The sequence below is a fragment of the Empidonax traillii genome, unplaced genomic scaffold (assembly GCF_003031625.1).
Source record: "Empidonax traillii isolate 1590-97213 ecotype Southwest subspecies unplaced genomic scaffold, ASM303162v1 scaffold138:size3245559, whole genome shotgun sequence".
Lineage (NCBI taxonomy): Eukaryota > Metazoa > Chordata > Aves > Passeriformes > Tyrannidae > Empidonax > Empidonax traillii.
Genome location: NW_020955331.1, coordinates 1,535,076 through 1,607,164, shown reverse-complemented (window position 1 = coordinate 1,607,164; position 72,089 = coordinate 1,535,076). Strand labels below are relative to the sequence as shown.

Genomic DNA, 72,089 nt, shown 5'->3' with positions numbered 1-72,089 from the left:
CTCTTAAATCCCAAAGCTCTACATTTGAGTTTCAAGGTCTGTAAGGAATTTCCACATGCAGATCTCATGTCTGAAAGGACGGTTGGCTGATTAATTCTTTCTTTATCAATTGTCTTTCCATAAAATCTATGTCCACAAGGGTCTGGTAAAACGGTGGGCAAGAAGAGGACAAGGCTTCCACCAGCACTGTCTGGGAAAGGATAGATTCCCCAAACTCAGACAACTACTGAAGAGCAATTGGAGTTACATGCATCAAGCTCTGCAGATTACAGCAGAGAAGGTATAGCATGAGTGTCTTGGGTGCTGATAACACAGCATTTCAGTGTATTTGGCCTCATAGAGGTAAAAATGAAATAGAAAAAAGTAGATTCAGTAGTTTATTATTTTGTGAGAGTTGTTAAAAATTTCACATTCTAATTGTCTGTAATTTCCCTAAAAGTCCTGCAAAAAGATTGTTTAAAACTTTAGGGTATTGAAAAAGTAACACATCTGAATTGAAAGCAAACTTTCTGCTAAAGGAGAGTTTGGCAAAAGATCAGGACTATTGGTGTTTTACAGGATTTTTTTTTTTCAAATTACAAAATATTTATTAAAAAATGTGTATTAGACATCAAATTCGGTCCTGATTTACAGCACCATCATGAACCTCCTTCTAAGTATTCATGGTAATTGGATTGTTTATGAGCAAAAAAAAATTACAGATAAAGTGATTATCTCTTATTACTCAGGTGGAGGTGTTGGCACCTGTGTGCACTTGTCTGAGAGAGAGAAAGGGAAAGAAGTTCGCATTCAAAGGTTTTATGGAAAGTCCCATGGAACAAAGAAATAAACATTTCACAATCTGCCATTGTAAGCTCAGAGATCTTGCCAACACTTTAACAAAATTATTCACTAGCTCACTTCTGAAGGAAGTTTAATACTTGGAGTAGTGAGGTGGCAGAAGTAGCATCTGCTTTTTTACCTCCACATCCTCTGAGTCAGCTTGGAGCAGGACACACTGTTTGTCAATCACCACCTGTCCACCCACCTGCGCAGCAGCTTTGTGAGGATCAGATGTGTGTCAGCCCATCTCACTCGCTTTCTCTTCTCTCACTCTCAAAAGAATCATTCTTAGTTGATTTAATTTCATTTCTTTGTCACCAGAAAAAAGCAAAGTGTGTGCACTCAGGTCAGAGTGTGGAGTGCACAGATATCCAAGTGCAGTGGCAAGGAACACTTAATCCCACTCCCAACAACGCAGCCTCCCCCACACTGCACCTCTCTGCCCCCGTAACACCACAGTTACTGCACCTTAGGCAGCTCTGATGAATGATTAAATAATTAAAATCATCAAAAGGGGCAGGAGAGACAAAGATTGTGGGAGGAGATGGGATGTGGAGATTTGCACTTGTGTGATGCTTAGTGGATCCTTGCGCCCAAGGCTGAAGGACAAGCCACCAGCAGTGATGGGATGCTGCAGGTGACAGGATCACACCCTAAAGGACAGTCACCTTCATGATAAATGGATTTCTAGACACGTGGAAAGTGTTTAAGTGTGGAACTTAGTACAATGCAAAGTTGCTTTTGAAGTCCCATGGCACATACAGGTCCATCAGAGGAAACAGAGGTTTGCTACAGCGAGATTTTTCCAGTCCCAACAATTCAATATATTGCAGAAATAAGAATTTTATTCACATGGAAATAAAAAAAGACAACTTATTTTTTTTAATAATTCTTATCTGTTACAACAGGAAAAGTTGTGTTTCACATATCTTGCAGGGAGAGAAGTAACACACAACATACCTGGACTCGTTTAATTTTTTACAGTTACTTTGTGATTATGCTGGAAATGCTTAGCCATGAAGCTTTCAAATCCACTGAGGATTATCTGTGGATTTTCTAAGACTATGTTTATATTAGCAAGTAGGATGGACTAAGAGGCACAGAGCCAGGGACCAGGAAGATTTTTGCTGAGGACTTGACATACAGAGTAAATACATTTCATGGTTCTATTGTTTGGGGCTTAGTTGTTTGGGTTTTTTCCTGTTTTTTGATTCATGTCATATACAGTGTGGCTCTAGGGACTGATTTCCCAATAGTGCCTGGAATGGATAAGGGAAACACATATTCCAAATAAGTTTCCTTCAAAGAGACAGTAATCCAAGCATCCTTAAGATGGCACCACAACGCAAACCAAACTACTTCTACAGGGAGTTGATCTGAGCTGAAACACTAATGCAGACACACACTCGGAGTTTCACAATTATTTTAATTAATGAATCTGTAATCTCAATCGATATTTAAGAAGAAAAGCACAGTTAGTAGTACTAAAAGAAAAAAAAAAAACCACTCAGCATTCCTCAAGTATTTGTATTCTCTAGGATCACATCAGATGAGGCACTATGGTTACTAAGGTTGTTAATTTACTAGTTTTATCAACCCTCTAGCTGCATATAAAGCTAATGTAAGAAACTTCCCATCTAGGAGGGAATGGGGAAAAAGCAGGGGAAGAGGATTGATAAAATAAAAAAAAAATACATAAACAAGAAATTAAGTATGAGATAAGATCAACACTACTATTCATTTGTCCTAAGTATGTGAGATAAATTAAAGAATAGAGATCTTTATCTGGGCAAAATGTGCATCCAGAACCCTTCTTCCCCTCCACTGAAGTAGGAAATATGTAGTTTATGACCAGCTGGGACAATCTCTACTGAATGGCTTTAAGGCAATAAATCACAGAAGCTGGTTTGTCCACATTTCTTTCTTTTCTTTGGACTGTTTGGCTAAATCTCCCACAGAGAAAGTTACGCCATGCAGGGGATTCAGCAAAATGCATGAAAAATATACTCCTGTCACCCACAAATTCCTCAGCTCTGGCCAAAGTCCAGTTGTGGCTTTAATACAAGACAATGCCTTACTGCTCACCTTCCACGAATCCTACAAGGGCAGCTGTTTAAACATTTATCATTAAATGTTTCAAAAAGGAGAGCTCACTGTAGCACAATGATGTTATTTGAGCCTTCAGGTTTGTTTCCGGGACCTATAGAACACAGCGGGTTTGGGTGGGGTCATCCCATAGTCACACAGTTGGTTTATTTTGCTCACATTCATGCTAAATACCTCACTAATATTTTTTTTCTGTGTGTTCCTGATTCTTCACAAACTGGTTCAGCAAATCCAAAGCTGTGGCTCAGCATGTTGGGAAAAGGCCTCTTTACGGCTGCATCAAGGAGGAATTGAGCCAGAAAAAAGCTGGCTTGCTTTCTCATGCTGCTTCCAACTGTTCTTCATATCCATTCTCTGTAATTCACTCCTCAGATTCTTTTCTTCCTGTCTAAGGATGCTGTGGATGCCACAAGTCTATGTGAGAACAAGGAAGACAGTGAAACTCCATTAAGTAGAAATGTATAGAGTTACTAAAGATAGAGAAACTCCTTCTGAATCTGACCCTCCCTAAACAAGGGGAGATACATGTCCTTGCCAAGTTCTTACATGTTTTCCCATGGATTGTTTTTGTCACTGCCAAATACAGCACATCGGGATAGCTGGACCATTGGACTGAGGTAGCCATTCCTGTGTCCACAGGAGACCACTTCCATGAGGTACCAGCGTCTTTCTCCTATGGACAAGTAGGTTCCTAAAGAGACGGAAGTCAGCTCATTCCACAGCAGGATATCAAGAGCCACTGTTTGAATGACCTTCCAACCTCAACTAGGCATGAGTCAATCATCTAAAAGTTAAAAGCTCTGATTGCCACTTCCAGAGGTCCTATGGGGCTGTGGATCTTGCTGTGTTCTGGGAACATGGTTTGGTTTGGTTTCTCTTGAGAAAGTGGGTTATTAAATGCCAGTGTGGACCTAATGGCATGTGTTTGAAGGCTACCAGGTTGCCTGTGCTGTTGCAGTGCAGCAGGAAACAACAACGTGGCCAGCCAGCCTGAAACCAGCACTCATCTTAGCCTCTGTTTGCCTTGCAACAGTCAGATTTCTTCAGCTTGGGTGGCTGAAGTGAGGCAGCTGATGCTATACTTAATGACCTATTTAATGGCCCATTTTCCAGAACTGATGAGAACTTAAAATTATTCCTGTGCTCAGTGTGAGTTGTGGCTGCTTTGCAAACAAAAAGTCCAGATTAGGCATTCAGCTACCTCATTTTAAGTGGATACAAGTAAAAAATTAAGTCTTAGATCCTTGTCCTTCCTGCAGTAATGCCAAACATAGATACATCAAAATAAAATACATCCTCCCATTCACTTTCTTGGGACTCTCAGTGTGAGCTGGGAGAGCTGGTCTTTCCCAGAAGCACGGAAGCTCCAGTCAATGGCTCGGCAGCTGCTGCGTGCTCTGGCCCCACTCTGCACCATGTGTGCTGCTGACAGCCTGTTCATCAGTCTGCTGAGAGTGCCAATTGGAGCTGGCACACACTGGTGCAAATTTGTGATCCCGTGGACTGGAAAGTCCTGGCCTTTCCAACCTTCTTTGGGTTGTCACAGACCTCCCTGAGCATTACACCCTCTCTGCTCATTTCAGGGATTTCAGAGGAACAAAAGACCTCAGCTAAATGGCTCCACATGGAACATGACTACAATTCAAAAAGCAATTATTATTTCTCAGCAGTCAGGCCTGAGCATAGGCTTTGTTGATTCTGGCTCAGGGCTGAGAATACTGACTCACCTGAGGTGCTGTTTGTGAGCTGACTTGCCATCTTATCTATGGACTGAAAAGCCTTTCCTGCACAGGAAAAAATTCCCATGCTGGCACTCTGGAAAGGGAAACCCTGTTGCTCATATGGAATCCCTTGTCAACTCAGTGCAGGCTCTTTCCACCTGGAGTTCAATCCACCTCTGTGGCACCAGGGACACCTGCCAACAGCCCAACTGTTTCTGCCCTGTAAGCTGGCCCATAGCGACCTCCACTCTCCACATGAGCAGGACTTAGTAAGTGGCATGAAGGAGACCGATTTCAATCTTGGCACTGAAAAACTTCCAGCCAAACTGGTTGAAAAATGGGCTTTCAGGTCAGTGAAAACAATGGAAGGCATTTTTAAGGATTTCACCCAAATTTGGAGCACTTTGGACTGAAGTATCCTTCAGTCAGCAGATTTTGAAGCCCAACATTTATTTTAGAAACACCAAAACATATTTGCTCTTTATTTCAGAAGCCTTCATATTCACCAGGATGCTGAAAATCAGGAAGTTCAGGAGCACAAGTCTCACCTTAAAAGAGTCAGGACTTCTTGCTACATAAGCACTCTGCAAAGGCCTTTTAGTGCACACCAACATGAAAACAGCTTACTTTTGGAACAACGTCAAGAGATTTTACACTTAAGGCTTCATTGGTATCTTTTGTTATCCTGACTTTAGTGGGTTTTCACAAGGTTTTGAGGCCACAGACAGGCCAAAAAAAATTGTTCTGTTGTCCTGGAGTTGTCATCTCTAGGTTTTGCTTTCCCAGTGTCCTCCTGTGCCTTCTCAACCATCTTTTCCCTGGTTAGCTTCACATTGACTTCAAGGGGTGGTTCCTGATCTGCCATGCAGGATGAATGACTTCATGAATGTCCAAACCACTGCATACATTGGGAATTTTTACCCCAGAAGAGAAAAAAAATACATGAGAACATGGCAGAGCTACTTTAACTCACAATGGGCTTGCTGAGGATGAAAAGGAGGCTGCAGCTTGCTATTTCTCCAATATTAACACAGGGGGACATGGAGTGAAACAATCAGGAGCACATCCAAGAGAGACCAGTGGAAGGGGTTTTTTCACACAGTGCCAAGTGGCTTTTTGTGAAAGAGCACTGCAAGTACCTCAGGGCTACTGGGATGCAAAAAGTATTCCAAAATTCAAGAAGAAAATTATATGCTATCTACAAAGGTCTGAGCTTTGCATCTGGAATTATCTCAGTCACAGCTGAGAGGACACTCTAGGAAAACAGCTCAATGTATTTTACTCCTGGCATCTTTTAGTAGTGAGATGCTGGATGGATGATGGACCACAAGGACCCTGACCTTACAAGATGCTTTTATACAAGCAAAACAATATCATAGATGCAAACACTGTCCAAAACCAGAAACACACAAGAATTGCAGTCTCTGGGCAAACTTGAGTATGTCCCAAACCAGCTAAGTCAGCAGTCAGGCCTAGACAGGGACTGTCCAGCTCTGCCCCAGGAGCCACACCAGAGCCTCATGAGACAAAGACAAGAGCCAGGGAACCTCCGTTGTGGGTTGCAAGTTTGCCTTATGGAGACCTGCTTTGCCCTCTAGTGACTATTAAGCATAAACCAGGAAATTTTCTATTCCAATTAATAAAAATCAGGTCCAGCTACATCTGCTGGCTGGTAGACAATTAGTGAAGTTGTTCTGACTTTCTCTGGCCCAATTAAGAATATTCCTCTCCCAAGGCAGCCTGTCACCACTGTCCATGCAGGAGGAGATGCTATTCTGAAAAATTGAGAACAGACACCCTAAATCAGGAATGAATGTCCAAGGGATTGGTAAAGGAAAATCCCCCAGGGCTGATGCTATTTCTAGTCTGCACATGCCTTGGAACTGAAAAGAGACTATTTGGGGGAAAAAGGAATGGATGAATAATGGAAGCAAAAATAGTTGTTCCACATTCCTTTCCAAAGCTGTGTTGCCTACAAACTCTGCAAACAATTGACAATTCATCAGATCATGAGCTCATATTTTGTGATCTATGGGGCTATAGACTTTGTGAGCTATGGTCTGAGTAAGTGACTATTAAAAGAGCTCTTAGTTGGAAAATTAACAACACTGATCTTTGTTTAAACAGTAGCAGGGGAAGAGAGGGATTAGAATAGACATCTAGAATTTTGCAATTGCTGTCCTGTATGGAAAACAAACTCTTGGAAAATACTGTATTAAAAAGCGCTTTTGCTTTAAATTTAAGAATAAAGAGTAATATTTTTTATTTCGAAAATGCCAGTCTGTCTTTGCCTTATTAGAGACACTCTTGCTACAACCCAAGATAATCCAAAAATGCAAATGGAGTTAAATTCCTTAGTAAAACAGAAATTAAAAAAAAAATCAAAATACTATTTAGAAACTCTCATAGAGTCAGTTTTTGTGATCAGAGAATAGGATTATTATCATGTGACTGAAAAATACTTTTCAGTAGTTTTTACATATAAACTATTTTACAGAAACTCAAACAAAAATAACCTGGGGACCACAAATAAATTTAACAGAAAAGTTAAGCTCAGAAATAGCCTTGAGCTTTTATGCGAAGGTTGATTAACAGGAATATTTCAGGTAGGCTGGAAGCCATTCTCTCATAACACTGACTAGAGTGAGTTAAAAAACCCAGCACACAAAACACAACAAAATAGGACAAAGTACATCCCAACTAATTTATGAATGAAGGAGGAGAGGCTGCATTAGATGATTTGCTCAGTCACTGATTTCTAGACATATTTCATTAGGATATTATCATACCTACAGTTGCACCTAAGAATTCAGTCCTAATTAGGATTTTTTGCAAAGTATCATCAGCTGGAATATTATTACACCACTTAGATGCGTTGCAGGATTTGGAAGAAACTGGGAAAGACCCACATGAAATCTGCAACCATGTTTGAAACCACTGCCTGTCTGTCAGCTCCATGTCCATGCAGCATACCCAGAGCTTCACATCAGCATCTGTGTTTTTTAAGGATGCTCTTTTTCTGTGTTTTTCTACACGAAATTCACTTTCACAAATGGTTTTCTGTTTGGTTTTTCTAGGCTACAACTGCCCAAGCTCTGCTGACCCATGTCTATACTGGGCTCTACAGTGGATTCAGTGGCTTAATTCATGCCAGTAGATGATTAAGATCTGATTTTTAACTGATTTTTAACCTTATTATGCCAAGAATAACCATTAATTATTCCTCCTCATCTCAAGAATGGTTTGTATAAAGTCTGTGTTCCTGTTCTAAGAGCTCCTGGCCCCAGCAGCCACCAGGTGGCATCGAGGGAGGTGAGATACCGGTTCAAGCATCGTCCTGCTCTTGATAAGTTTTAAAATCAGGTTAAGTATACTAAAAGGCATCTGTAAGACATGGGCTGCTCTCCTACGGGCAAACTGTTAACCTGTATTCACGGTCACCTATAGGACATGCAGATGTCTATCCATGCTTGGCTTTACCATCCCAGAGGACTAAACACTGATGCAGACAGTCCTTCAAAATCAGATCAGCTGGAAAATGCTGATAGGCTAAAATAATGATTGAAGCTTTTAAAAACTGCTTTCTGTTTTTTGACCCTTTAGAGACATAGGTGTGACTATTCCATAACCAAGCGTTCAAGATCTTGTTTCCGATAATAACCAAGTACTTCAGAGGAAGGAAAACCACAGCAGCAGATGTTTGATAGTCTCTTGCACGTGAGTTTGTTATTGCCTGTTAGTTTGCTACTGATCTTAATAGCTCATAACTGATTGAGATGGGGGAAACTAGAATGGAATCACTTGATTTTCATGGGCCCTTAGCTCTTCTTGACAACTCAAGAGGCAGAAAAAGCATTAGGAAAAGAAATTTGTAGTTCTTTTATGAACAGTGACAGCTGACAGCCATCCTGCAGGCCAACTTAGGAACGCCAGGAAACAATAGAAAGGGGTAATCAGAAGCAGTTCTCCTCTGAGTTCCCGTATTTGTACACAAGTGAGGCAGTTTCGTGCCCATTTCATGTAGAGATGTGCCCTCAGTGGTAAAAACATAGGTACTGCTGGGCAGTTCCAGCTCTGCAGAGCTGCAGGGTAGACCTGGACAGAGCTGAGGCAGCATGAGGCTCCTCGGTGCGAGCTCCAGGGATGCCATTCTCCTCATCCTGGGGAACCCAGATAACACACACAGTCAAACTCTGCTGAAATGTACTCAAGGCAGATCTAACAATACTAAAATTAGTAAATACATAAGAGGCTGCAAACGCCCTTCAGAGTTGTTCGCCTGCACCCAAGTGCTGATAATAAAATCCCACAGTCCCACAAAGGTTTTCCATAGAGTAGACAGGTATTATCAGCATGTACATACCACCTGATTCTCCAGCTCTAATGGTTTCTTTGTGTCCCTGTTTTTCTGAGAGTCCCGAGAAAGCAAAACTTTGGCCTGGTCATCCAAAAGGAGAGAGTTGGATGTGCAAGGGAATGGGGAAAACAAGCTGTGACAAAAGATGCTACTGGCCTATTACTTTGTGGGGGGAAAGAGCAAACGGGTAAAAAAAGCATGTAAAACTGAGGGACTCAAAATTAATTCTGGTCTATTTTTCACAAACAAGTAAATTCTAACATAGTTAATTGTATCAAAGGAATAGGTTACTCTGAAGGAGCATAGTGGAAGAATGACCTCAAGAAATATCCAGACTTTAAAAAACTCCATATATTCGAGCTGTCAAGGGCTGCTGAAAGTCCCCCTAGAGTGCTTATAGAAAGAATTAGCTTAATTAAACCTCTGAACTATTAACAATTGCATTCGAGGCAAAGATGACAGCAAAAGTCTCAAAGGAATGGAAAAGGGCAAGCATAATAATTACCTTAAAAAGAGGGAAGAGAGGAGGTCTTGAGATTAGCTTTTCCAAGATCTAGGACATGCAAGTGGTTACAGAGCATCCCATCATTAGTACTGAACTGATAGTGAAACCATAAGGACCTGCTGCCAAAGATTTGATGAAAACAAGTGTGTTAAACCAACCTGAATTCCTTTAGAAGGTGAGTGACATGATGGAGAAGGAGAAACCATCATGTGTGATCCTAACTTGAGATTCATATCTTTCCATGCTTTTTCCCCTCTGCCATCTCCTAAGTTAACTGAGGAATTATGCTGTAATCACTTCTGACTTGTGGGCACTGGTACTGAGCAGCTGGGTAGGGAAGTGCTGATACTCCTGTCATTCCTCTAGTACATTTGCATCCCACCAGTTTCATTATATTGAGAGTATCTTCTGCTTTCTTACCCGCATAAGCTCGTGTCTCACATCCCCACCATAATAGATGAGGCTGGAGGTTTTAGTACAGACCTTTAAAGATCAGCACCCGTGAGGCCATTGCAGATCATAAATAGAGTAAAAAAAACCCTATATGGAGGTGGAGATAGTCCAGAACAAAAGGCTACATCTCCCTTGCACTGAATTTTGAGTAATTTTTTGAAAATTAATGGCTTTAGAAACTCCCCATACCTTTATTAGGGTTTAAAGCAAAAGCCACCGAGGCTAGATGCACGTTCTGGCAGTGGAATGCATTTATGACCCAGATCCCATTTCTTCGCCCAGCCTTGTGGGTATGTGCCCAGCGTCAGCCAAGGGCTAAGTCTCCTTCACCTAACATAGGCAATTGAGACAACAACTAGAGAGAGAAAATAATTCTAATCTTGATCTTAGTTCCAGCTAAAGAGACCTGCTTTGCCTACCTCCAGCTTTTTGAGAGAAAGATGCCATGCCTTGGAGTGATACAGCATTTTCTGATCCTCTTTCCCCCTTCAAATTGGAAGGCATGAGAAAGCAGCTTGGCGGAGCCTCCTTGACAAGACTTGACATCTAAATTGAACATCTAGGCCTCAAGTTCCTGATTTGATTGAAGAGTCAGTAGAATTGCTTCTTGGTAACTTGGGCTGCAAAACTGGCTGTGTGCTCCTCCAGATAAGGGCTCCTTTGTGCGGTGTTGTGTAACGGCTTCCACGGGGTTGATGTGGGCCAGGCCATAAATAACTCCTGCAAAAATATTTTTAGCAAATAGTTTCTGCTCTCTTGAGATCCACTGGACAGCTTGAAGTGTGTGTATCTATGTGTGAAGTAGGTGGGGGAAGCTGGAAGAGCTCCCATCAGGAGCACAGAGCAAATATCACAGCACTCCTGATACACACAGTAACGCGGCAGAAGCTGACGCCTCCATGCGAGAGTGTCCAGAGCAAGCGAGATGTCTCAGAAGAGCTGCCTTATCAGGGTGGCAAGGCATGTTGTCCTGTGGCAGAAATATGAATGAACCCAGTGCCCACGAGAGGTGAATGCCAGAGAAGTGTTTTGAACAGGACAATCCCCAGGCAATCATCAACTGCTGTCCTATTTGAAGGGCCCCCTCCCAGGTATCTACTGACCTTTCTGGCACGTGCTTAATGCAGAGAGAACTGTTGGTTGTATGCCCTGCCTTTTAATCTGCACCTGAAGGTCACTGTCTGACTCCATCTGTAGAAAACACTGCTAATCTTTACAGATGACAGCAAACAGAAAGAACAGTGGCTAGAAGACTCCAGGTTACAAGAGTGAAAAAAAAGTGAAGCCTTCACTCTCATATATGAATCCTTAATTAGAAGCCCAAGCATCCCTGAAAATACAGAACAGGACAAAATAAGCTACTCACATTTTCCCCCCACCTGCACTCCAGAGACACTTCAGGAAGGTGTGATACACTCTCAGTGTGTCAAACAGCCTGTGCTAGCTACAGCTGATGGCACAGTGGGGAAGGTGCACACTGGGTATGGATTCCATGTATTTATCATTACTGACTGTCTGACTACTTCTGTGCAGAGCAAGTCATGAACAGTGTCAGGATTTCTCAAGATTCTGTGTGTGTCTCTTCAAAACAAAATGGGCCAGGAGAGAAGTAGTAAAAAGTTGGGAGGAGAGGATCAAGAGGGAAAAAAAAAAATGGTCTGTATTGATCCAGACTGGGATTGTCCAGGATAGCCTATGCATTTCAACTGCTAGCCCAGGGGAACTTCATAAAAAGGGTTAACTCCACAAAAAAATGGAGATGGAGAAAGAACACTAAAGACTTTTAAGCTCACTAATTAGAACATCAATTTGGCATGCAATAGGACAGGAGGATACACAGGAGAGAGCAATTTTGTCTGCAACCCCTGGGAATCTGGACCCCAAAGCTCAAAAGAGCTTGTTCTGAAGGCAGCAGGGAAGCACCAGCACATTTACCTTCAGTTTTTCCATAGAGACAACACAGAGGGTGTATTTCAGCTGAACAAACTAATCTTCACAGATACAAAAATTTCTCTCTCTGCTATGAAGTCTGTATGTAACCAGGAGCAATTACCTAGATTAAGGTATCTGGAAGCACAGAGATATCCACCTTTCAGTGTTTTTTCTTAAGGGAGATAAGTCATACTTTGCCATAGTGATCCATAAGAAAAGTGATCTCTGGTGACGTTCACTTCCAGCACCTGCTTCCAAAGCAGGCATATGGTGGTATATCTCAACCCAGCCCCACTTCTCAGTCATTTCTCTGAGGGTTTGCTTGCCTAGCTGTATCCCTTAGACACAGCTGGTGTGATTAATAAGCACTGACTGATTATTTAATGGGGTGATGTTAAGGGAGTTGCTTGAGGCAGTGAAGGAGTTGCTGCAGGTGGAACTTGTTGCAAGAATTTTCCCTGCCACCTGCTAGCAACACTACTTAATTATTTGGTGCATTCTATCTTTAAAAATTGAAGGAAAATATTAATGTAATTAGTCTAATACTAATCCTGTCTGCTCTGCTTTTGCAGCCAGGGACAAGAGGGAGTTGGAGCTTCAAACTTCCCCTAATTATAAGAGGAGGGAGATTGCAGCACAGAGTATTTAAAAAGAAAGGCCAAATGCAAACCTGAGAGGAAAATAACAAAAATCAAATAATGTAGTAAGTCAGACTGAGTGATAAAGGTGACAATGGGAAATGCTGCTAAGGTGTCAGCTAGGCATCCAGGAATTCTCAACAATAGTCCTAGAGGTTTCTTTTGGGCAATTGCTCTCCTTATTCTGTGTTTCTGTAAAAGCATTGGCTAAACAGAGAATAATAAGGGTTACCTTCAATCTGAAATGAGTGATCACAGTTTCACTTTGTAGTAGTACAATAGAGAGCTGCTATTTGCCTGTCAAGTACTGTATTTACAACCCTTTTATAAATAAAAGTACAACTGATAATGCCAGGATGAATACTTCATTATTATTATTGGAATGATGTGATCTATTTTCACTGCCACATCTTTCCTTGTTCCATCTCCTTTCATAAGATAAATATAAGCCACTCAGTAAACCGAAACAGCCAGTGACAGGAGGTGACACCCTGCAGGCTGCTCCGACCTCGATGCTCCAGCATTCCGCTGGTAACTGGCAGACAGACGTCTGTACACAGTTTTGGACCACACTTGCTGATGAAGTCACTGCTCAAAAGCATCTGTTGTGTTGACCTCTTCACTGTACACAGGGTCAGACTGAAGAAACTTAGTGTACCCTGTGGAAGTTTACTGTCAGGTTATGCATCACACAAAACAAGAGTAGAGGCCCTTTAGAGAAGAAAGTGTCTCCTGACATCTGGGTAGCAGCTGGCACACAATTCCTTACCCATGGAGGATGGGAAAAAAAGAATACACTGGAGACTTAATTGTCCAGATACTGTTAGAGCAGAGGGGTATAAGGGCAGTACTTCAGTGAGAATAAGTGAGAGAAAGCAAGCAAGCAGGTAGGATGGAGTACAACCAGATGGTGGGTCCCAGCCACCTGCTAAGTCTGTCTCCCTCTAATAGTCAGACTGGTGTGCAGAGCAGCTGGAAATATTTGGATACTGCTTGTGTGGATGGCAAATGTTGTCAGGAAGCTTCAGATTCAGACAGGCAAGACAGAGGGGAAGCTAAATTAGAAATGAAGATGAGAAGCTAAATCATCTTGATCTAGTTTACAAAGTGGTGACCTTGGGTCCCCCCTTGGCATAAAATTAATATAAAAGGAATTGCAAGCAGTTGAGCCGGACTGAGCAAAGCATTAAGCTTAGAGTGAACTCTGGGCATCTTCCCAATTATGTCTGTGTGTAGGAGCTTGGCAGGAGTGAGAGGCAGCGTGTGTGAGAGGTCTGGCTCACTGATAACAACAAAGCTTAACAGAAGTGCAAGGTGTCCCCAGGGAAAAGGATAGCCCAGTTACTTGGGTCTTTTTTCCTAAATCCCCAAAGAAGTAATAATAAACACTTAAAATTAGAATTATATGAATGGATCCTGCTAACACTGTTGGCATTATTAAACCATTTCCTTGAAGATACCAGAGGGAAATGGACCACGAAGCCAAGCAAGCAGAAAACTAGAACTCAGCATTAATAGAGCAGCCCCGTACGGGGTCTGATGGTTATCTGAGGAGCTGAGTAGTAGTGATGTATTGACATAGCCCAGATGTCCTCACTTTTCTTCATTCGGGTCCAGCTTTGTGCCAAATGTTGGGCAAAATTGGACCAACTGGGCATTTACTGTTGTTCAGGTGAAATAGGACTCTGGCAGGAGTGCGCTGCTGGAGTGGATGAAACCAGCCAAAATAGATGTGGATATCAAGGGAAAATGCCAGGTATATGCTGGTTAGTTTGGTTCGTGGTGGGGTTTTTTCACGTATGCAAATCTGAAGGGTATAGTGAGTGAGTCTGAAATGCCATCTGATGTTAAATGCAGGTAAATGAACATGTGCCAGCGAGGCTGATACTGAACGGGAGCCAGCAGCTGCTCTCTCGGGCATCCTCAAATGGAGCAGATGCTTTCAAGGCAGAGATGTGAAACAAAATTATAGATGTTACTCTTGCCTGCCTCCAGAAAGGAGCATGCAATTAAAATGTAAGCATGAATGGAGCAGAATTTTCTTCCACTGGCAACAGTGTGCACTGAAAGACTGAGAGCAGAGCAGAAGGCACGCATTGCTGTCTGCAGAGACAACTCCATTTGTGTTGGCAATGTACAGGAGGAAAGAGGTAGCAAGGCATTATTCACAGCCAAGTTCTTGGACCTGATACACAAACATGAGTGAGATTTAAAGAGCTGATACAATCTGATAGGCAAACATGTTGATTTTTTCCAGTAAGCCGTAAGAATACAGTTGGAGGCTTTTCAATTGCTAGAGGGCTTGTTGGGGAGCTCGTGGCATCACTGACCTAATTTTTTAATAAATCTTAGCAGACTGAGAAACTGTAAATACTGAAAACAGAAAATGCTGGGCCCATATGCAGAAAAGGGCAAGTTTGATAACAAATGTGTTTATAATGAAAGCTACTTTTTGAAGGGAAACGCTGTTTTCATGTAAGTTGAAATGTTTTTAAAAGCACTAGTCTTAACAAAGCATGCTGTAAGCAAAACACAACAGAAATACCAGACTGATTTTGACACTCTTGGTATAGCACATTTTGAGCTTTGTTTAAAAAACTTTTCAAAACATGTTTATGTTAAAATATAATTTTAAATGCAAATCATGTTTTCCGTTTTCATGGAAAATTTTGATGTCATCTTGTGCTGATGATAGGAGAGGAGAAAAAAAAATCAAAGTAAACAAGATTTCCTGTGAATGGAAAATTCAAGTTCTTCGTGAATCTGTATAGCTCACTGCAGGCTCATTCTCAGACAGGGCAATATGGAACTGCCCACATAGAGAATTTCAAGGTGTCACTGAAATCATTAGTAGCCAGTGAAAATGGCTCAATGGGACCAGATATTCCGAAATTACCTTTTTCTATAAATACTACTTCCAGCTTGGCTGGTAACTGTGGGTACGTAGACATGGTAGTACATGGTAGTGTTTTGTAAGCATTGTACACATTGATAGCAGGTTTTTGGTTCTTTATCCATTAACCTATAAATCTCAGAAGGTAAGAATTTGTTATTGAACATGTTTCTAATGGGAGTCAGTGTCTTCTGGCTGATCCAGAGATAAATAAAACATCATTTGCTAATAACCATGGCAGATGGAACAAAGATTGTGTGTCATCGCTATTTCCCGCTTCACCAAGCACGCAACGTGATCTGCCTTGCCTGATGAACTGGCCCCAGGCAGATAGAGTGTAGTGTAATAAAAAAGTTCATCTAAGATCATGCCAGTGGAATGCCAGGAAACACCTCAGCAATAACACCTCCTTGGGAAAGGTGTTGGAGTGGACAAGCAATGAAATCCGGTTTCCAACTGAGATGTAGTGGCACGAAGGAAATGTCAGTGGGAAGCAGTGAATAACTGTGGGTCAGGGACTACACTTTCTTGTGCAGCCCAGGCAACAGGAGAGATGTCTCTGCCACCCAGGGGCTAAAAATTATTAAATAGCAAAGAAAAGGAAGAAAACCTTTTGGAAAACTCGTGAACAACCCTTTCACGGGCAATGGATTGTCAGATGATTTGGCAATACGATGCAGAAAAAATACCTGAGAAGTCTCTTTGCTTCAGCAGAGGAGTAGAACCAGTACCTTGTCTGGAAGTAAAACTGAGGCTACACAGCAATCAGGAGTGATATTAAAGGTGAGGCTGATTATTCACTTGAACAAATACTGATGAGTTGGAAAACTCTTTGATGTTTTCAAGCCAAATGACTTTGTGGCAGATACATTTTAGTGAAGTACAAATCATTAGCCTGATTAAAGGCATATCAGTGTAAATGCTGTGTCCCCTGATGTCTGGCCATTACTGTGTCTGGGACTTTGAAGGATTCAAGCCATAATCTTCTGTAAACCGTTCTGCAGCATCCATGTGTCTCATTAATGTCTTTACAGAAAGGAGCCTTTGCGGTGCATTTATTATGTCATTTCAGAGCCACAGCCTTTCCCTAGAATGGCCAGCGGTGGTACATAGAGTGAACAACCATGTGAACAAGAGTCAAACCATGATGCCTCTTTCACATGGATTTGGGTAAGCAGCTGCAGGGTCATTCGTATTTCTCTCTACTTGGGCCACAGTGTTTTAACTCATACATTTCCAGAACATCACCACATTTTTGTAGATCCCAGGTGAGGCCAAATGCCAGGGTGGTGAGCCCCAGGATGCAGCTCTGTGCTATGGGTGCTCCCTCCCTCCATATGGTCTCCCCTCACCTGCTTGACATGGCTCTGGGTTATGCTCTCAGGCTGTGTATGTCACACAGGGAAAACACCATCCTGGAGGTGGTTCCACCCTTCACAGATATTGATGGTGAATCAACATTGGGAGAAAAAATATAAATGTGGAGCAAGGATTACAGGTTTGAAGCGTTTTTTCCTTATTTCTGGCATCTGTTGGTTCCTTCACGATCTTGTCATTGTTTGGGAAAATGTCTGCTATAAATACACTTAGATCAGGTGCTCTGAGATCAGCATCTAGTGTAACAGATGAGAATAAAAATCCGTTTGATGTTAGAAAGAGAATTTCTATTAGTTCTTGCAGGTTAGTGATTTATCTAACATTTCAGGTGTGAGGAGCAGCCCACTTATTGGCATGTCCAGTGAAACTTGCTAGGGAGAGAGACCTCCTAGATACCGGACCTCTGCAATCACTAAACTGAAGACAGGTCGATGTTGAGATGGACTAAGTGACTTGTCTGTGTCCCCTGTTCAGTTATGCTTGTTCCGTGTCTTTATGACAGCACCAGCCCTCTACAGACTAAAACCATCTATGGAGCAGTGGAATTTCTGTAGAAATGGCTCTGCACGTCGTGACCTGGTAGTCTTTTACAGTTGCATACCACAGGTAGGACATTCAACATCATATGAATATTTTTGTATTAGGATATAGTAGAAATTCTATATATTCTGACTCTGCTCCTTCTGAACTGTTCTTTGGGGAGAACTGTATGGAGTGAAGGTGGTTATAACACTGTGCTGTTAACTTTGGAGATGATTACATTTTTGAATACAAATGGCAAACACACATGTAGCAAAGAAGAGAACAGTGAGTACATCCGTCTGCACCAGTCAGGGTCAGATGGGACATGAACAGATTTTAAGAGATTTTCAGAGAGCAGAATTGAATTCTGCTAAGAGTTTGTTCTAGTCCTAAAGCAGGACATCAAGCTGGTCCTTGGGAGTATTTCCAAGCAACTTGCTTAGGATAAGAGACAAACACAATAGAAATTGGTTCTATGGGTTGGTCCCTGTGTCTCTGGTCAGACATCCTCTCTAACATGGTGAGTCTTTGGGCTCCAGGACCTCGGTCTTGGGGGATAAAGTCTCTGCACACACTGAAATCCACCTTGTCTCAGTATTTGTTACAAAAGCAACCAAGACCCTGGGTCCATTTGGTGGGTAGGAAAAGAAGTGATAAAATTACACTAATGGTAAAATTGCTATTCCTATTGAAGCAAAAGGAATAGCAATGGCCATTACCAGTTTGCTTTTGTTCTTTCATGAAGAGATGACAGTTTGCCCCAAAAGGCTGCATTTGGCCATTCTGTACATCTGTGAGGAGCTCCAGCTGTTGTTGCCTGTGTCTTCCATTGTTGTAGTCAACCAAGACAATACCACACTCAAATAAGGGCAAAGTCTGTAAATCAAAGCTGTTTAAATGTCAACAAATAACAAATATGTTGACTCTGGAGACTGATTGATTACAAATTGTTTATATTTTGTAGCTGCATTTTTCAGCACTACCAGACTCACTGACAGTACCATCCCACATCTAATTGTAAGCAACTGGAACCATTTAACCATTTAATGGTATTTTGATTACTTCTTACAAAACATCCTGCAATGTAACAGCTTGCTTTCCAAATATCTCATTCCTGCTTCTTCTCTTTGATCATTGGCAATGGCCACCTATGGACAAAACTTTCCATAGCAATTTACAATGTGTCTGCTTGAAATTAGAGAGAAATCCACACCTGGAGAGTTCTCTAGATTCTGAATCTCTAGCTCCTAGGAGCTGGTAGAGGTTTATTGCCCTTGCTTTATTTAGACTGACTCAGCACCAGATTTTTTGGTTTCTATTTCTCAGTCTGTTGCTGGCTGTTAGGAGTCCACTCACAGAGATTTGTACCAGGAGAGCTGTCAGCTGTGCTTGATCTCAGAAGGAAAGGATCAAAACAGTCAGGGCAATACTGAGGAAGAGGGCCTGCTGAGGGAAGGAAAGTGATGTGTTAATTATAACTCGACTTCAGCACTGTTAAAATGAGACATGGCTCCCTTCCTCACAGCTCCAGCAATTTCACTAGGGCTTCACCTGAGGCCATCAGATAAAGATCTGTCCCAGGGGCCACCAGACCCTGTACCCCAAGGGGTCAGTTCATATTTCCAAGGCAGAAGAAAAATAATTACTTGCCATCCTGGCACACAATTACTAGATTGACCAGAGTGGTGAAGGAGACCTTTTTTTTGTCTCAGGGAAAGAAAATAAATGCAGGGTATTACCAGGTCGGCCATGCCAGAGCATCAGCTGAAGGGAAGCAGCCGACTCCCAGGATTAACACCCTTCCTCTATGGGGAGAGAAGCTGTTATACAAAGAGGAACGAGGCAAATGAAGTTTTCATTGCAAAAGAAGAGTGAGAAACGCTGCTGACAGACAGCTCAACAGACTGATGAAACAGTAGCCCCAGGGAGCCTGTTCAAGGCTCTTTTGGTTATTTAATGAAGTGTAGTTGAATTTTGACCCCTCAGCTTCAGCACCGAAGGTTTTCTGTGAGCGTTTGAGGTCTTGCTCCTATCCCTGAGGTCAGTGACTACTCAGAGAATTCTTTTTAAAACATATTTCCCTAGATTTTTAATGGCTTTCTTTCCTGCTGCGTGAAAGGCCACTCAGCTGACAGAACAAATTCGTCATGTGGTGAAGCTGGGAGAGGGACCAAGCCCAGGAGTCCACTAAAGCTCTGGGAACAGGAGGGCACCTGAGCCAGCTTGGGCAAACCATTTTTCCAGGAAGCACCTGGTGAACAAGTTGCATTTACCAGTTCCCATGGCACTTTTAACAACAGCAGGTTAAAGAAATCAGTTTTATTTGACGAGAAAGGGCTTGTCTTAGAACTTTTGACCAAATTCTTTTAAACCACAGTATATAACTGCACTGGCAGGGGTTCCTGTTACTCTCATTAGCAAAGTTTTATTCTTTGCAAAATGCAGGCTCGCTCCCCCTTCTCCGAAGGTTACTTGCCAGAAGGATGGCTCCTCCCCGCTCCCTCCCTCCCAGGCTCCAGCTGGGGACCTGCCCTCCCACTCCCGACCCCAGCAGGAGCCCTGCTGCAAACACGACCGCGGCTGGGGAAAAGCAATGCCAGAGAAATACATTTTCAGCTCCACTTTGCAATTTAAATTCAGCAGAAGGACCCGGGCAGGAAGCCCCCAGCCACTGCTCTGTGCATGGCTGCAGGTCCGTGGCTCAGGTCACCAGCAATGATATTGCTGCAGTCCTCCACGCTGGCATGGGACTGACGCTGAAAGGCATCACGCCAGCCAGTGATATGATAAAAATTTCCTGAGGCTGCAGCGAGTTTCTTTAGCTGGCCCAGCACCAGCAGTGCTGTCAGCCTATGGGTTAGAGTACGTAGAAGTCATTGTTGTTTGACAAGTCGCTATAATGGCAGAGGGCAAGAGCAGGAGCCTGTGCTGGTGGGGGCTCGACTCGACCCCTGCCCTGCAGCCCCTGTGCCGCCGGCCTGCTCAAGCCCGGCTTGCAGAGATGAGTGTCCCACCTGGTCTCAGCCACAGCCTGATGCTTGTGCTTGAGTCTGCTGCTGTCATTGCAATAGGTCCCACAACACCGGCATGTCAGAAAGCGCTTAGCTCGGTGTTTGGCCTTTGACTCAGGGGTCAGGGCCATCGCTCCATGACTGAGAGTCACTGCTGTGGCGCCCCGTGGGTCAGGCTGCCCTTTCAACCGGCTCCTTCTCCTCTGGATGGGATCCAGGCTGATGTCTGATTGGGAGGAACAGCTCTCATTCCAGCCAGCACTGGCGCTCAGGCTGCGCAGGGGCAGGGCGAGCCGCAATGCCTTCCAGAACTGGGAGCCGGAGCGCTTGGACTTCTCCCCCTTCCAAGTGACAAAGGAGACAGACTCCTTCAGCTGGAGGATGCTGGGGTGGGTGCACTGCAGTGGCCTGTACTCCACCACGATAAGTTTGGTTGCTATGGCGTTCTGGCACATGATGCCCAGCTTGAACTCCAGGAGACTGATGCTCTTCTCCGTCAAGTAATCAGGACTCAAGACCACGATCATCCTGCGGCTCCTCTGGATGAAGTCGAACACGGCTTCGGTGGTATCTAAGAGTACAAGGACAGAGGAGTTGGGGTGCACAAGGAGAAGGGAGCAGGAAGATAAAAACTGAAGGAAGCTGTTTAGTGGCATACCTGCACAGGTCTCCCTTCCCACAGAAGGAAACCTGGCACACACCCTGTGACTTTCGACTTGCCCACACTCCTGATGGCAGCATTTTTGCTGTGCAGGGTGTTTTTGAGAAGGCTGAAGTGGTAAACGAGAAGCCAGGATATGCCACCGCTGTATTCTGACTTCTGTACAGCATCACTCCTGCCCAGGGAAGTGCAGGCATTTAATAAAGGGCAGGTCTTGTTTGGGAACCACCTGCCCACAGCTTGAGCAGCCCTGTGCATCAGGAGAACTAAGTGAAGCAATCGCATCAATCTGCCAGAGCTCACACTGCCAAGGCCAAGATCCACCTCCTTCCCTGTCAGGCTCTCTCACAGAGAAAAGGAAACTTCCAAATTTAGAAAGCAAAAATGTCAGCCTTAAACCTCTCCATCAGTTCTCCTGGCCATCATGGGGGGTGGAAATACCGTGCTTCAAAACATTCCTTGCGATTCATTGCAAGTTGTAAAGCTCAGCAAGATGCTTAGCTGGAATGGTGCCAGGCAAGGGCAGCATCTCTTTTATTATGAATGTTGAAAAGCAGCAAGCCTGAAGGATATCCTTGGACTTCTACCTGTGGCTTGGGATGCAGGAAGCATATTGAAGGTGTCACGGCTAATGGGTGAGCAGTGGAAACTATGGGAATTATGGGGCTGAGGCACTCTGCAAATTAACCCAAGCTGATTATTAGAACTGTAAAAACTTTAAAAAAACCATATACTGACTGAGTGCCTGAGATGAGGGGGACCCAAGGACAAGTTGGTGTTCAAGCAGGACAGGGATCATTTGAGTAAGAGTTCTTGCAGATTCAGAGAGAAAAACCTGCATATAGGAATGTCTTGCAAAGATCTGTTTTGGGAAGAAGAGCTACTTGTTGCTTCCCTTCCCTTTCACACTGCTAAAACCTTCATTCCTCAGTCTGGAGACTCCCCTCTCCCTGCCAGTGGAACACTGGTCTTTGATATAAATAAAAATACTGTTCCTTCCCTGCAATGGCAATGCCTCTTATTCTTCCAGCACTTGGCTCTCTCTAATCTCACAGTAGAAAGTCCACCACGTTGCCTCTGGTTGAACCTTATTTTAATATTGTAGAGAGAAATACTTTTCAAATACGTATGAGTAGCTGTAAAACTCATTGTCACTACATTAGTTGGAGACCAAGAACATGGGATAGGAAAAAGGATCACATAGTAATATCCTAATGGATCAAGTAAGACACTGTTTGGTTTTATAACATAATACTGGAATCAAAATCAACTTTTTTTTTTTTTTCTGGTATAGAAGGTTTGGGAGGATTCCTCTTTCCCCCCCCCCCCCAACACACCCAGGAGAACACTGATTCACTGAAACCAAAAGTAGATAATAAAGTCAACTCTGTCAGAATTGTCACTTAACGTTGTGACGTTCTTAACACCCTTTTTCAAAGGCACAAAGGATTGGCAGCAAAGTCCAATTTACCGAGTCCAGACCTCATTCAAACCCTTCTACAACTGATTGAGACCTATTTTGAAAACAGCCAGGCTTCAAATTTTGTGAAAGAAAAAGATCTTTTGCTAGTTTGAAAGGTCTTTCTTTTTGAAACTGGAATCACAGAACCATAGTGAAATTTAGGCATGAGCAGCCCCTGGGAGGTCCGCTATTCTACCTGCCTGCTCAAAAAGTTCAGGCTCAATTAACATGAATGACTCTGAAGATGCTGAATTGAAATGTTTTGATTGAGGTGACAGTGCTGGTTTTCTTTTATCAGTTTTGAATTTGCAACACTTTTTGAGAGTTGACACTTTTTGGCAGGGAAAATGCTCAAATTCCCAAAGACAGATTTTATTTCTGAGAATGGGATGCATTTAGACTTGTCTGACCAGGATATTCTGGGATGTTCAGTTTACGATGTTTACCCAGCTCATGAAAAATCCTGAGTGGCCACTTCACAGTGTGCAGGTCCCAGTGACACCAACAGCACGGGATAGGACAGGCAGCAATAACACCACAGAGGTTTGGGGATTCAATACACTTGGTCATCTGCTTTACATTAAAAAACTTCCACCTTTACTAAATGGTTACAGAATATTTTGTTTGTTTACTTGTGTCTTCCCTAATGCACCCTAGAGATGTAACAGAGGATTATAACTATCATGGCCCTAGATCCCATTACCCATAGACCTCAAATCCATAGATTGTCACAAGAATTCATTTTACGAGGGGGCTGGAAGTGCTAGGCTCTCTCTCAACTTACCTGCTAACAGGCAAACAAGGGAAATAGACAAGAAAGTGGCTTAGATGAGAAAATATGAAGCTGACTGAAACTTTTCTACCCAACTGCCTGGAAGGGGATGGGCAAAGTAGCCTAACAGTGAGTTTCATTTCTGTGGTTTGGCCAGATTTCCAAGATTTTCATTCAACATTCTGACTTGATCTCTAAAGCAAAGAGATGATGTTTCCTTTTCATCTTTCTGTCTTGTGATTGCCAGGGATTTTCTGTGTGTATGTGTCCACTGCTGTGAGATACCTCAATGCTGTGTGTCACTGTGTTTCTGCCTGCATGGCCCTGGTAGCTCAGGTGCCTCTGCAAGCACAACATGAAACAGCCAGGAAAAATGTCCCCCTCCAAGGAGGTGTCTCAAGTGATCTTGATTGTTGGATTACACATAATTATCTTTCTTAAACAGCATTTTGCTGACATAATGGGGAGGAAGATAGTACTTATGAGAAATGAACAAGGACTGAAATGCAAAAGTGAAAATGTTTTATTGAAAAGCAAAATAAAATAATACTGACACTTCACAGACCAAATCACACAAAGGCAAAAACATGCAGAAAAGAGAAGGGAAAACAACTCTGGAACAGCTGTACAGCATCAAACAGCACAGGGAGGGAAGATATTTTTTTCCAATTTGTACCACGCTGTTTCCCCATGAAATAACAATGAGGAACTTTGCATGAGGTGCATATTGCATAAATATTAGGTTGGAGCACAGAAACTCAAATGAATCAACTGATTCAGACACATGCTGTGACAGAATCCCACAACGGAAACCACAAGGGGCTTAGAATGAAATGGCAGGTGGATCTGAGGTGCTTGCAGATCTGCATTACAGCTGAGACTGGGCTTTAACCCTGGCCTGACAGATCCCAGCAAAGGCAGTGGTAAAGCTCCTGGGGGAGTGGAGCCTGCTCCAGCACTATTCCTTCCACCCTGTTCCCTCTAGACCTCTCAGAACCCTTCCAGACCATCACACCTTTCACCTTGTGGGTGCTCTGCTGATGTCTCTCAGTAATCTTGTTCTCAGGTTGCAATGGCACCAAAGGCCACTGCAGTGGTGCCAGAGATGTATCCAAAGGCCAGTGCAATGGTGCCAGAGAAAGTTCAGGTTTGTTAATTTGGAAAACTCTTTGAATAAAATCAGCAAAATATATGAGGTGAATTTAACTTTCTAAAATAATCGGACTTACTGAAACATCAGCAGAAGTTCTCTTGGTAACTCAGCTAAAGGGAGATGTGATGTTGTGAGGTCTGGGATGTCAATTTAATTTATGCATATTTTGGAAACAATTTTTTAAAAATCATCTAGGAATCTAACACAGCTCTGCTTTGGCCTCAGGGCCTTCCCTCTGCCTGCAGATCTGGCAGCTGGTTACAGAGATGCTTAAAACACAAACAAAAAGGTGAAGCTGGACAAAATGACACGGTTGCAATGGGTTCACAAAGCTGAGCATGGTTTTGGGTACTATCTCTTATAATTGTCCCTCCTCAGACAACTACAGTAGAAAAGCTCATAATAAAGCTTTTAAGCACCTATGAGCAGATGAGAAACTCCCCTACCTCCAGTGAAGCTGACTGCAATTTTATCTGCTTAAAGGAAAGCTTACTTGGGGTGGGGAGGATGAAGAGGAGAAGCTCTAAAGAAGCTCTATTTGTTTCACATTTGTAGCATCCTGGTTCCAGCCAGAACAGGGTTAATTTCTGCAGTAGCCAAGAAGGGGTATGCCCAGGATGTGGAGGTTATTCTATATCACCTCACACCACTGCCAGGGGAAGGGAGCCTCCTTCAGAGAGAAGGGGTCCCTTCTGGGTTGGTGGGAGGGAACAGTTGGGTATTTTCTACTGTCGGGGGGTTCTGTATGAATCATTCATTTCTTGTACCCTCTGTAACTAGTATTTTTGCTGCTACTGTTTTCTTATCTCTGTGCTGTTTCCAGTAAATTTATCTTATTTCAGCCTGTGATCTTTACCTTTTGTCCCTCCAGTTCTCTTCAGCCTGCTGAAGGGGGAGGAAGAGGGGAAGGGTAGAGAAGTAAATGCCACATGGTTTCAGTGGGAGCATTAAATTGGGAAGTACCATTTCTAAACCATGGCATACAGTACCTGACCAAGGGCAGAGCTCCCCACAGCCCTGGAATAACATTTATTAATCATAAAATGCTAAGGGCAAGGGGTTTCCCCCATGCCAGGATTCAGTCCCACACCTTTAAGGCTGGGCTTCTTATTGGGATGCCCTTAAACCTCTTCAGCTGGATGAGTAATGCATAGACTCCAAACTGTAGTGCTTTTTAATGCCATTATGAATGCATATGCTTCACCCACTGAACACCAGAGTGAACACGAGTCAAAGGTGACTCAGCATCAACCATTATCAATAAAAAATAAGCATGCACTTGGTGTGTATAATAGTGAAAGTGGGCAGGTCCTTGCACTGGAAGCTACAGGAGTACAGAGACACCCCCAGTTTGCAGTTTTATTTGAAAACACTGTGAGCCATAGCACCAGTCAATGCCAGGGTCCCACTGTGCTTTGGTTTGTCCTACAAGGGAAGGGATGCTCCCCTCTTCTGTCTTAAAAGCTTGTGTGATGGGAGTTAGCTCACCAGATCCTCTCCTGCTGCCTCACACTGAAGCAAGGACTGGTACACAGTGATTTTTTGTGTTTCCGTTTTGTGCAAAGGTTACAGAACCTGAGATACATCCCGTGATCTGCAACTCTGGGCTAGAAGCAAGATAGGGAGAGACTTGCTTTGTAAAGCCAAGGCTAGTTTAAACCTGAGCTCTGAATTAGGAATGGTGATGGTACTCACAAACAGGCAGAGAAGACAGATTCTTCACAGAATCATAGAATAGTCTTAGTCTGGGTTGGAAAGGACCTTTAAAGGCCATCTGGTCCAAACGCCCTGCAGTAAGCAGGGACATTTTCAACTCAATCAGGTTGCTCATAGCCCTGTCCAGCCTGACCATGACTGTTTCCAGGAACGGGGCATCCAGCACCTCTCTGGGCAACCTGTGCCAGCATTTTACCACCCTCATTGTAAAAAATGTCTTCCTTAAATATGGTCTGAATCTACCCTCTTTTAGTTTAAAACCATTACCCCTTGTTCTGTTGCAGCAGGCCTTACTAAAAATTCTGTCCCTATTTTTCTTATAAGCCCCCTTTAAGTATTGAAAGGCCACAATAAGGCCTCCCTGAAGCCTTCTCTTCTACAGGCTGAACAACCCCAGCTCTCTAAGTCTGTCCTCAGTCTTACCCAGCTGGACAGAGCTAGTAGCTTTTATAAGTTCAAAAAAGTTTGTAGGGTCTCCTGGTGAGTCAGACATATATCCAGTGTCATCCCAGAGGCCTTGGCAGTACCTTGCATGATGCTGTCCCCCAGCCATTGGCAGAGGCAGTAGGCAGGTTCAGTAGTACACTGGGGTTCCTTGTAGTGCTTGTGAAGTCCCTGAGTTTACTCTACAAGAAACATGTCTCAGATATGCTCTGTGGTCTGTACCAAGAGAGATTTCCCCTGTATTACAAGCATTACAGCTCCGAGGGATCTGGGGTACTCATGAGACCTCAGAGTTGCAGAGATTGATCGCTCATTACTAGAAGTGCTACAATACAAATATCACCTAGCAGTGTTGTGAGAGGGGGGGTTTAATGCTTTTGTAAAAGCCATTTCCCATTGCCAAACTATCTGAATGCACCTTCAACAGAAATGTGGGGAGCAAAGATGAGGGGCCTCAAGAGTCTATGCTCCCCTCACTGAAGCAGAAGTCTGTGATCCCACAGTGATTCAGACTATAGAGCTGGGACATGTGTGAAAGGCTCTACACTGGAGCCACCCTTCAAACTCTTCCTCAGCCTCTGCAACAGGGACCAAGGAACAGAAAGGAATGAAGGCACTTAGGAGAGGAAAGGAGCTCTGCCCTGGATGCTAATGAAGGTCCTATGGAACTGGATCTAGGAGTACTGGCCTATACAAATACCACACCATCACAAGGTGCTGGATGCATCACACCTGTATAGCCCGAATTTAGACCTTAAGCCCAGGGCTTGTGTGGTTGATAACAAGAACATACATTTGCAGAGAGGAGGCATTTACATCTTTGGTCCCTCTACTGCCAGAGCAATACAAAACTGCAGGGAAAACATGATAATCCTCCAAAAAGTTTGGGACATGGTCCTTCATGGAAAAAACCCTGAGCTCCTTCCTACTCCCTGGTATAACTTGGGGGTTTGTTTTGGTTTGTTTTCTGGCGGTGTCAAACATTTTTCAGGGATACGTGTCGACCCATCATGGCTCAAACTCTTGCTAATTTTTTTCACTGGAATTTCCACCTGCAACTGCTTCCAGAACCTGCCCTTTGGATACTTGGATTTCTCGCCTTTCCATTTAATGACAGTCAAGGCCGCCTGGGCCTGCTTCAGTTCCTTCACTTTGCTCTTCTTGATGGCTTTGTACTGCACTAGAATGACTTTGATGTTGCCCTTGGAGGCCATATTCTCTAGACCAGCCTTGAGCTCCAGCAGGGCCTGTGTCCCCTGCAAGACGTAGTTGGGACTCAGGACAACAAGCAGGCGTCGGCTTTTCTGGATGAAGCTCAGGGTTTCGTCTGTGACAACTGGGAGAAAGAAACATTGAGGTGGTTAGTGATGCCCAAGAATATACTGCTGAGATGCTAGTGTGACACCAGGTGTCTCTTGAAGGGGACAGTAAAACCCCTAGGAGGCCCTCTCTAGAGACTACACTGGTGCTTCCCAACCCTGCAAGTGACTCCAGGTAAGACCTCCTACACTGTGGCTGGTGCTCACTTCCCCAAACAGTGACATCTTCTACTCCCAGCCTCAGACTGCCTGGAGATGCATTTCCTCCTCCCTGTGCTATGTGGAGATGCCCAAGACAGCTACATCTAAGAGGTACGGTACCACATGTCAGTGACACCACCCAGTGCCATGAAGATGCCTTGTGGCCAAGAGGGCAGCTGATCTCATAGAGAGGGGGAAAAGGAGGCTTTCTGGAGCAAAGCAGGGAAATTGACAGCTGAACAACACATGACCTCAAGGGAAAAATTCAGCCTGAAAAGGTATCAGGAAGCTTGAAAGCCTGTGCTTACATCTTCCTCTGGCAGATGTCTGGAATGACTCTGGATACTCCTTTCAGTCCTCTTGCCTCAGTTTCCTCACACCAAACACACACAATATATATCTACACATCTACAACATCCTCGAGTGTCCTTGTGGGTTAATTTGCTTTGGTAGTACTACCATCCTAACTCGTGTTACTCATCCATCTGTTCCTGTTGCTATCATCTATGAAAGCAGATTAGAGCATTTTTAGAACTTAAAAGTAAACTGTTCTGAGGCCTTTTAGTGAAGTGTCCCAAAAATAACACCCTCCAAGGAAGGGCCATGTCATGGTAACTGTGGATCCTCTTTAATATTCTAACATCTGCAGGTAGACTGTCCTTAGACACCCTCCTGTAATTAATGTGAAAATCCCTTGTAAGTGTGAATCCCAGTGCTTGTACTCTCTGCTGCAAGATCTCCCACACTTCATTTACAAGGGAACAACACTCTTTACTGGTCAGAAATTACAATGGAGAATAAAATAATGCTGACAGGCAACTTCATTTAGTTGTCAAGCTCGTTTGATTAGTTCCTGTCAGCTAACTCGCAGGATAATCCATCTCCTACTGTTTCTTCATCAAGGACAACATAACTCTACCCATGACACAGATGCACACTCTGGAGGCATGACATCAGCTGCCAAAAGCTATTTCCTGGCCTGCCATGCTTTCCCAAGAAGATTAGTCAAATCCTGGCTAAGAAGCGACAGGGAAGCCCCAGCAGCATCGCGAACAGCAGTGCAGTGACAAACCACTCCAGCAGTGCTCCAGAGGGCTGGCACTGGCTTGAGGCTGACAGTGACTGGCACGAGGGGCAGAGATGGGAGTGTTCGGGGGTTAGGGTGAGGGACAGAGAGCCCAGAAGAGCTGTAGGGGGAGGAAAATGACACCCTTCAAAGCAAAAGGGGAAGGATGGCAAGAAGTGGCAGAGGGAACAGGAGGAAGGAGGACATCTGGTGAGAACAGCTCAGAGCAAACCTGCTCTGAGTCTGACACTGCATCAAGCAAATTGAGCCTGGAAAGTTCCCTGCCATGTCATCCATTCTCTCTCTAGAAGGAACAGCACCAGGATTGCATCTGTCTCCAGGTTCCCTGAGGCAAACTTACTCATTTATCTTCAAACTCTGAGGTGTTCCTAGATGCTAGCAAGCATCTAGGAAATAAAGATACCAGACTCCAGACTGATTCTGCTCCCTTTGTCGTGCAGCTGGGCTGAGACTCCAGCAGTCCCTCCTGTCCTTTCCAAAAGGAACCCCAATGGACTTGCTCAGCATGGGTTCTGTCATTAGTGGGGTACTGACCCAAAGGCCATGAATTCAAAGTGGGGTGGTCTGCACTGTCAGAAGTTCAGACTTTTAATAGGCATCAGGGGTCACAGAGCCAACTGAACCCCCAGGACACTGGAAATAGAGAGTGTGGGCTAGACCTGTGCCCTTGCTGTGGCACTTGTGTGAAGGTATGCTTATCTGGGGAGTTTCACAAACTTCCATTCTTGATTCCCTGCATCCCTGCAGCAATTATGTCCAGAACCTTGTATGATCTAGCTCAAACAGTGAAAAAAGACTATATTTTACTGAAGAGATAGTCCCGCTACCTGCAAAAAAATACTTTTAATTATAGTAGCTTAATTGTATGCCATATTAGACACAAACTCCCTTATTAATGAGGGTTAGTGGGAGGCATGTTATCTTCTCACTGATTTTGGCACAGTGCTCTCCACACCATCCTGAAGCAGGCACTCCTGCTTTTTACAGGCATTCACCACTACCCTCTGTGAGCTACCAGTCTGGTCCAGTATAACACTTCCCCTGCTTCTTCTCTTCTAGCCTTGACTTTATCCCCTTTTTTTAAGGCAGCTCAGAGGGCTTGCATGAAGGTCAGTTGTGCGGTTCCCCATGTTGATAGATCAACCGCTCCTGCACATCACTCCTGGAGAGAGCAACTGAAACAACCAACCACCATCACTTGCCCACCACAGCTTTTTTGGAGGCCTGGCGCATCTGCAATACTGTCATGTGAAGCAAAAACATTAGAAGATACCAAAAAGAGTTCATTAATAGTGATGGGGGGGGGGGGGGGGAACAAAAGATAACCTGAACAGGCCTGTTCCAAACAATTATCAGTACCTCAAAGAACAATAAAGAGAGGAGGTGCATGGAGCACAGCCCCCTGTGAAATACTCACTTCCCCCAGGGAGGCTGTCTCTGTCAAAGATACACAGCTTGTACCCAAACTCATTCTCCAAGACTCCCCGCAGTGTCAGCAGCACAAATTCCTCCTCCTCCGCATTGCGCGCGTAGGACACGTACACGTCGTACTCCTTCCCGTCTGAGCATTGGGAATACAGAGAGACACAAATGGCAGAAGAGACACCTGTGATACTGCACGTGCTGGGCCTTTGACTTGGTTCCCGGGAAAAGCAGGTATAAAGGCTCACTTTGAGCCCAGGCACTGCAGGTTAGGACACATCAATTTCCACAGTTACCAGACAGCAGCGCCGCCTGGTTGACTATCCAGCCTGAATGTGCACGAACTCAGATACTGCTGGGTCGCTGAAGTTTGAAAATCAAAGCAAGATGATCAATCTGTTCTGTCCAGGCTCCTTTTGTCTTTTGACATGTTTGACATTGCTCCTTGTCATTGCAGTCTATCCACATGAGCAGTCCCACCAGACAGAGGCTTGCACCCTGCCTACACCCTACGAGAGCTGCTGCACCCCCATGGCAGGTTCACACTCCAAGCTGTGAGGGCTCGAACACCCTCCTCCAGAGGAAGAAATCTCACCTCAGAGTCCCTAGCAATGAACTCCCAGTAACACAGGGAAGCTGTGGAAAAGCTGAGGAGCGAAGGGTGATTTCCAGATACATCCTTCTGGATGACTTCCCACATTTTAAAGCAGATCAGTCTGGATCAGATCATGAATTCTTACACAGAGTCACCAGAGAAACCAGGACGTACTGAAATTTGGTGACTTGTCTTTACTGTCTAGAATGGATGAAACAGCTAGCCATCAGTAGGGCAGTGCCCCAGGGAGCCTGACATGTCCACGCTTTGCCTCTGCAGAGTATACAGAGGATTTCTTTCTCCTTTCCCTTGACCCAAGCCTGACTCCTCTTACTCTAAAATGACCCACACAACTGAATGAAGGTATAGAAATGGAAGGTCAAAATGTCATTATGCTCTGAACAGGGTTAAAAATAGCTTACAGGAAAATTCCTGTATGAAAATGAAGGGCCTGGACTGTAGCAGGATAAAATAAATGTAAAGTCTTTAATACCTTACCTAGAATGGTTTCATCTGTTCCAAAATGAGCCCGATAGAAGAGGACCATTTCAAGCCAATACACGTGATAGATGACAATCAGCACCACAACAAGCAGGATGGTCGCCCCTAGTCCACAGGCCAGCTCCACGGTGTACTTCGGCGCTACAACTGGGTTCAAAAAGAAAGAGATGGTCAGGTTTAAAGGGTTGGGCCTTCAGCTAGGCAGAAATATGTGTCACATGTAGCCAAACATCACAAAGGAACAGCCAGGAGCCAAGCTGGTCCTTCAGAGTAAGGTGGCCAAGCCAAGGCTCTCTATGCAGGACACATGATTTCTGGCCACCCTGGAATGCCCATTCTCAGTTATTAGGTCTGGTTGAGCTGGCAGAGCAAGTCATAGCACAGGCTGGATTTCTGTCTCTGAGCAAGATCCCAGGAGCGGCCAGATGGCAGAATGACATGTTGATGGAAAAAACCTTCATAGTCCAAAACCAGCTCATGAACATAACCTTCTCAGCAGCATAGACACTCTTGGGGCAACGCAACTGCACTTACTTCTAGGACTGCCAGATAAAGTTCCTCTGCAGCAAAATAAAGGCAATGTCTAGTATTTTTGCTCCCCATCAAACAGACACAGGTCTTATGGCTTGACCCAGACTGACAGCAAGCATATAACTAGCCATGGCCTGATTGTTTTCTACCAGGAAAGAAGAATCAGAGTTCATTAAAGAAAAGCTGAAATGCTTGCAAACAAACAGGACAACCTGTGGACATCAAGCCAGAACATCACAGCTTCCCTCCCCAACTCATACACTATCTGTCACAGCATTCCTGCTTTTTTGTACTAAGGACAGAAAAATAACTCTTCTCCCTGTATCCCTGGGCAACTGTCCAGGTAGCGGTTGACATGCACACTGGCAAACTGCACAATAAAAGAACAGCAGGGAGTGGAAACACCACCAAATTCCAATATTTAATAAGTTTTTAATAAAAGTGAAGTACAAAAAATAAAATGGAAAGAATTTATCAACTTTCATTAAGTGATGAGCAGCTGAAGTACATGAGAAGCAGAGGGAAATAATCCAGAAAAAGCAAGAAATGTATGCAATCTAATGTGATGAAACAGTTGGAGCCAACATATCTAGCCACTTGCTAAAAACTGGAAGATAAGTGCTGCAGGGTCAAGTTCAGGCATTCTTAATGTTCCTATGCACAGCAGGATGGGCTGCAGTGAGCTTAGCCTAAGGCAGCTCTGCCAGCAGCAGCTAGAGATTGTTCTTGGATTTTTCTGTGGAACAGAGCAGGAAGAAAGGGTTGTGGGTAACCATATCTGCTCAAGAGAAAAGCCAGTCAACTACCCAGGAGCAGATGGGGGAGGAAGAGAGAGGATGATACAGATGAGTCCACTAGAGAACAGCATTTGGGCACTGTTATATAGAAAAAGAATCTGAGTATTTTAGACTCACTTCTGCTACATGTACAAGCATTATCACCCCAGAAGAATTATGTATGGAGTATGAACACATGGGCAGATGGTTTCGGCCTTTCTCATTTATGTGTTCCTTCCCAACGATCCAAAAGAGGTTTGTCTCAAAGGAATGGGACTAAAAAGGAGGGAGGTCAAGTATAAAGAAGAAAAAGATCTTCCAATAATGACCTGCGTGAGTCTTCCAATGCTTGTAGGGCACAGTAGGGGGCAAAGTAGGTCTGACATGACCTACACAAGGCAGGGCAGCATTCCTTATGGGAGAGGGGAGGTCTAACTTACAGTAAAAGCAGGTGTTAAAGATCTAGATGAGGTTGATAAGGAGGCAGAAAGATCCACCTTAATCAGGAAACCTCACATAGCTTTTATTACTGAGAGGTGGGTCTGGGAAATACGAACAAAATCTCTGATGAAAAAAAGATGTAGGAAAAACTCACACTGAACAGAGCTGAATCAGTCCATACCGTCCACACTGAGGTAGCTGTATCTAGATTGAAGAATCATCACAGCAAGGAGTAAACCACAGAGCACCGTGGTTTGACCATCTTGTTCCCTGAGCAATGCCAGCCAGTGCAGTGTGCCTTCTGGAGGATGCAACTGTGTCACACAAAACCCTCACCCAGTCAAGGTAACCTGAAATCATTTCAAGCAGCCTGTCCCACCCAGGTCTGCTTCAGTTGTGGTACATGGATGGGATGAAGACCTATCCACCCCACCCCCTCTCTCCTCCCAGGCACTTGACCACGGTACCCCGTCTTGAAAAAGTGGTGCAGTATGACAGCAATGATGCAGCAGTGTGTACAGAACAGACTGTGTTAGGCAAAAAGTCCTGATGGAATTCTTTGTTCCCTTACTGTTTTGCAAGGCAATGTGAATGTTGAAGTTGGATAGAGAAGGGGACTCCAGGATTACCTGAAGGGGAAAGTGCCGCCCCGCTCCCCCCACCACGCGGTCCCCATGGCAGAGACCACAGGATATCAGCAGGGAAGAGAGAGCAAGAGAGAGTTTATTGTTCTGGGCAGCGATATAAATAGCTCTTAGGGCGATTACAAAGTAACCATTAGGAGTCCAAGGTCTTACAAACCCACCAATGACAAGCGAGGGTTAACAAAGCCAATGAGAGAACTTTGAGTTAATCTCCCAGACATTCCTGAAGCAGAGATAACACCGGGGAAAGAGAAGGTGAGTTTACCAAAGGAGTTACAAAAGCTATTTTGGAAACATGTTCACTTAAACAACATTAAAAACCTCTATCTTCTCTCTTACACTGCAAGCCCACTGCGACAGGGCAAGGCTCAAGGCAGGACCACTGAGAACACCTCACTTCACACACCCAGGCTCTGCAGGTACTTTACCTTTCATGCGCACTATGGCCTGGCTCTGGTCCTCGCCTTTGGCGTTCCTGGCATAGCAAGTATAATTCCGTTTCAACTCCTCTGGTGTGGCCTTTGCAACTGTTAGAGTCCTTATGATAGTTTTGTCTTCAAAATCTCTAGTAATTTCACTGTAAAAGAAAAACTAGAGCATTACATCCGTGAAGCTGCAGCAAGGTCTTAGTGACAGATATTCCTTTCCCTGATGTAACCTCTTTCTTTAAAAAGACCAAAACACATAAACCGATATTTATAAATCAATATACACTTCAGACTTTAATACAGCTGCAGCCCTTCCTTTATCTGATTTCCCTTAATAATTATTTTACCACTCATAATTTTCTCATTGCAGCTGTGTCACACTGCCTTTTAGAGAAAATAGAAATTCTTGCCTATAAAACAAGATCATCTCAGGAACTCAAGATTCAGAGCTCACGTCACATTCCGCATACAATCCTAGATGAGTCACTTTGTCTCTCTCTGCCTGAATTGACCATCTGCAGAATGGGGCTACAGTATTTCCTTTTGCCTTTCCTTTCTCTAGGGTGGTTTGCAAATCAGCTGGGGCAGTGGCTGCCTTCCACTTGTAATTCAGCATCCAGCAAATGGGGCCTCGTTTGGGTCCTTCATGTAACTGAATATTTATTCCTCCTAATCAAATATATGTATAATACTACATTTTTGTTTTCAGCCTCTGTTTTCTTGAAACATTTTTATCACTTATGCTATTTTGGAATATTCCTCTAAATATAATTGACTGTCCCTGTTTTGGAAGTCACACCATGGCACCAGCTACTGGCAGCACTTCCAGGACCTGAACAAGTAATGATGTGAACTGGATAACAAAGCTCCCTCAAATCCTTCTGTAAGATATGAAACTGTCCGGGTCTGGAGGCCTTCTCCTTAGAGCTCCTGGTGTTCATCACAGCATTGGTGTAGACACAGGGGTTTCTGATTAACAGGGAAGCAGGGGACTCCACGCTCCCTTGGGACTGTTGCATACCTAGAGCCACATCCTTCTGCAGGACCCAAGAGAGGATTAGATTCAAATAAAGGTTCACATTTTATGTTACCTTTGTGTGACTTTTATCTTGGGATCTGTGATGTCATCTGTGTTTTTTCCATCTATGGTCCACCACACCTCAGTGCGGGAGTCCTTCAGGAAGGTGAAGAAAACCTCACAGGGCAGGATAAGGTCATCTCCTGGAAAAAAAGGACCACTGTGAGGTATTGCAAAACAGGAACAGCACCACCCATATTTTGTGCTATCCAGGGATCCTACCAGCCTGAGCTCTGCCTCCCTTCAGGAGGGAATGAGGCATCTACTTTCTGACATCTAGTAACACTTTAACATCTCGGACATGATGATTTGTGACAGACGCATAAACAGAAAAAAATATCCTGCCTTCTCAAATGTGTTACAAATTTTTTGACTTCACTAAGTGACCCACCCAAAGGGAGATGCTCCATGCCAACCACTTCCTTGGAAAGCCAAGCAGTGTTAATCATCCCCACAGGGGGCAGAGGCCAAAATCAAGTTCCACAAAAGCATTTTGATGTGGGAACACTTCTTCAGGAATTTGACTTCTGCTCAAGATCAGACTTGGGAGTGTGAATATCTTTGCGATCAGCACATAAGTGATTTTTTCTTATAAAGTAATTATTGAAGAAGTCTGACCTTCTGAGCCTAAAAAGCTGTACTTTAAAGTGAAGATTCTGAGGCTAATCATAATCATTGGCACCACATTTATTACAGCAGTCTAATGGAACACAATCCATTCAATATAGGGAATTGCTCCAAGGAGCTGTAAGTTGAAACTGATGGGGTGGGAGAAGGGGTTGAGGAAGGGGTGCAGTACCCCATTACCCAATGCTGTGAGGCCAGCAGAAGGAGAGTTGTCACTAATTAGGAAGTAATCAGCCAAAAAGGGAGAGATGAGCAAGAAGTGGATAAAAGGCTGAAGCCACTATGGGGGTGAATGAGGGAGTGTGGAAGCAAACCACAGCCAGGGCCAAGACAAGGTCCTACAGGAATTTTCCTAAGCAGCTCAGTGTCCCCATTTCATCTGCTTCTGCAGCTGCATCCTGCATCTCCATGCCTGAATATCTATCTTTATTTATGCTTGCAAAAAATCAACTTTTAAAGCTGTGCTTTCCTATTCTGGCATCGAGAACTGGCATCCCACGCTGTCTGCAAGGCAACTTGTGGCAGCTCGTGTGCTCTGGGGATGTGGTGGAAGGAGAGAGCTTCTGTGCCTGGCTGGGTCTCCCTGACCCACAGGCAGCGTGTCAGGGCAGCAACTGCGGGCAGCAACTGCAGGCAGCGAGCATTGGAATTTACCTGCTTCCAGTTCGTACACAACTTTCTCATTTGGAGAGATGAACTGTGGTGGCAAGGCCTTGTTTGGAGATCCTGCAGGAAACAACAGAGAGCCCCCCACAGGGACCCAAACTTCATGAGAACCTAGAACCCTTTCAGCTTCATTTATGATGCCCTCGCACCCCACTGCGCATTCCCCAAACTAATTTGTGATATAGTCCTGCTTCAGAGTTCCATGCACAGAGAAATCTAATTTTAGTCCCCAAACTGAGGGCCAAATATAGATTTTGAGGTTTCTCCACAGTTTAGGTAAGGTAGTTTGGGCCTCTCACATCAGAAGACCTCCATACCCTCCTCCTCTCCCATAAGACATAACCTGTACCACTTTCTTTTTACTGATGCTTTTAAGAACCAAAATACAAACATAATTTCCTGTCACAAATATTTAATTCAGCTCCTAAAGCAGCTGTTGCCACAGGAGTCAGAATCTATCCTACAACTCATTAGGTTTTTGAGCTCTGTCTACAATTACCTGGCAGGTGGGCTGAGCCCTTGTGCCTGGGACAGACCTGTCCAAGCAGTGGGTACCTGGAGCTCTGCCTGGGTGATTAACAGTCCCAAACTCAGCACATAAGGCTTTGAGCTTCCAAGAAGACCAAGACAAGTTGGCTATAAAGGGACAATCTTACAAAGAAAGATGAGCAAAGGGCACTGGAGACAGCAATGAGCAGGAGTGCCAGGGTTATGCACTCACATACCAGCAGAGGGTACCCCTGGCCATCTCATGGGCTGAACCTTACCAGCCTATGCCTGGCCACTCTCTGTGTTTGGGGGCATTTGATACGGTGGTGGGTAAAACCTCTAGTGCAACATGTTCTGGGAAGTCACACCAAGCTGACCTCAGCAAGAAAAAATACACCAGGTCAGTTGAGTAATGCAGATGGAACACAACCATAAATGGATCCTGTGGTAGACTCTTCTAGCTGTTTTTATCACTTCTGCAGTTATCCACATGCATTTTACATATTTTAAAGTCATTCTTACCCACCACCTTCATCTTTATGGTTCTGGTGAGATTATATGTTCTTCCATGGTCCTTGAATGTCACAATACAAGTGTAATTCCCTTTATATGCACTGCGGACAATGACGATGACAAGCCTGGGCCCCTGGGGATATCGCTCATTGAACCCATCCACCGAGTTGCAGTTCTGGAGTCAGGCAGAAAAACACTTGAGTTTGGGATTCAAAAGTAAAGACATTGGTTTAAATGCTGCTACAAAGATCTGATCTTCAACTATGAATATGGTACTTGGGATCATGATGTAGATCAGACCTAAATACCATGAACTTTGAGCATGTTGGAATACAGACTGCTATGTTCACCTTGAAAATGAAGTGATAAAGCAGATGACCCTAAGAGTTTTATCCCACCTTAAATACAGGCAGTTTTATAAGAGAGAGATCTCTAATCCAGAAGTACCTTTGCAATTAAAGTGAGCATCTCAGCAAAGAGATGAGTCAAAAGTAAAAAAAGACAGGAAGAAAATGATGATGTATTCACAAATGGATACTAAGACTAAAGGACATGTCCCCTGTTGATGTCCATCTTTTGGGACTAATCAAGCTGCCCTGACTGACTTCAGCTGAGGCCTCAAAATTGGCAAAGAGTAAATGAGAATCTGCAGCACAGAAATCTTAATAACTCCTCTCTTTCTGTCAGGCAAGGCAAGAAAACGCTGCCAAATACCAAGTTAGAGATCCCTTTTCAGAAAGGGGTTATGCAGATAATATCTTGATTGTCATAAAACCCTAAGATGCGCACATTTTGTAAGAGATTATTTCTGAATGGTACATTTCCAAATCAGATACATCCTAATGGGGCAGTTTAAGATAGGGGTCATATACCATTTTTAATGATTTTTATTAGGCATGAGATGACTTGCTGTCTGAAAAATCACTTCCAAGGGGCTTTTTGTTTCATTCTGCTAATTGATTGCCGAGATGTGAATTTCAATGAATGATACAAGTAAAGCATTTAAACTACTGGAGTGAAACTGCTCCTCTTGGATACAAAAGCAAGTTTTTCCTAAAGGGTTTTAGAGTAGGGCTTTTCTTTTGGGTCTTTTTTTCTTTTTTAATTATTTTTAAATGAGCAGATATATTTGTTGACAGCTTAATTATTAATTTCACTTATACAGAACCTTCTATCTAGAAAGCCAAAAGCACCGCCTAAGCAGTTATTAAAGAATTCACTCCCATAACCCTCTGGCTGTACATCCTCTGAGAATTCCTATTCTCTATTGACTAAAGGCACCTGCCTAGAGAAAAACAGTGAGGTCAAATTTAATAAAATTGAGCAGTAATTCCGTAGGCAAGAGCCTGAGGATGGCTAGAGACAGCCTACTCATCAGAGCAGTATGGAGGGTGGAGTAGGGATGTCTCAATCTTCAGAAAAGAAGTTTGCTGAATCGTGTCAAACAGGGTCACCCATGGGCCTTGCAGAGGCCTCATTTTCTGACCTCAGAGGATTTTCATTTACAGGTGTTTTTTTTTTTTAAAGAGTGAATATGAATGAGTTTCCTTTACAGGGATAGTAAGAGGCTCACACAGCAGGTCAGGCATACTGCCCATAACTGAACTGAGGCTCCTAAATCCCTGCTACAGTATTCTCCACTTGTGCACTCAGGTCAAAAAAAGCTTCAGCATTAGCTCTCAATTCCCTTCCAAGAGTAGTTTTACCGTTGAACTCAATGGAAACAAAGCTCTTTAAATTAGTAAAGCTTCATTTGCGGCATCATCACTGGCAAGACTCTCAAACACAGCTCCATGATTCTCACATTTTTCACTGGTTTTTTTTTTCACTGTTTTTTCACATACACCACTGCCCATGTAAGTCCTTCTTACCAAGTACCACTTGACAGTTGGTGTTACACTGGCAGGGTAAAACCCATCAATATCTGGACATATGATCTTCTGATTGGTGTGCTCCAAGTAGAACATCTCTTCAGTGGGTTTTACTGAACTGCTCACACAAGAATGCTGGTCTTTCGGAACAACCTCCAAGGGAAACGCTACTTTGCTGCAGTAGGTTGTATTTCTAAGGACAGATAAGAATAGGACTGATTAGTTGAAATTTGTTTACTCCTATAGCAGTGCAATGAAATTAAAATTACATCTGCAGTAAGTAGCATCATAGCGCTGACTCATTTATAAATGGGCAAGAAAACCTCATCAAAGGTGGCCACACAAGCTCAGAAAAGCCTATAAAGACGACTAACAATCAGCATCCACTCCCCCACTGGTAAAGCAGATCATAGGGTCAAAGACACAGACAAAGAAACAACGTAAGATCAAAAAGAGCCCTTGCGCATAGCAGATGCTATGTTCATTTTGTACCATACTCACAGACACTTTTAATTTCCTAGAAGTCTGAATCTCATGCATCTTTGCCAAATTAGTGTGCAGTCAAAACATTACCCCTGCATCTGAAGCTATTTTTACTCTAGACATCCAGATCACTTCTTAATGGTGAGCGCCTGTGGATTTTGCCATGGGCTCAGCAATAATATTTTCACGGACACTTGCAGCAAGCAAGGAGGGGCACACTCATTAACGCTCGCAAGGCACCAAGCATTATTGGGATGTAAATTAGCTCAGCACTGAGCCATCTTATAATTGTAACATTCTTTTCCCATTAATGCTTATGCAAATGGTCGTCTCCCTACAGAAAGATCTGGTGCTAACAGCGCAATTTCCCCACCTCCACAGAAGTCCTTCGATTGCACCGAAGACAGGAGCTGCACCACACAACCTACCTGAGCATGCAGGTATAATTCCCAGTGTCATTGAGAAGAGCAGGCCAGAACCACAGGGTGTCTTTATCCTTACTGATGTGATTGTCCGGGAGACGATAATTAATGGGTTCCTCCAGATCCCGGTCCTGCGCGATCCTGTACCAGATCAGGGTTAAGCCAGCAGAATGGGCTGTGCTATAGTTGTACTTCAAGAAGGTCTCAAAAAGTGGGCATTTGATCTTGGCAGGTTCCCCATCATAAATCTGGATCTGCTTCATGGTATCCACACCCCAGTCATCGCAGCGTTCTGCAGCCAGGAAGGACAAGGTGGCTTTAGCTTGCAAATCTGCAGGACAAAAAACAGTTCTGCCCACGCTCCCCTCAGCCCTTGGTCCTGTGTCCACTAAAATCAGAGGTATAAACACAGTGTTTTCAATGAAAGCAAACTGGACTTTTATAAAGCAGAGCAAGAACACTGTGTTCATTTCTGGAGAACCTGCAAACTTCTGCTTTCATTTGTACACCTCCTACACTTCTTCCAAGCTATTTATCTCTCATCAGGACAACAGAATAGGATATTCCTGCACAAAACCAGGCTTCCTAGAGAGCTTCAACAAAATGTAACACAAAAATCTTATGTGGGAAGATAAAGTTTAGATGAAAACAATGCCAGAGGTGTGTGTGCATCCATAAACAATGGTAGGGAAGATGGAAATAGACATGTTAAAATTAGAGAAAAAAAAAAAAAAGTAAAAAATCCAGCACAAACATCAACCCTGCCCTAGAGCTATGGATTACTGCCCTTGACAGAAGAAGCTGACTGTGGGTTCCAGGAGCAAGAACTATCTTTTCTCTGATGGGTTCATGTGACACCTGTGCACACTATGGTAACACAAAGAGTACAAGCACTAATAAGTGACACAGAGCAACTGTTTATAGTGAAATTTAAGAAGGGAGGATGAGGGGCAGAAGAGACAGTATGGAGGATGTAGCAGCAGGCTCTCTGAGAATTCCCAGGCACGGCCCAGGTGTAATTCCCCAAGCACAGTTCAACCACAGTGTGACTCACAGCAGACTTGGACTGACGCAGAAATTGGCCAATGTGAGAAAAAGCTATACAGTGCCTTTTTTTTTTTTTATTTACTTCTTTAAAAAATTTATTCTTCTCATTAGCAAATAGTTTCAGGACAAAAGCACAGTTCAAACCCAATTCCCTTCTGAGTAGTCCTTTCCATTCAGTTCCTCCTACCCATCAGGATGTCCAGTGAGGAAGGGACTCAGTGCAAGCAAAGCACGGTACCAGGGTGTCAGCAAACCTGAGAGCAACCTGCACTGTCGGTGCCAACTGAGACACACAGGGAAGCTGCTGTCACTGCATCTCCCCTCTCCCCACGCTGACGAAGCACAGCATGGCATGCTTCCCAGTGCATCTCTTGTAGCTGCTGGGAGGCACTTGCCAGGGCAGCCTGACGTCTGAGAACCCAAAATGAGTCAAACAGGAGAGGGGTGCCCTGCCTGCAGCAGTCCCTGGGAGCAGTGTCTCAGCACATTACAGGCTTACCAGAGACAACACTGCAAAGCCTCTCCCGTTTGCAGATATTAGAAGAACTCAGACCAAGAGGAAAAACAGAATACAATATGCTCTTTGAACCAAATTCTTCTGAACTGACTTCACAGGCCCAAAGCAGGATTTCTGGCATTTATTCTTCCTTAAATAGACAGTGGGATGTAGCTTGGCCCCAAATTCATAATTAATTAAAAAAAGCAAAGTGATAAACCTTTGAGAAGATAGGCCTGCCGCACTTAAAGGCAGGGATGCTAACTCCTGTGGCTCAGCAATGGTTAGTCATGGGGAGGAGGAATCTGGGCCAGTAAGAATAGAAATGTTTTCTGGCGGGTTTGCACATAAATGTAAATGCAAGCTGCACTGCTCCTCCTGTGGTATGCTGAACACCCATATGACAGAGTGCTACTTCTGGAGGAAGAGAACGAACTGGGCTAGGAAGAGGCAGTGAAGCTACCCAGAGCACAAATATTTGCCTGTAGAAACCACAAACCCAAGTGGCTGGAGAGTGCCATTGCTTATTATCTAAAAAACATAGATCTTTCACAACCACACTGCATCTGCTGTAGTTTTAGTTAAATGGGAAAGATTTTTTAGTGATCTTTTTCATACCACCACATAATTTAGAGCGTGGGGGACTGCCCATCCCCAATCCAAGCTGAATCAGGGAAAGACTGCCTCCAGTATCTTGGGACCTGCTGAAAAGGTAGGTCCCTGAAGTGAAACATGCCAGGAACTTGGGAGACAGGAGATAAAAACAGGCTTGCCCCAGAACTCACTCTCTATCTGTACCTGGGTTTTTGCTCACTGGAGCACTGCTGACCTTTGGAGTCTCTTTGCTGGGGACCAACCTCTCATTAGAGGTCTCGCCTCCCAAATATCTTGTAGTTAAACCAAGACAAAATCACATATTATGGCTGCTACCACAGCCAGAGCCAAGGCTCATTCTGAAAGATCAAACCACTGTTGGAAGCCTTCTACCATGGGAAGGTGTATAGTCACCAGTCACTGTCATGATCAAGGCCAACTGGAACCAGTATGCTGCTTTATGCTGGTGAGGTCAAGCTACTGGATTAGGTATGGTCAAGTGTCCATAGACTGGCAATGAGACAAATAAGCCTGCAGAGACTGTCTGCTAACTGCATGATAAAGCATGGATTGCTACTCATGGAGAGGGGACTTTTTTTTTTTTTTTTTTTTTGTAAAGAAAAGCTCTCCCTCTGGAAAGAGCAAACCTGGGTCTATAAATCAGGACACCTGAGTTCTGTTCCTGGCACCTGTCTTCTCTTGGGCTGCATAAAGGCAAACTGTCCTTATTATTTCAAATGGCAGGACTGGGGAGGGAGAAAACTATATAAAACAGAAATTCTTAGAGTCAAGAACTATGAAATTTGAAATCCTGAGCAGCTCTTGCATTTTGCACCAGATCATAAATCGGCATTGTAAAACTACTTACCCATTCTACCTGAATGAGTTATTGAAAATAAATACAACTATTTCATTTTTTTTCTTCCTACATTTCTCAAAAGCAATGCACAGGCCTTGTCTTCTTGGCTCGGGTAGAGGTGACTGTTACTGTTTTACTATAAGAGCTGTACCTGGAGATTTTGTCTCAGAGCTGGCTAATTAGCCTGGCTTCAGGAATACTGCCACAGCAAAGAGCCAGTGCTAAGTCTCCCCATATGCCCTTACCTGTAGCTGCAAGCACTGAGCTGAACCCCCCAAAAAACAGCACATAACTGTGCTAGTATTGAACAACTACACCCAGAGCACAAGAGGAACCATGCAGTGTGAGATCACAGGCTGTGTTTGCCACCTGGCTGGCAAGGACTCCTCCTGGCTGTCAGGGCAAAGCCACCAAGCATGCCTCCAAGGGCTCAGGGAGAAATGCCATAATATAATCAATGCCAATCACTTACAGCAGAGATGGAAGAAACACTCCAGGCTGCAGCAAGAGCTCCTTCAGACACAAAACACCAAGGACAGAAGTTGTGGTCCTCTGCACAGCTTCCCTCCTCCCTGTGCTATGCTGACAGTAGCACTGCTATTTATACTTTTTGGGGTGTTTTATGACCAAGATAGATGGGCTCTGCCTGACATAACAAGTGAGGACTGCAGGGTATCCCTCACACACACATTTGTGAGCCTGTTGCTCCCTAGCTGTGAGGGTGCTCTTCTCCCTGTGCCAAACAGCAACCTCTGATGTGGGGGTACTTCTACAGCAGATCCTAGCAGAGGAATCAAACCCAGACAGCTGGCTGCACTCCACACACATGCATAGAGAGGATGCTCACATTATTATTGCTGTAATTTTATTGTATCCAACAGCTCCCTGCAAAATTTTGTGCCCCTTCCACTATTTTTAGCTCTACTGGATATTCAGACCCTATTTGCTTCTAACATCAGCATGCAGCTACTTGGATGTCAGTCTGAAGTGGAGACAGCCAGAAAAAAATGGTATGACTCTACAGTGACCCTTCACTGGCATAAAGCAGCCACCACTATGAAAAAAAAAATATAAATATATATATATAAAATATATATACACACACATTGATATATCCTGACTCCAGTAACAGCATTTGAGAGAGCACTGCAGAAAGAAGATGCAAGGATCCAGTTCTCATTGTGAGAAACAGCACTAACTTCTGTGGTGCTGTGTCCATTTGCAGCAACTCACACTTGCTTTCACTGGCTTAGCCTAGGATGCAAATTTCTTCTCTCCTGAAACATTTCCTGCACAAAACACCTGCTGGAGTTGAGAGCAGCTCCTGATTAAATCAAGTGGGATCACTATTCATGCTGTGACTTCAGAGGTTTGCTAACAAATGGAAACCAGCGAGGAGATGGAACTATAGTAACTCCACAGTCCCTTCCATGCTGCAGCAAATGGAGCACTACACACATACCTGAGGGACACAATAAAATTCTCTAAAAATACACCATCCCACAAATGTATCTTCCTAGAAACATCTCTGCAAAACACTTTCGAGAGAAACGACCTTGTTCTCATTACCAATGAGGTGAACTGCAGATGCCTCAACTGACCCCTCTTACTGCTGAATGCTCTGCAATCACAGCAGGGCAGCCTACGACCCATAATACCTACTTCTGAGAGACAATGCAAGAGAAAGCTAAGAAATGTTCCTGCTTGCACAGGAACATTTTTCCTGCTTCAGAAAAGGGATGAGGATTATACAGGGTGGAGAGAGGCTGAGTGGTAGAAGGAAACATCCCCCCTCCCAGCATTAAAGACAAAGTACAGGCAAAAGGCTGATGGTAAGGATGCCTATCTTGAAATCATGTGCCTTGAGAGGTGCTCCTGCTCTCAGATCATCTTTGTGCCCTCCTTTGGACTTGCTCCAACAGGTTCATATCATTCTTATGTTGGGGACACCAGAGCTGGACACAGAACTGCAGGTGGGGTCCCTCAAGAGCAGAGAGGCAGAATCACCTCCCTTGACCTGCTGGCCACGCTGCTTCTGATGTGATCCAGGGCACAGCTGACTTTTTGGGCTACAAGCCCACATTGCGGGGCCATATCTCAATAGTTTCCTACTTTCTTCATCTGCCCCTGCTGCATTATCTGAAAGCAAAGCTGGTATGAGTCAGCCTCCACGCAGGGAGTAGAGCAAGGCCAGTGGTTAGCTCGATGCACAAATCAGCATCAATAAGGCAGAAACAGCTGATCATGCAAAGCAATTAAGCAAGAATTAATCAGTACTACCTTAAAAAAAAAATTTTCCTCTCCACCATCTTTCAAGCTCAGTCAATGAGAAGGAAGCAGAGGAAGCCAGGCTGAATGGAGGAGTTGCACTGCGGGCACAGGAGGTATCAGCTGTGGCCACCATCACGTGTGGGTGCACCTTCCATTTATGCCAGTGGCAGGAGAACCCTCTCTCCTACTGCAGTCTTCCTTTCATACACCCACCCTGCACAAGACCACACCATGCTCCCTGGCTGTGTTCTCTGCTCAGCAGCTGAGCAGGGCAGTGTTCCTCATGCTGCCTTTATCCCATCTGACCATCCAACATGGTGGAGGGAGAGAAGCATGGAACAAAACAAATGAAATCTGCCCTTAAATGTGAGAAGAGGTACAGACCCAAACACACTGAAATTGGTGGGAATGACACAGCCAAGATCAACTAGCTCTCACCATTTGCTCCCACTGTTTATGCAGCAGTGAGAGTGGTCAGAGACTGACTAAAAACTGGTCACAGCTCAACTGCCTTGAGACCGTAGCTGCCTTGGAGGCTCGGCCTAGAAGCTGTGTGAACTCTGCAGAAAATTATTATCTGACTTCCAGTGGAAACATATCAAAAAAAGGCTTGTCATAACCTCACTGCCTTTCTCCCACTGCCTCTCCAGCAGAATAAGTAAGTGGAAGTGATCCTGGCAGAAACCTCCTACCACAGCCCAGCCCCCTCCATGTGGTTCTGCTGTGATGGCACTGGTGACACAGTCTTGTACTTCTCCCAGGTCTCACCATATCCATCCTGTTTTGCCACTGAGCTGTGATGACCTCACAAAAGTAGCTCCTCTGGATGCTGCACACAAGGATGGAGTCTCTCGCTCCCTGCCCAAGTGCTTTTATCATTTAAATAGGTAGGACAGCTGAGAAAGGGAGAAGGAAAAGTACTTTCTGTTGCAGAATGGCTCATCGTTTCAAAAGCATTTGTACATTGTGGTAAATTAACTTTAGACCCTGAAAGTCTAGTTTAAACAGGTGTGACAGCCTGTCTCTCTGCCAAATTCACGAAAAACAAGCTGACTGCATAAACTTGTGTTGACTTCGGAGGAAGCAGCCAAGGCATGACATCCAAAAAAATGTATGGAGCCCAAAGCTTCTGACTCTGAATCGCCTTATCTCATCAGGCACAGCCTGTAACATGGGGTAGTTATTTGTGTCTTTTAAAACTCCTCCACAGTGAGCTTTATGCCTTCACACTCTATCTGTGCATAAAGCTGTTTACTGTATGTGGCACAGAGTATTTTGGTTACCTCCAGCAACTGGACCAAAAAGAAAAAAAATTATATTCAGATTCCTCTAGCAAGCTTGATATATTTTCCTGAAAGTTTTCTTTAAATTTGAGATCAAAACGATAAAAGTAGGGGTATGAACTGCTTCCCTGAAGGATAAGAGGAGCAAATAGCTACTTTCCATCCCACTTCATTGAGAAAATTTTTGCGTGAAGCAAAGAAGAGCATCATGCGAGGAGGAGAAATACAGGAAACAGAACACCCCATTGCAAAATCATCTGTGGGAGAGGCAGCACGAAAAGGGGGTTCACCCAATTAGCATCTCCACTGAGCTGTGCTCAAGCTGGCAGGGGCTCTTCTGTGTGCCTGAGACACCAAGCTGGGGTTTGACAAGGTCCAGGCTAAGTTCCTGGCTCTGCCAAACCTAGTTATTGTGTTTAGCCAGGTGCTCTATTGCCTGTGTTAAAATAGTCAAGGATTCTGCACTGTCCATCTACAGGGATGTCTGCATTACAAAGGTGCTGCAGCAACTGTCCTTGGGCGAGGATGGAAACTGAAAAAACACAGCAGGCAATAAAATGCACCGCAAGGGTCTACAAGCCCAACAGAGGCCCTTGTGTACAATAAAACGTATGAGACTGGGCACACAACTGTGCAGTGTGGGAGAGGGACCTGACGGATAAGGTGGGTAGGAGACAGGACCCCAATGTCCCCTGATGCCCTATTTGATACACACAGAAGAGCAAAAGTGACTATTCAATACCAAATCAGCAACACACCCCAAAAGGGCTGCCTTCCTCCACGCATTTCTGCACTTCAATGCAGATAGGTCACATCGTGTTGACGCCTGCACAGAACTCAACCCTCACAACCTATTTCCTCAGCTGACAAGAAGCAGACTGAGGTCTTATCTCCTCAGCGGGCACGACTCTGGTTGGTGCAGAGGGCAGCTGGCAGCTGCACTTACACGTCTGCACCCAGGTCAGCTCTGCTCTGCAGGTTTTATCTTCATCCACTTCAGGGCTATGCACCTTTCAGTACCCTCGGTGTCGAATAACTTCATGCCCCCAAGTGCCATAAACTTCTACATCCACAGTAACTCACAGATGGGTATGGATGGTTATAAAATCACATCCTAAATTAGGACAGAAAGAGGCTGAGATTGGAAGAGTAGGAGGAAGTCAGGAAATCCCAAGAGAAGATGATGGGGGAGGGATTTAGTCTCTTTAGAAAACAATAATGCAGTTTAATCTATTTTTCTTTTGACTTTACACACCAAAATAAGCTTCTCAGCTTCTGGGGCTGTCACAAATCATATAGAAAATAAGGTCACTGGAACCCCATCAGTAGTATGAGAGCTATATAGTAATAATCCTGAGGAGCTGCAGAGGGCTTTCCATCTTCAAAGTGTTTTACAGACAGTAATGTATTAATCTGCAAATTTCCCCTGGCCATCAGCAACTGCTCTGCCTCTGCTCAGCGCAACACAGACATGGAGCGCAGATCGGCCCTTGGGAGAGACGGTTTAGGTGGCAGCTCTGACCTCTGGGGCCTGACCTTTGTTTCTTTCTCTCTGATGTTCATGTTCTCTGCTCCAGTCACATGTTCTCTGCTCCAGTCACTGCCTGAATCCAGAAGCACCAGTGACATCTGGCACCTTGGAGCCAACTTCAGAGTGGACAGAAGCAGTGCCTGAAAGCCTCTGATACGGGGGAGTGTAAAAGACATACTCACAATCCAGCAAATAACAGCAGAGCCTGAAGTATAGCTCCCAGGACAGAAGCTCCTGGCTGCCTTACAGCCACTGTGCCGGGGTGTCATTCTGGGTAGAAGCTGGCCTCAGTCCTGGGCTCATCCTACCACACAGCCTGTCTGATAGTTTGATAGTTCCCCAAGGGAGCTATTAGAGGTGTTCCTATGTAAACATGATGATTCCTCCCACCAAAGGACTGCACAGCAGGTACCTGATAACACTTTATATATGTCCTTCAGATAATCAGCATGAGGCTTCTCCTCCTCTCATGGCAGCAACATTCTTCTGCTTTTGCAATTCCCTAAGACAATACTCCTAACCACGATCCCCTCCCCAGCCCTACCCCTGCAAGAGCTGAGAACTCTTGGAAAGTAAGAGAGCAGCCTGGTTATAAGAGAGAGGAAAATAGAAAAAGGTGCACAACTACAGATATACCTTCTACATAAGTCGGTATCTAACATTGGCTAGCTTTGTTCAGAAACAAGAACATAACATTATTTTGTATTCACACTGGTTGCAGTGTTCTTTGTCCAACTGCTTTTCCATCTCTTTTAAGCCAGTGTATATTTATATAACTTCAATAGTGTCAAAGAAATAATTCTAAGACCAGGACCGGGTCCATTGGTTTTTGCAATGCTCTTCTGGATATCAAAACATCGGGTTCACTAAGCATCCTACAACACAAGCGCAGAGCCTTATTTCCATCTAAGGATGGCTTAGCTAGGCAATGAAAGCAAAAGACCCCAAACACCATTGCAAACACTGTGCCAAAGGTCACAAGTAAGGAATTCAAACCCATGCACTGCAGGTCATGTACACTCTCAAGACCAGAAAAGATCTACCCTCGCATACAGTATGAGCGAATAGAAGACTCAGGCACCAATTCAGTCTCAGACTCCACATCTTTTACTCTACACTACTCAGATCACATTTCTTTCCTTGTACAGTTTGCACCTCCCTTCCAGCAAGTGATTTTGTTTCAGCACCAGCCTCCATACGCAGCAGAAACAGCAGAGCCCAAAGAACAGATGTTTAGAGCCACAGTGCTGTAGGCAAAATCTGGGGGGGAAATAAAGTTTATGGATTTGTCTCTCCAGTAAGAAGCAGGGTAAAGCACAATGCTGAAGCTTTCTGACACATTGCCAGGGAGACTGTCAGCCGTACTGGCTGAACTGGATGGAAAGGCTGCTTACATCACAGCCAGAGCTGTGCTGTTATTTTAAAGTTGAAATTTAGCAAGTGTTGGCTCTGTGAGCTTACAGAGCAGATGAGGAGCCTGGGACTCAGCAGAATTGGTATCTCTGGCTTGGGTAGTCCCTGGTCAGTGTTGTTGACCACAATACTCCACCAAGAAGAATGGCAGAGGCAGGAAAAGTGGCAACAAACCACAGGAGGACTCCTGTCCCTGCCTCCAGCCTTCCTCAGTCCAGCCTGGGCTGGAGAGAGAGCTGGTCCCAATAATATAGAATTATATGACTTAATAGTCAAACCACAGAAAGATTCATCTGAAATGACAAATTCCTACCAAGTTACACATGTTAAATATCCCAGGAGCCAGGTTCCTCATTGAGAGCTACCCATCTCCATGGCATTGCTTGGCTTTAGGCGGCCACCAGGGCAGCTGTAGACAGCCCTTCTGCATTCACTCCAGATAACCTCAGCTCTGCTCCCCCCACCTATGCTCCCTGCTCCTGAAAGAAAAGGCAAGCTCAAATGCTGCAACATTACCAGAGCAAGTCTGGTCTCCCATACTGCTCTGTATTTACAACTTTGCAAGGGTAAAATGAGCTCCAGTTGCCTTTTGGTGCCAGCCCCAGGAAACCCTGCAGTGTAACAGAGGGCTGCACAGAAAGCTGCCCCTCCATCCAAGTACAAACAGCCATACAGGCCCAACACAAATAATGAAAGACATTTTGATAGCCCAAACTGGTTTATGAATGTCCACGGCATAAAAAGGAAGTTCTGAACTGAAGCGTGTGTCTGACACCCACAGACATCCAGATAATTAAATGCATATATTGCATTGCATTTGCAGGAGAAATGTATTTTAACTGATCATGTGTCTCATGCATCACCCTTTGATACTCATGTTCTTGCAGCACTCTACAAGGGCTCTGACCATCCTGTACAGAAAACCTCTGCTAAAGGAGGAATATTTAAATAGTACTAGACATCCTACAAAAATGCATGGAGGGTTCTGGTTCTGCCAGATCAGTTGGCATGAGCCTGTGTGTCCTAAAACGAGGGTGCTCATTTCACAGTTCCCAGATGACTGTATCAGATTTTAGAGTAGCTCTAACATTTCCTGGGCAATCCTGGTTCAATTGCACCTACCTCCCATTTCTGAAAAAGCCCAAGATGACTGCACGTGGGGTGTCATAATGCTGCCTCAGCAGGAGGAGGATATTGCGTCGGTGGAGAGCAGAACAGCACGTCCAGAATCACATGCAAAGCAGGGATTTTCCCAGCGAGCAGCAAAGATCCACGTCGCTGGATCCCTCCTTCCCCAGGCGCTCCTGCTCCTTGGGGTTTAGCAGAGGAGACCAAGGCCCGTATATTCTTTCTCCTTTGCTGTTTCCCCACTGCTCACCACTTCTACCCAGCCCATGCCAGCCAGGATGGGACATCCCCTACTGAAGACCACAGCCTACTGCAAATGCCTGCAGCCCTTGGGCAGCCCAAGGAGGAGAAAAACCTCCCAGCCTCTGTGATAAACACTGCACTGAGATGAACCTTGCTGAGGTGCATGATGTGAATTCAGCCATGATAATTCAGTGTGGTCCAAGAGGGAACGGCACAAGAGCTGTTCATCTGCTCAGGGTATTATAACCCATTGTTTGCCAGCGCTGCAGAGGGACAAAGGTTCATGGCGAGGCTTGTCAATCCCTTGCACAGCCCTTATTTCTGAGCATTTCCCTCACAAAACCAGCGCCTGTTCTTTCCTCCCTCCCCCTTTCCACTCGCCTCCTGTAAATCATGCTGTCTCCTTCCGCCCCCAAATAGGAAGTCCGGAGCAGAGACATGCACAATCTGCCTCTTCAGAAGAGCTGGGCTGAACGTGTGCCAGAGGAGCTGCGAGCATGACAACATATTTCCTGTCAGGAAAGTGACTCAGTGAGACGGGTATCAGAGCTCCTCTTACTCCAGAAGTTCCCCTCTCCCCTTGCATTGCTGAGGCATGAGTCAGAATTGGAGAGCCGAATCTCAACCCCCTCCGGATCCAACCAGGAATAGCAGAGTTCAGGTTCAAGTCTGGGTCCTGCTTGCAACTCAGTGACAAGTCACCACCACGTGCCAAGCCCTGGTTCCACCCCTCACAGAAGGGGAATAAATATAATGACCAAGTGGGCACCTTGAATAGGCAAAGCACTTTTAGGTCGAGGTGGTGCTTACTCCTATTTGTTAATGCACCCATTTACACCATGCTTATAGCCTCTATGCATGAGCACTGTACAATACCCCACAGAACTAACACTGTGTTCAATACTTTGCTGAAGCATTTTGCACACAACCCTTTAATCCAGAAATGCTGTAAATTCTTAAAACTCGCTGCAGACAGTTTTCTTCTCTGGCCTCAGGCCAGCTCTTCCCACATTAAGTGGGCAGACCCATCACATGCCATGTCCTTACCCGAGCTTCTGCTGAGGGTGACCATGGACAGCCAGAGTGTAACCAGCAGGACACTGACCATCTTCATCCTGTGAGACAAAGCACACAGAGTTCTGGTTATCTGACACTGTTTCATCACTGCAGGAAATTTTTCAACTCTGAGTGTGTGTGTTTATCCCTCCATCCTCCCAGTGATCCTTTAATTCTGGTATGTTCTTTTTTTTATTTCATTAAGATTTCTTGACAATAGTATCTGCGTGGCAGCGTTGCTCCGCCTGCAGGCAGTCTGCCAAGCCTGGGAGGTGACAGCTCTGAAGAGGACAGCCCAAATCACTGAGTTAAATCACTGGAATGGTCTGTATCTGGGATCACAAGGAGTAAAATAGACACTTGCAGGCTAGAAATGCAAAGCTTTGACTCCCAAAACACCGAGGTCCTTTGCCAAGACCTCATTCGGCTCATTCCTAAGAAAACGTGCAGAAAGCACTTGTGACTGAGCAGCAGGGGCAGCACAACTGCACTGAATATGTGTTTGACAGTTCAACAGGACAACCACACCAGTGCAGTCCAAATTGGCAAGGTCTGCTGCTGCTGACCTGCAAAGAGCCTGGTTGCCAGAGTCCCGATTGCTTCACTCTGCTCCTACAGGCAGTGGAGGCAACACAAGGCCTCACCAGCCCTTTCCAGTCAAACCCTCCTTTGAACAGCCACGTCACAGGAGTAAACAAGCATCACGGTTGTAGGCTTTGCAGAAGAGATCTGAACAAAGGCTTATACTTTCTAAGCAGCTTTGATAAGCAAAAAACAATCCCAAACTTTTCCATTCCTGCTACAGAGCACAATTTCCTGTAATTTGAGATAAATGTACATTGCCAGAGTTTCACTGGCTGGCTGCTCTGGTATCTGGCATTCAGCTCTCAGAGCTGCTCACTCACCAGAATTAAATCTCTCTCTGTTTCTAGGTTTTTCAGGATGCAACTTATAAGCTGGTAGTCATGAAAACTGACATCTACTAGATGTTCTCATTAAGGGGGTGAAGGTCACATTTGATATTCCTGGGTGCTGTCAGATCACAAAGGGAGAAGAGATGGTTAAAAGGCTGAACTTCATCAAAGCATCTCAGCTCCACCGGGCAGATGCAGTAATGAGCATGGTGATACTGTCAGGAGTGTGCTCACAATATGACAGGGAAACCTGCTCCATCACGGTGGGTTAAGAGTGTGGGGAGAGAAGCCACAGAGCTCCTTTAAACATATCCCTCATAAACCTGTCCAGAATATATGCAGTACACAAAACAGCTTTGAGCAAAAGCAGAGAGCACCTAAGATTGCACAGATTGCGGAGATTAACAAGAATGGGACACGTGAACTGTATTTCTCAAAACCCAGCAGCGGATATTGAATCCTTCCTTTTCAGTGCTTACATCTGAAAAGCCTTTGTGCAATGCTTTCCTTTGGCTGGGCTCATCTCAAAGAGACAAAGGAAATCCGGAGCAAGCCTGCTCTTCCCTGCACAGTCCATGCAAAGGGCTGCAGATTGCCTCTGAAGCCATCAGGCTTTAAAAAATGGGCAAGAAGCAGGGAAGAAAGTCAATTTTCTTCCCTGAGGTTCAGTTGAGAGGGCTGGTCACCCCCTACTGCCTTCCTCCAAACTGAAATGCCAGCTGCTAATCAAACCCTTCTCCACTGCCACCTACAACCAGCTCCCAACGTTACTTAAGAAGACTCCACAGAGAAGAAACAGCATTAAGTACTCCCAGCCCCCAGAAACGCTGAAATAAAACAAAACATCTTTACACCATCAGATCAGACAGAGAGAACCAACATGCTACACTTCTGGTAGGAATTTAGGATCTTTTGGTAATTTAGATGCTTGAAGAGAGGGGGTGTAAACAGTAACAGGGAATCATTCCAGTAATAATGATCCCTCATGGTTCCCTCTCCATTTGTCATTAGCTAAATGCACAGCGTGTCCTAACTCACCCTTATTTTCCAGAGATTCTCTCCTGCATTTTGCGTAAGTCAGACTGAATGCAGCCCTGAAGCAAGTAGGAACAACTACTGACTTTGGATGAGTTTATCTTGTATAGAGCAAGGCCATTTATGTGGCCAGAGGCCAAAATAAACTACTACATTTCACTCAGTGATACATGAACTCCGCTGTGAACTAATATTTACATCCATTAGCTATGCTCACAGGAACATGCTCCTTTCAACTGTCTCAAAGATCCACTAAGTCTCTGTTCCCATGAGCAAGGTATCCAAGATTTCCATGCTCTGCCTGCTAGTAGGAAAATCCTTGCTTCTTGCTCTACCTAACTATAAAATCAGAAGCCTTACACAGTGATTTACTTTTGGTTCATTCCAGGCTTTCCAGAGATCTTATCAGTGGAGGCAGATGGACACAGAGCCTGTCAGACTACAGCAATTTCTCCGTTACGAGAAAGGGACACGCTTGACCACGGCCCTGGCTGCTCTCACAGTGTACAAAATGCAAGGGGCCATGGAAGGTACATGTACAGCATCGAGAGCTGGTCAAGAGGAGCCGTCACAGCCTCCTGGATGCCCTGACTGGGTCAGCATTTGCCAGCTGAGATAAAGGAATAGGATACTCTCTGTTTGGTAAAGAAATGGAGAGTTCACACACACAGTGAAGATAAAGGGGACAGTAGGGCAGGATGGCTTCTGCAGTCCAGCTCCATTCCTGTGATTACTCAAAAACAAACAAACAAACAAACAAAAAACCACCCAGAAAACAAAGCCACGGGATCTGATGGTTTGTATTAACACAGGTTCTGTGTACTAGTTCTGCTAGCCCTGGGATGCTTTGCTTTAAATAGCCCCAAATCTGTGATCTACCCCAAACAGAAGGGTCTTCCCATAGCAGTCCCGTGGTCAGACAGAAGGACACTGCATCCAGTCACAGAGAGAGGGTGTGGGTTCTGCAATGCCCTTAAGAACCTGACACCACAGGACTACAACACACCCTGGTCTTGCCAGGAACGGAAGAACATTCTCAACCTTCTTTGTTTCGTGACATCGGAAAGCATGTTGCCATTCTGCCTGTATATATGATGCAATTCCAATGGTGTCTGATGAACTTCTTATGCAATTCTGTAGCACTGTGCTGAAACATCAGCATCTGTGGCAGCAAGCAAAGGAGCCAGAGGCCAGGGAGTGCAAACCCAGGTGGCAGTAGAGGGGTTCACACAACTGCATCCACACAAAGCAAATAAAAATAAAAGCAAACACTAAAGGGAGCCAGGAATAAAATCAGTGAGCAGAAGAGCTTACCAGCTCAGAAATCACACCACAGCTAAGAAGCAGGCAATCAGAGCAACCAGAAGACAGCTGGAGAGCTCTGATACATCCTCAGCACTTCAGGAACTTCTCACGAGACCAATATACTCTGAGGTGTTCTTAATATCTACATAAATTAACATTTCAATAATAATAATTCATAGAACAGTTGGGGAAAATGATCCATCACAGCCACTGTTAGAATTTTTTTTTAAGGTACTTACTTGACATGTTCACTTTGTTTCAAATCAGAAATTGTTCCCTGAGCACTTTCTTCTTCAAACTTTCACCTTCTGTCTACTGAGGAGCAAAGAAAGTGGGGTGGGGGGAAACACAGTCACAGAAGTGTCTCCTTAACAGCAAAGAGGGTGGAAAGTTTGTGTTTTTTTCTTTTGGCATTTTTGTCAGAAAAAAAAAAATTAATATTTTCATATAAAACCCCTTTTAATAAAACACCCTTTCCAAACAGACCTCCGCAAGGAATCATTCACTCCTGCCTTTAGCAGCATGGACTCCATAGAGCCTATGCACTTTCTAAACAATTATAAAACCCAAGATAGATGTCAAATAATTAACAAAGAGAGCTGCACTCTAACTACTGCACACCTATTCTCAAAGACAGTGTACCAATTCTACAGAACAATGCTGCATTTTCCAAGAAAAATGCCTTTGTCCCTCCTAACCACAGGCATCTAGGGAGGGTGGTAGGTTTTTTGCTTTTCACCGAGAAGTCACACTATGGCCTGCAGAACAAAAGCACCCTTCAAAATCTTGCCACTAAGTGCTCTGGCTGAAAGGGCATTTAAAATAAAGCACTTTGAGAAACAGGAAAAAATTAACTTCAGCCAGAGCAGCTTTTACTATTTTCTTTCTGTAATTCTGTACGAAGTCAGAAGCACTTGAGAGCATAGGACTGGTCCCAAAAAATGGGATGCAGACAGAGGAAGGCTAGCAAAATGCAGGGTGTGGGCTAGCTTAGGAAATGCTTTGTTTCTAAGCCCCATGGACTTGAGGATGAAGGCTGAGTGATGGGCTGCAGAGCTGGGCTGGTGCTCAAGAGAGAAGCACAGCTCCTCTGCTCCTACATCACAGTGTGCACACAAGCCCTGGGTCCCTGCATCACCATGCAGCAGCATTGGAGAAGGCTGCTTGATGAGTCTGCTGTGTTTTGTTATAGGGAAGAATAAATGTACAGTTCAAGTAAATTCAAAGAATCCAAAAGGCAGACAAAGGGTAGCCTGCAAAAGCAACTGCAGAAAAGTAATAGCAAAAACACTAATGGAAAATGGGAAAAGGGCCTTCAGCCCTCCAGGAAACACTTTTGCTTTTCAGTACATGCAGGAGTAAGTCAGACAAAAGGAGGAATTACTGTAGCATAAACCATCCTGGTGCCACTTACCCAGGATTTGCGCAGTGTCTCTCTGGCCCTGCCCCTCCTCCAGAGGCCATTTGGGCACTACATGGCACCACCCTTCGCTATGGTGTCAGCAGTTCCACTCTGCCCAAAGGGGAGCCACTCCTGCAGGGAGCTGGCCAGTCCTACGGGCAGCCCCCCACAGGAATGGAAAATTACACCCAAATCTCTGGGAATGTGGGTAGAAAGACAGGCAATGGCGTTCAGAAGTCCAGCCTTTACTCCTCAGGAGGAATAAACACATTGATCACAATTTTCATTCCCAGACAGCTTCCAGGAACAGAACGGGAAGGAATCAAGCAGCAGTTTGATGATGAAAGCCATAAGCAGCTCAGAGCACTTTCCCTGCTCTACTGCATGCTACGCCACATTCATCACTTCAAACACAGGCACACTGACCAAAGGGCCCCCAACGCTGTCCTCAGAAAAACATTTGCATCTCCCCTAAGGGCAGAGAGCCCAGTTTATCTTGGGAGGAGCTCCCTAACAGCCAGGCACATTTCAGCAGGAATCAACCAGGGCTGAAGCCTGCCTGGCAATCAGGGATATCGCAGGAGCCATAAGTGTGACCCAATCAGCACATCTAATGGTGACACATCCAAGGAGTGTGCAGGGACCTGCAAGATCAACACTGAAGTCCCACTTCTGCCAGGGTAGCTGCACTCACAAGGCTATCACATGCCTGACAGCAGAGCTGTCTGAAAGGAATTTGTTCTGAAATGTTTCTATTATAAAAGTAATTTATGTCATCAGAACCAAAGGAAACGTTTCAATTTGAGCAGCCTGAAAGTTTTTCACCAGCTAGAATTACAGCAGATATTACACACATACTTTTGTAGAGGAAAAAAAAAAAAATAATAAACTAGTGGGAGTCAGACGCAAAGTTGTCCTGGTGAGAGGCGTCCCCTGTCACTAGTACAGAGCATCTTCTGTCTTGCTTGGCCAGAGCTGGCCACCTGAACACAGGACCTGGAAGTACTGGCTCCCAGCACTGGGGAGATACAGTGCCCACACACATCTTTACACTGAGGTCTACCAAGTACCTTGAAGGGAAAGGGAGAAAAAAACCAAAACTAAAACCAAACACACAACAAAAAAATCTAGAAAGTCTTCTCAGTCAATGGTTCAGCCAGCTCGTTGCCAGCCAAGGACACGACATCAGGCATCCCAGGTGGCTCCATTTGCCTGTCACCCAACGCAGCCCCTCCCTGGCCTCCTGCCTGCCCATCCAGGCCAAGGGCTGCATTTTGATGGCATTTTAATAATTAATTTTCACTAAATCCCTAACATGGGAAGAATAAAGTCAGCGGTGTGCCACTCCAGAGCCACCATGTGAGGTGGACCCAAGCTATTTCTCCTTCAACAGAGCAGCACAAACTGCATGAGCAAGGCTGCCTCTCCAAAAGCACCAAGAGCTCCTGAGGACAGAGCAGGCAGCAGCCTCACCTCAAGCTCAGAGGCTTGGGGAAAACTGCAGAGATTTTCATTCACAGTGAGTCATTTCTGGGAGCTTCCTTCATAGTGCAAGATTTGCCTCTGCCACTGCCAATGTTTGGGACATGGAAGTGATTGCCAGGCAGGGAATCTGTGATTTGCTATTGGCATTTAGAGACCATCTCCTGGCATCCTTTTGGCTCAACGGATTTTATACTAATAATCAGAATTCAGATGAAGAAACTATTTTTCTCCCTCTCAAAAGGAAAAAGGTGCAATCTAGGCATGTTGCAAGGCAGGGGTGGCTTGAAAACACGTCTAAAGAAACTCAGTACCCCCTGCTTCTCTTTGCAGTTCTCCAGGGGCCCTCTCAGGACTTGGCAAAGCAGAAATGCTACAGATCTTGCACACTGCTCTGCTGGAAGCCAGGGTGCTGCTGATTATACTCTGGCAGCTATTTAGCAGGCAGAGCACGCTGCATTTCATACAGCAAAAATAAACTAGCTCAGTAATCTGTCACCTCTACAAAATATGCACACCTGGACAAGACAAATAAACAGCCGGGGCTACCACCCACTGTGGAGTGGGCTGAAGAGGGGCAGGTAGAGCCACAGCTATAAAATCAAACAACACAGACTACAAATGCATACATGCTGGCCACCAAGCAGTTCAAACACCAAGATACAAGAGCACTTCTGTGCTCGAGCAAAAGGTATCCAGCCAAGATAGTCTATTTTTCAAGTCTGAATAGCCAGGGAATGAAAAGTTTCCAACAGAGCTTCAAAGAGAGCTGAGATCTTCCATGAAGCCAGACACAATGCTTCTATTTTGGACGGCGATGTTATAGTGAAAGGAGAGTTCTGAGAAACCCACATACTGCACTACCACAAAATAAACTGACAAACTAATCTTTGCACAGAAAAAAAGAAATCTGTAATCAACATTGCTCAAAGACTTGAGAAGACTTAAGGAATCCAGAGTGAGATTCCTCCCTTGCTCTCATGGGAGCACCTGGAGACATCTGATGAGCATTTAATTTATACATTCTGACCTTTTTAATGGTTTTTCAATGTAAGCAGCTTCACTATCCTCCCTAAGAGGTTGTTCCACTGCTGTGGTGGACCCAGCAGCACATCCACATTGTGCAACAGATTGCACAGCAGCAACCCCAAGTTAGCTCTGCCCAAGTCTCTAAATACAGAGAATACAATGCAGATTCAAGCAGCTTTATCAGCTGGGCTCAATGCCTTTCACACCACCAGCCTGTGACTCTTGAATCCCAGAGTAGCTTTCCCAGGAGAGGTATCTCCTCATAAGCCCAGCCTGGCACAGCTCCAAGAGTTTATTTTCCTAAGTTCAATCCCTTGCTGCCAGCTACATACCTGCTCCTTCATTTCATCTACTTCCCTTACAGCCCTCAGTGCTTGCAGACCAGATTCCTACGCTGGCTGCTCTATATTCAGCTAACATCTTCTTTTTCCTCCATAGAGGGACACAGCAGGCAAAAATCCTCCAAGCACCACCATGCTCCAGAGTCTTTCCATGCTCATCACTGTCTTTCACTTCCCTTTCCAAAAGTGCCACAAATTCCTCAGGCAGCCTGCAATGTCTCCAGCACTGCAGCAGGTTTGCCCAGGCTGTTACCAGTGGGGAAGACCCAGCTCTCCCCACAGCATAAGAGAAGGATCTCCTCAAGTGACTCTTGGTATGCTGGGATAAGCAACATATTCAAGGGTAAAAGCAAGTTTGGGCCACACAGTATTTCCACACCGCTACTTACATTAATCACATTAATTTAATCCCATTTAGCTTTATACGTAAAAGCAAACAGAATAAGACATCAAATACTTCTATCCCTGTCCTGCAGCTCAGACAGGCTGTTCTAAGTGTACTTTACACATCAATCCATGGCAAAATTTAAAGCAATACTAAACCGGAAAGCCCAGGAGCTCCTGGCCTCCCACAGGACAGCACTCCACTTACAAGCAGTTTTCCAGAGGTCCTTCCAGCCCTCCACATTCCCAACCCACCCCCTTGGTCCTCCTAGTGACTATTAGAGCAGCTTTCTTTTGCATACTGCCCCTTCCTGGTAAGCACAGTACAGCTGCACTCTGCAAAGGGGACTAGAAAAAGCTAGGTAAAAAAAGAGGAGGTAAAGAGAGACAGAATGAGACAATCCTTCCCCTGTGATGTGTACTGGACTTGCTCCCCATGTCTCTAACATTTCCTTCTGCAAATATTCAGTTGCACCATAACACGGAACTTGCTCAGGCTCTGCCTGCACTGACCCTATCAGTGCAGCTCAAAATTCAACCTTCAAACACCACCACCCTGAATTTTTAAGTCCTGGAGCCTCCTTTGAGAAAGTCTGCTCTCTGACCCACAGCATGCACACAGTGCAAAGGCTGAGATGGAGCTGCAGGCAGTAGAGTGCTGTGATTGTCATCAATATTAATTATTTGGGGAGAATATGATTGATCTCATGAGGGTAATGAATTCGTTTCCCCAGCTGAATGACAAACAAAAGGCAATACATTCGCTGCTGACATTTCCAAAGGCTACAAGGAGCAGCGACACAAGGAAATACTGCTGCACATTAAAACCCTGCTGCAAAGGGCCAGAAATCTGAAAAGCCTCCAAAATTTTAATTTCTGAACACTTTCAATGCCAGGAAGTGGATGCCTTGATATCCTGAAATCTGTGCTGACCCCAGCCCTGGGCTGGCTCACTTCTCTGCATTGAGAGGAAGTAATCACTGAATGTCTTTGGAAAGCTGAGTTGAGTTTCCCTCTTGCTCTTTGACATTTTGTCTCAGCAACTACAGTCATTGCACCTGTCAGACAAGGGGGGAAAAAAATGCTTATAAAGGGGGAAACATTACCTTCCTGGGTAGTCACAACCTAGGGCTGTTCAGCAGTACTGCAAAGCAAGATGCAGCTCCCCTGTGCAATGGGAGAAAAGGAAAATACACTAAGCCTGGAGAAAAACATTTCCATCTCTCCATGACCTTGAGTCAGGGTGTCTATGTGTGTGCAACCTCCCAAGAAAATAGTATTAAACAGCCTCCCTAAATTCTACATAGCAACACGAGAGAGAACAAAGAAGGTGGAGAAAGGTAAATTGCACTGAGATTGCAGTTACTTTTTACAGGAGAATGGATATGGGGACACCCAGTCTGTGGGCATGTTACTCCAGTGGAGTCTGAGTTTTGTCATGTCCTTCAGTCACCCCAACACATCAACCCTGTCTGGCTCAAATGAAACTAGCAAAATTTACTAGAGCAACACATTTTGGGATCCAGCAGCACATCTGTGCTCATTCAAAGAGGTCAGGTAGCCTCAAGACCTCCACAGCCTGCCAGCTGGGCAGCAACATATACATTCTTGTCCCATTATCAAGACCCCTTCTTAAAAACAAGGGCTGGAAAGTGCCTGTGTCTTGAAGGAAGAGGAGGGAGGCAGCTATTTCTAAACAGAACAAATCCAATTATTTGTATTAGAGTGAATTTGCATGGCTCTTACTGTCAAAATCAGTATTTTCTAATGATGTGAGCTTTGACTCAACAGATTGCTAATAAACTTATGTAGGTGGAGCCCTGGATGGTACTACAGTGGGAGGGAGGTGAGATTATTGTACTTATTGCAAACTAACCTCAGAAAAAGAAACTAGAAATTTGGACTATTTACTCTGCCATTTACTATGCTCCTGTAAGTCTCCAAGGCTGACAATTTTAAAGCTGTCTACTAGTTAAGGGTAGAAATACGAGTTTCTGTTAATGTACATGAAACCTACATGTAGGCATCAGTCACCAAAAGCAGTGCAGGAAAAACTGTAGTGCCTCCCTGATAATCAAGCATTAGAGAACTTAATAATGGCTGTCCCCTGAACTGAGTGCATTAGTAGAAGCTTCTGAAATCTGTGCCTCTGTTTCCCCAGGCACATTTATAACAGCCTCTCCCCACCTCACACCACAGTCCTGAATCTTAATGTCTCTAAAGTGCTTAGAGATGCTGAGATGAAAGATAACATATGAGTGCAAAGTATAGATTAACTCCCTGAGCTCAACAGTCAGTGGAGCAGATGGGGCTAAATGTATAACACACCCATCATACAAAACTGGGGTTCTGAGCCTGTCTTAAAATAATAACTACTTTAACAACAGTTCCCTTGGAACAAGTAATTTTGGGGCTGGTTAGTTGGGCACATGGAGCCCAGCAGAGGGGAAACACAGAAATGAAGTATAGTACTATGAAAAATAGATACTCTTCCATAAGGTCTTAATCATGTTCCTATAGAATTTGGTAGCGGGATTTCAACTCATCTTAGTTAGAGCTGTTCACATTTTAGCAACCACCGCATTAAGCACATGGTCAAACATAATTTAAAAAGCTTTTTCCATTTCTGTTTGTTTTTTAAATTATTAAAAATCCAGTTTAAACAGTGCAAAGAAAACTTTAAACTGAGCAAGATAACTGTTGGCATCCTTCCAAGTAGATGGCAAACCCCAAAACATTACTGCAAATCCAACAGATGGGAGTTATTTTTCACTCTTTAAAATTTCATTCCTTTGCACTGAGATTAACTGTAATTAGCTCTTTATTTACATCTAACACAAAAGGTAAAATGACAGAGAAAGGCAACTATAATCACAAATCATGAGCAGAAAAAGGGGGAAAAAAAAGGCAAAAATTTCCTCTGAGAAGAAAACATATCTTTCTTGCCAAGAAGGATAATTGTTATAAATATATAGTTAAACAGCTTCACAGCATCCTGTCAGCACTAAGGATAAACATTTAGGTCACAGTTTTGCAAGCTTTTACACACAAATTGATCAAATATCTAAGAATCATCCTCTGAACATCTAAAAAAATCTCACATCCCTATAAACAGGTAGCATCAGGCCTAAGAGAGGCAAGATATTCCATGTCACTTTTATTTCAGTCACAGAAGGGATTAAGCAAAACAGTGAGGAAAACAAACACACAACCAAAAAAATCAAACCCAGTAGCTTTTCCAGATAAAGGGAGAGGTATTAAAACTTTATTTTTTTCTTTTTACCTTTTTTTTTTTTTTAAGTCCTCTTCTAATTCTCATAACACTTTGGATTAGTAAAGCTGAAGAGGCCTCTTAAGAATTCACGTAAGTATTCATGTTGTATCTTTGCCTTTCAGTTGCACAACAAAGCTGTCCCTGGAGCTGCATGTGGAGCCCACAACCAGCCTCCTACCGTGGTACTGCCAGGCTGCACCACGGAGCTCCCCACTTGCACCCAGACAACACACTGACCCGTGGCCACGCTGGCTCAGGATGAAGGCCAGATCCAAAGCTCTAAGGGTTAAAGAGCAAAGCTTGCCCAGCCATGCTTAAGCAAGCTGTTAGGAATTAAAAGAGTGAGCAGGCTTAAGGGCAGTCTCAAATGCTTCTGAACCAACTGGAAGCTCTGCCATGCCAGCTCAAGGATCCCAATACTCATGACAGACTTGGGATGGGAGTGCTAGACCATTCAAGTTCTTCCAGGCATAACAGGTCTCCTTCCATGGACACTAAGAAAGAGCAGAGAAGAACTGGATGGCCCTATTCTGAGTGCAATTTCCAAGGTAATGCTCTCTAGCACCTCCTTGATGTTCCCAGAAGGAACCACCCACCACTTCCCCCATTCAGCCCAGGATTCATGGCAATCTCTTCTTCTCTGCTGCAAACAGAGCATGTAAGTTAACAGTCCCTTTTTGTTAACACATGTAAATGTAAAACGACTTCATAAGAATTAATGTAACCTTTTCATATAAATACAAAGTCAACACATAAGGGAGAGTGTAGAAGCAAAGAAAGAGGGAAAGACAGCAAGAGGGTCCAAACACCGGGGACCTCGACTCCACTCATTGCAAAAGGTAAGGACTGGAATAATTCTCATTTACTCATATGAGAAAGGGAAGCTCTCAAACTCTTTTCTTCTCTTTCCCTAACACTCTCAGATATTTCTATCTTTAGCCAATTATCCTTGCTGTAGTTTTCTTTAAATTGTAATTGGATAATCATCCAGACTCAGGGGACACCTGTGTCAGAGGAATTCCTGGGAATATATCCCCATTTGATGAAACTGAGAGTTGTTAAATTAAAAAAGGACTGACTAGAGATATGATTCTTCCCCTATAGTAGAAATCCTGTTTTACAAGCAACTATTTTTGGGAACCCTATAACAAAATACATACACTTGTACATTCATGTTTCTGCATTTTATTTTCTGTCAAATAAGACTCTGAATTTATGAGTATCATGTTCTGTGCATGTGTCTTATTTGGACCTCTGAGGCAAACACACTGGCCAAGCTTGCAATTCCCAGAAGTGTAGGCACCATATGAAGTAATTTCCCCAAATCAGTTCCTTTCCTACGCTCTCGCTGAACATACATGTGGCTCAGTCGCGTGCAAAAGCCCTACACATACCAACACTGTGGCTGAGAAATGGAAGATTAGCCTTCTGCTTTGCAAAAACATTGGGGTGGGGGGAGAAATCCTAAAATACCTCCCAGAAGGAGAAGCTGTTTTGTTCCAGTTTAGCACTGACTGAACCTCAGCCACACGTTTTGGTGACGGCAAAGCAGAACAAAGCAGTTACAAACCACGGAGGGGAAAAAACCCACCTGCACGTGGGCCCCTGAGCTACACACAGGGTGCAGAATTAGTGTGGAGAAGGGGTCAGTGTGGCAAACCTGACAGCCAGCTTTGCCTTCCTTCTGCCTATGCATCTGTCCCACTTTGCACAGCCGGAGGAGCACCAGCTCTCACGCACCAGGCACAGAGATGCTACCAGCCCAGACTGCATCAGAGGAGACAGCTCTCAGCTCTGCTTCTGGGGGCAGTGAAATCCATGAGCTGTGTCAACAGAAAGGCTGGGGAGGAAGGAGGAGAACAGGCAACGTCTGAATTGCGAGATCCACTGTAGAATGTGTTTCAGTTCCCAGATAACGTGGCGCTGTTCACAGATTTCAGCTTATACAGGCTTTTCCATATATCTATTTTTATTCCTGAAGCATTTCCCATTACTGTATGATGAAAAAAAAAAAAAAAAGACATGAGTGCACTCATGTTCTTCCTGACTGTCCACCTGGCTAATGTAACCTATCCTCTGAGAATCAAGCTAGGGCTCTCCCACACCACCAGCCTCAAGGGTTACCTCTATGGCAAGTTTTTGCAAGTCAGTCTTGCTGAAATGAGAGGTCACTTGACAAGAGCAGGGGACCCAGGACAGATGGGGAAAGGAATATGAACCATGTGCCTGCCAAAATAACCAACACAGAAATCCAAACACAACAATAAGTGAGAAGAAGAAACAAAAACACAAGTTCTTGCCTCTTATTCTGAAAAAGTGTCATTGTTCCTCCTTCGAGCTGACATCTGGTTCACGCAGGTCTTGAAGGAATAAAGCTGGGACAAACTCTTCCTGCCTTGTTCTTCCTATATGCATATTTCAGAGCATAAAATCACAGCGCTGAGGCCAGCATTGAGGCTCTTCTCATACCTTCCTGTACCAGGCACCATCCAACCTGCTGCCACATCACTCTCCCTGCCCTCTGAACTCTGTCTCACCTACATGTTCCTGCCAGATACTTTTGAGTAGCCCTTCCTGACCAAGGGTATGAGTGCGCTGGAGCCCAGACCAGCATAGTACTTATCCCCACTGCACACTCACTGTTTTAGATGCAGAATACCTGCACAGAGCCACAGAGTCTGGAAGGAGAGAGCCTAGATATGTTCAGACACAAGCTTTCCTTCCAGACTCTGGAGGGACCAGAGGACCTTCTGGACTCTGGGGAGGAATGGATGGACATGAGCCAGCACTGCTATTCCTATATAATATGTAGACACTTTGAACTCAAGCTACAACCAGATACATGGAAAGCAAGTCACAGGGCTGTGTGAGTGCAGACCTGCCCTCTGCCTTGCACAGAGGCACTGCAAAAGAAACATAACCTCTCACCCCACGGCCCTCTGCTTCACCTCCATGCAGCAGCTCCTGCCTTCCCAGCTTAATATTTCCTGTCATTTCAGTGCCCTGCATGCTTCCACCACCCCAAGTCCTCACAGTCTTACTCTCCATGCCCATCATTATTCTGCATCCTTAAATGCTCTTACAGAAAAAGTGTTCCCAGGGACAGCAACAACACCATACCGACTTCCAGAGAAGAAGAATGTCTAGGTATTAGAGTTTAATTCTCTCTGCTTGCCCTCTCCTGCTCACCAGAGGCAGGCAATAGAGGCAGAAAACAGGACCCTTTCTAGCACCAAGCCTGCCCACCAGAGAGCCCTTGGGCTGGAGAGATGTTCTCCATGCAAACAAGGGATGCCTTTCCTGCAAGGAACACAAGACAGTAAGTAAATCTTCCAGAGCTGCCAAAAGCAACCTGTTATAAATGACCCTCTAAGTTATGAGATATGGACTCTCCACAGTACAGTTAATAAATAATTCCCCAAAATCCTTTTAGGTATAGAAGTGTAAGTTCTTCTTACCCAAAAGAGGCACTGCTAAAAATGGAGTGTCAGGAAAATAATACTTTTTAATCACAAAGGAGGTAAATTTTTGAAAAATATAAGGAGCTTGCTGCAATCTCTCAAATCCAGAAGTAAAAAGCCTTTGCTAGGACAACAAAACTGAATGCATGGAACAAAAGCCATCATTTTATAAGAAAAAAACATCAGTAAAGCAAACCAGAATTTTATCCAAGCATTATAATCAGCTATTCACAAAGCAGAGGTTAAGATGGAAAGAGTGTGCCTGTGAGAGTGCATTTATAATCCACTTTATTGTAACGTTCTAAGGCCCGAGATCGGGATTCTGTCGTGCCAAGCACAGTACAAACCCAAAGAAACCAGCCTAGGCTGAGGAACAAGCACTGCCACTGTTCTGGGGGGAAAGCAACACTGGCACAGAAAAGAGACACCTGAAATAGTGAAGCCCTGACAGTCTCCTTTTCCCCCACCGTCTTCTTCAGGAAATAATTCCCACCATCCCGTTTCCCTCAAGGTAACCTCCCCAAAATGCTTCTAATAAGGGGGCATCTGTCCACAAAAAACACACAGCAAATGCCATCTTGCTGGCAATATCTAATCGCTTCGAGTCAGTTTTCTTGGACCTGTCTCTTTCACTTTATTTCCCTCCTGCGGCTTAAGCCTGACCCCTTCCTCTCCCCTCTTCCTTTTCAGATATCTGACAGCGGAGGGGAGCAGGTAGCAGAGGCTCCCACATTCGCAATACGGATGATAAAAAATTAAAGTTGCATTCGTCAGTGCGTGTAAGATCTCCAGCCAGAAATATCTAGATTTCCCTGGCCCAAAGGAGCAAATTTAAGGAAACCGCTCCGGTTTTTGGAGACCGGAGGTACGGACAGCAGGAGCGCCGGAGACACAATCCGCGGTCCCGGAGCTCGGCTCGCCTCCCGCACACACACAGGCTCCTTCCCGAGGGATCGCGGAGGATCCCCCGAGGATGCGCGGGGGTCCTCGGCCCCGCGGTGGCACCGGCACGGCTGCGCCCGCCGCCTCCCCCGCCCCGCTCCCCCATCACCGCACCTCGCTCTCACCGTGCCGACCCGTCCGTGCTCGCGCCCTCCGGGCACTGCTCCTCAGGCTCTCCCGAGCGCTTCCTCTTCTTTCTTTCTTATTTTCTCCCCCGTGCCAGCCGAGGAGCGGGGGCTGCAGGGGCTGCTACGGCCGCCGCCACCACCGCCCGCTTCACCCCGCGCACCCCGCGCCGGGGCTGGAAACCTCCTCCGACACAAACTTTCCCTTTGCGTGCGGGGAAGTTCACGGCCGGGGCGGGGCGGACCGAGCTCCCTACCCCCTGTCCCTGCCCACGCCTACAGGAACAGGGGCAGCCCCCACCCATCCCCACGAACCGCGGCTCACCTGAGGACGCGGGGAGCGCAGAGCCGTGCCCCACGCCGCGCTCTCCTCTTTTTCCTCCTCCTCCTCTTCTTCTTCTACCTCTTTCGTCGTCCCCGATCCGCGCCCCGCGGCTCCGCTCCGCCCTGCCCGCCCCTTTCCCCGCGGCCGCGCTCCCTGCGCGCTCGGGGAGGGTCCCCCCGCCCCCGGCGGGTCGCTCCGGGGAAGCGGGATCGAGCCGGAGGGCGCTGCGTGAGGGGGAAGCGGTCGCGCTGTCCCTCTCGCAGTTAGCGGGGTCCGGCCGGAGGAGGCGGGTGAGAGGCGGGGTGTGCGGGGCCACGGCTCCCTCTCCTGGCCGGAGCTGTCCTGCCGGCGGGCGCTGCCTGCAGCCGGGAGCCAGGAGCCGGCCACAGCCCTCGGAGCAGCCGGCTGCCTGTTTTGGGTGGTGCCAACGCCGCAGCTCCGGCGCCGCTCTACGGGACACCTGTCCCCCGGGAAAATAAAGTTTCTCCTTCTCCCCTCTGATGTGCTGGCATTCCCTCCCGGGAATTTCCTGCCTGGGCTCGTTGGAGCGAGCTGGCAACCTGGGCGCTGTGATGCTGCCTCATCCCAGAAAAGTGGCACGTAGTTTTGCTGTATCCCTGCCACAGATGCAGCCCGGATGAAGCTGAAATTGTTGATGGATGAGGAGTGGGCACCTGAAACAGGCTGCAAGGGCAGTGTCAGTGAGTCTGGAGAGTGGAATGAGAATCTGCATAGATTTGGGCTAGCACCTTCTGAAGAATGTGGCCAGAGATAATCAGTGCAGCCCCTAGTGCAGGAGAGCCCTTGCCCTGATCCATGAGGAAAGCTCGTTCTCCTCTCAAGTTGGCCTGGAGTCTCTTCCATCCTGGCAGTGAGTGACATGCCCTTATTGGTACTTTTATCACCTCTTGTCAGCCTGACAGCAAAATGAAATGGCTGGACAAAAAGTCTTTAGGGCTAAGAAGACTCCTGTCTGCTCAAAGTCCTGCAGCGCTTCTTAGCACTATTGGCTACAACACTTGGACCAAGTTCAATACTTTAGTTGTTATCCCCAGAAGGTGAATCCAGGATATCTAGGAGACCAAATTTCACTCCACCATATGGGACTGGATGTGGCACTTAGTGCCATGATCTAGTAACCAGAGCTGTGTTGGATCAAGGGTTGGACTTGATGATCTCAGAGGCCCTTTCCAACCTGGCTGATTCTATGATTCTATGAACCTCCTCTGCAACAAACCTATTCTGGAGAGCAGGGTCTGGCCAGAGCATCTGGCACAACCTCTCATAGCCATCGCCATCAGTCATCTCCCCGTTTCCTCTGCAAGGCCATGTGAGGCACCACTGCACTCATGGCTGCTCGGAAAGGGGGTCCTTGCCCTCCTCATCTCACACCAGCTCACCAAGGTGGGCATACCCGAAGTTCTTCCATCCTCAGGAAGGGTGGCTGCAGCCTGACTATGCCACAGGCTGTGAAGGAGCTGCGATAGGAGGCCGGTGCTGCTCCTGCAGCTCCAGCAAGAATTACTCTTCCTCCTGCACCTCTCTCTCCTCCCCTTCACAGGGTTCTGGCACAGCAAAATTAGGCAGAAAGTTTCTTATCTCAGCAGCTTTCACGTCCTGGTGGTGAATGCCCTTGAAAATCTGCCTACTTGGCTTGTGCTTAGAATCAGCTCTGCTCAAGCCATCTCTAACCCAATTCCATCGAAATATTAAAGTAACTTGTTAAGGCAGAGCTCTGTGTAGACTTATTTACTCCATTCTTAGGGCAGATTAGTCTATATTTTGCTCCATGTTACCTGCACAGCTCCAGGACCCAAGCTATATTGTCTGGAGCTACTTTAGGTAATATTACTGAATATAGGCAAAACTGGAATAACAGGGCACATTTTGTGAGCTGTATTTCCCAACATACTTACTGAGAAATATGTGCTTAAAACTGTCTGTTGAAATGTGACAGTCCACTTTTCTCATAGAAGATGAAATAACAAAAGGGTTGCATATTTTAGTCGTGATATTTAATGCAGCTGTGGGAGTAGCTCAGCTGCTCTGGTGATTGCAAGAATTAAATAATAATAATGATTCCTTGTTCTACGTAATATCTGCCATCCACAGATACAGATCTGGGATAGGACATGTCATTATTCTTGTTTAGGAGGATCCAGGCACTGTTGCAATACAGGTAATGCAGGGTAACAGTCATTGACACTTACACCCTGGGAAATTTATACCATTCCAAACTCCAAGCCTGCCAGTGCATATTAAGATCTTTAGGCCGGGGTCATTAATTTTCTCTGATTTTGATGAAAAGCCAGAATTCAACTTCAGACTTCTTTGAAAAGGTCATGAAATAAGATTCAATACCAAGCTTCCAGAGACTGTTTAAAAACTACAGCTAATAGCAAAGCCCCAAATCACACTTGCTTTTTGTGTTTTCATGGCAAAGGTTTCAAACTTTTTTGCTTATAGATTTAAAGGATCAGGAATTCTCTAATGTAAAATAAGAGTAATATTGCTCACTTGGGCTCAGTGCTGTCATAAGGATATTTTTATATTGCTATTTTTTCTCCCATCCTCTCTCCACACTTGCACATGCTATTTCTGTGCAGGTTAAAATGCAACACAGTTACACCCTAGAGTGAATTATACTACAGTTTGAAGAGCAATTCAGTAAATAGAAAACATCTTTAAAGCCCAAAAAGGCAGCATAGTTCCACAATTTTTGGACTGGGAGCAAAGAGTAGCATTACTAAGTGAAACCACGGGGGGGACTTAAATAGTAGAGGAATGTCCTGATGTTTAGCCAGGACACTGGAGCTTCTGGCATTACAGCTGCCATGAAAATAGTCCACAGATCTCCAGTAACAAGTGGCTGAAGGCCTTGGTTTGCTGCTGTTCTATTCCCGTTCGGCAATTTAGAGCTAGAAGCACAGGAGGAGCCTGGATCACAGAGCCCACTTCTCTGCTGTGCCAGGAACGATGTTGTTTATGGTCTTTTTCATGAAAAGACCATCCTTCAATTTAAAACAATTTTGTATTTTGTGCCTGTTATTCCTTCTGTGATATTCATCCAGGCTGTCCATGTTCCTGATGGTCAGGAACCTTCATGTCATTTCCATCACCAGTTTATTCCCACATGTTCTGGCACCAGCACCGGCTTCCATTTCAGTAGCTGTTTTGCTCACTGCTCATTACGCAAGTATTTTTATGGAGATGGTTCCTGTCTCCTTTTACCCCCTGAGCTACACAGGACTGACTTTTCAATCTTCTTTTCTAAATGACTCTCAGTTCACCTCAGACCCCTTCCCTCCATCTGCTCTGGTTTCAATTAATCTTAAAGTGCATATAGATGACCAAAAGTAGTTAGAGTATTAAATGGGAGGAGGTCTCACTGATGCTTCATATAGTGACATTAAAGCCCCCATTTCTCACTGAAATATCTCACCTGGTAATCCCAAACTGGCATTTATCTTCCCGCAAATAAGCCGTGGTGATGACCTCATATTTCTCCTC

The 72,089-nt window shown here is 44.9% G+C and overlaps 1 protein-coding gene across 6 annotated transcripts; it reads right to left on the bottom strand.

Moving 5' to 3' along the window:
- Window positions 1-19,882: 19,882 nt before the first annotated feature.
- Window positions 19,883-68,668, bottom strand: IL1RAP (interleukin 1 receptor accessory protein). Of its 6 annotated transcripts, XM_027884079.1 has the most exons (12): window positions 68,244-68,431; window positions 56,054-56,126; window positions 52,552-52,619; window positions 40,646-40,931; window positions 39,735-39,927; window positions 37,873-38,038; window positions 36,850-36,921; window positions 35,582-35,711; window positions 34,491-34,639; window positions 31,668-31,817; window positions 30,570-30,713; window positions 19,883-20,908 (listed from the first exon to the last, which is right to left on the bottom strand). In XM_027884079.1, the coding sequence occupies exons 3-12, from the start codon at window positions 52,616-52,618 to the stop codon at window positions 20,184-20,186; spliced, it is 2,082 nt and encodes a 693-aa protein (XP_027739880.1). In that variant the 5' UTR covers window position 52,619; window positions 56,054-56,126; window positions 68,244-68,431; the 3' UTR covers window positions 19,883-20,183. The 6 variants fall into 6 exon arrangements, with proteins under 6 accessions (XP_027739880.1, XP_027739881.1, XP_027739877.1 ...); XM_027884080.1 differs by lacking the exons at window positions 56,054-56,126; window positions 68,244-68,431 and adding an exon at window positions 68,580-68,668; XM_027884076.1 differs by lacking the exon at window positions 56,054-56,126.
- Window positions 68,669-72,089: the final 3,421 nt, after the last annotated feature.

Coding starts and splice junctions, on each gene's coding strand:
- IL1RAP (XM_027884075.1), bottom strand. CDS start 57,278: ATGGCCTCTGGAGGAGGGGCAGGGCCAGAGAGACACTGCGCAAATCCT. Junction 52,620..57,228: donor AGACACTGCGCAAATCCTGG/GTAAGTGGCACC, acceptor TTTGTCTCACAG/GATGAAGATGGTCAGTGTCC. Junction 39,928..40,645: donor AATTATACCTGCATGCTCAG/GTAGGTTGTGTG, acceptor ATCTGTCCTTAG/AAATACAACCTACTGCAGCA.